We start from the raw sequence: 61252 nt of genomic DNA, 5'->3' as shown, positions 1-61252 counted from the left end.
TCTTTGACTGTTGAAGCCTCTCTTGGCAGTTAGCGAGCTAACGAGCTAGCTCCTGCTAACGTGCAGCTGAGCTGCTGCAGCAGAGCACGTCTCGCTCTTTGACCTCCAGTCTCGCTCTTTGACCTCCAGTCTCGCTCTTTGACCTCCAGTCTCGCTCTTTGACCTTGTCTGTCCTATGAGTGCCGTCGTGTGTCCCTGAGTGGAGCCGCTGGTGAGCCGCCCGCAGCGGAGCGCCGCCCGGCTCTCAGCGCAGCTCTCTGAGAGCGGCTCCGGGCTCCGTCTGACGTTGTTGTCTGACGTTGTTGGACTTTGAGCTGCAGCGTCATGCGAGCTGACCTCTGACTGCAGGTCAGAGGTCACGTGAGGGAGGCCTGGCTCGCCCCACGGGGAGGAGACGGCAGCTTGTGTGACGTCACGCACTATCTTTACGCTTCTTTTCCAGAAATTGTGTTTTTAATACAAGCAGCTATCTTTGAGGGTTGCATGCTCATGTTTTGAGTAACATATTTAAAAACGTAAATGTGCTAAAGTTACTTTGTTGAGCTTTTGAATAATGAAGCAATATATTTATAATGTTTCACTTTCAACACATTAATATGGTTATTTTAACTTTATTTATAATCAAGCCTATTTAAAATCTATTCATGAAATGTCCAACCAGTCACTGTCTCTCAGTAGAAGTCTTGCCGTGACCTTTGACCTGAATGCTTCTCACTAGTGTGTGTGTGGACCTGATGAATCTGCAGCGCTCTGCATGATTCTGAAGGTTTGTCCCAATGAGACTCGAGGGCTTTGTCGTATAAAGCACCTTTATTCCACTTTCTGAATATATATTTAAAACGCGTGCAGTTTCAATTTTAGCTGACGGTTCACACAATGTGCCTCCTTTTGGTCACATGATCTAAACACACGTGCACACTTCACAATGCAGCAGTGGGAATCTTCTAGCAACACGGAGCATCTTAATCCCTGAAGTGTGTCAACCACACACCCTTTTGTCGTCACTAACAACTCATTCATAAAACACTGCAGACGTTAAGGGGACAAGTCCAGAGGAAGCTTCATGTTGGTCCTTCATGTTTGAGTCTTGTTCTCTTCCTCCATGCAGTGCAGCAGAGTGGAGTCAGGCACTGTTACAACGCATCAAGGCAGAACCTCTACATCACCAAGGACACCAAGGTCATCTGCCAAGGGTTCACCGGGAAGCAGGTTGGTACACTTGTTAGGGTTCAAGGGGAGCAGGTCGGTACACTTGTTAGGGTTCAAGGGAAGCAGGTCGGTACACTTGTTAGGGTTCAAGGGGAGCAGGTCGGTACACTTGTTAGGGTTCAAGGGAAGCAGGTCGGTACACTTGATAGGGTTCAAGGGAAGCAGATTGGTACACTTGATAGGGTTCAAGGGAAGCAGGTCGGTACACTTGATAGGGTTCAAGGGGAGCAGGTCGGTACACTTGATAGGGTTCAATGGGAGCAGGTCGGTACACTTGATAGGGTTCAATGGGAGCAGGTCGGTACACTTGTTAGGGTTCAAGGGGAGCAGGTCGGTACACTTGTTAGGGTTCAATGGGAGCAGGTCGGTACACTTGATAGGGTTCAAGGGAAGCAGGTTGGTACACTTGATAGGGTTCAATGGGAGCAGGTCGGTACACTTGATAGGGTTCAAGGGGAGCAGGTTGGTACACTTGTTAGGGTTCAAGGGGAGCAGGTTGGTACACTTGATAGGGTTCAATGGGAGCAGGTCGGTACACTTGTTAGGGTTCAAGGGGAGCAGGTCGGTACACTTGTTAGGGTTCAATGGGAGCAGGTCGGTACACTTGATAGGGTTCAAGGGAAGCAGGTTGGTACACTTGATAGGGTTCAATGGGAGCAGGTCGGTACACTTGTTAGGGTTCAATGGGAGCAGGTCGGTACACTTGATAGGGTTCAAGGGGAGCAGGTCGGTACACTTGTTAGGGTTCAAGGGGAGCAGGTTGGTACACTTGATAGGGTTCAATGGGAGCAGGTCGGTACACTTGATAGGGTTCAATGGGAGCAGGTCGGTACACTTGATATTGTTCAAGGGGAGCAGGTCGGTACACTTGATAGGGTTCAAGGGGAGCAGGTCGGTACACATGTTGGGGTTCAAGGGAAGCAGGTCGGTACACTTGATAGGGTTCAAGGGGAGCAGGTCGGTACACTTGTTAGGGTTCAAGGGAAGCAGGTCGGTACACTTGATAGGGTTCAAGGGGAGCAGGTCGGTACACTTGTTAGGGTTCAAGGGAAGCAGATTGGTACACTTGTTAGGGTTCAAGGGGAGCAGGTTGTGTTTCTCAGGCGGTTCAGTCAAGGAGAGTTTAAGGTGTTCAACAAGCCAGAGATGAGGACTTGGATTAATATTCCCACTTTGTCCTCATGCACATTTTTGATCTTCCATTTCCCTTCAACTTTATAAAAGGTTGTTGAATATAGTTCCAGGGAACTCTCCGTCAGTTGAAGGGATGAGAGGTGATGCCGAGTGCACCGAGTCTGGCTCCAGGAGAACTTTAGTGTCTCGGCATCCGGCACGTCTCTTAATCTTCAGTAAACATACGCGCCTCTTTCCATGTTTTACATGTGTCGAAGGTTGGGAAAAGATGACCAGGACGGCAAAGTAAAATTCAAAACAATGTGGATTTAATTAAGTGTGGAAGAACAAAAGTCTCAAAGACACAAAACATTTAACGTGCAGCACGGGCCTGGATGAAGTCAGCTCAAAGCATCGTTCAGTAACAGACTGGAGTTCTCCAGGAGAACATGGCTCTTTATATCTTTAAGAGCAGCGTGATTAGATAATATAGATGGAGACGTCACTCGGTTTAATCTTTGTCCGTCTCATCGTTGGAGCTCAGGGTGGTCCCACCCTCTGGGCTCACGACAGCAGCACTGGTTGGTTAAAACAGATGGAGGTGTTCCTGGTTTAGACTTTGAACACCTTCTGATGGAGCTCAGGGTGGTCCCACCCTCTTGGCTCACGATCTTCTCGCCATCATCATAATCAGTGTGTGTGTATGTTGTTCTCCATCTAAAGCAGGAGCTGTGCAGTTTCTTTAATATAATAGAAACTAAAAGGCATTGAAACTATCTGTTGCTTACATAAACAAGTTCTTTGACGGTGACAGGTACGGCTCTTATTTAAATCTCAATTCTACGACTGAGCAGTCAGGATGAGGTCAGAGCCAAGGGTTGCACAGAGTTCCTGATTATCTTCCCTGTGTGGATGTGTCATCTTCTGGCCGAGGTCAAGAAGTGTTTGTTCCTACAGTATCTGTGCTTCTTATCCAGCAGTGACAGTATGTTCCATGTGGGTGAGCTGAGTATGAGCTGTTCTCTCTGGTCAGAGCCCTAATGTCATAGAAGGACACACAGTTTGGTGCTTCGGGGCCTTAATGCAAAGCGAGGGACATGGGGTACTAAGTATGTATTTTTATATTCTTAACACATGTTTTATATGTTTTATGACTGCAGCTCCACCATGTGACCAAAGGGGGCGCTACATTCAAACTTTTAACGGCATTCTGCGCTCGACGTGCAGTTTGTGTTTTATGCACTTTTCTTGCATGGCAGCGCATGTCCTCTCGAGATCTGAAGGTTGCTCCTCCTCCTCCTCCTCCTCCTCCTTCCAGGGAACCTTCCACAGTCAGCAGTCTCTGGACTATGGCTCCCGGTTAGTTGGCGGTGTTTCTCCCGGGAAGGGAGGGAAGACGCACCTCGGCCTGCCGGTCTTCAACTCGGTGAAGGAGGTGAGTCCTCTGAGTGAAGGCCTGCTGTTGTGCGCTGCGGGTCTGACGTAAAGATGCGTTCAAGGACACTAGGTGGCACTGCTTCATAACCTGTGGATGTGTTCAATGCACCACCACGACCTTTACCCCTCAGGCAAAGAACGGCACCGGGGCCGACGCCACGGTGATCTACGTCCCGCCTCCGTTTGCCGCGGCGGCCATCATGGAGGCCATCGATGCCGAGATCCCCCTGGTGGTCTGCATCACCGAGGGCATCCCCCAGCAGGACATGGTGCGGGTCAAACACAGGCTGCTGCGCCAGGGCGCCACGCGCCTCATCGGGCCCAACTGCCCCGGGGTCATCAATGTAAGCCCATGTTCACTAGCATATCAAAGATATGTGTATGTGTATAATATATATATATATATATATTAGGGCTGGGCACGTTAACGCGTTAATCTTGCGTTAACTCATCAATTAATTAACGCCGACAATTATTATATCGCGTGTTAACGCAGGTTTTATTATTTATTTTATGATTACCTTCGCATTGAAAATGACGGAAGGTTATGTTTTGATCGCCATTTATTTATTTATTGTATGCGTGTTATTCGCAAAACTCAAAAAGTATTCAACCGAATCGCATGAAATTTGGTGGGATGATTGGTTATTATCCGGGGACCATTTGATTAGATTTTGGGATAAATCGGGTCAAAGGTCAAGGTCATGGAAAGGTCACTCTTTTTTTTACCATAGCACGATACATTTTTGTCCAATTGGCATGAAACTAATGCCAAAATGTTCATAATTCAATGCCCAATCTTGTGATATGCGAAGGTATGCGCTCTACCGAGTGCCCATTCTAGTTGTAAAAGTGTGTTGCTCACAGGCTTTTATTTTGTAAAAGTCTGCTACTGATTGCTGCGGAACTTATCCGGTCTTATCACCGGAGTACTTCCAGTCTTAAATATCATTTAAATGCTAAACACACCGTTGATGCAGCGAATCATACAACCAAACACACAGTGGAGCGAGGCTTCGGCAGACGAGCTGCAGGGAGGAGATCAACCAAGAGAAGAGAAGCAACGCCACAGCGAAGTGGAGAGCTACTGCAGGCCGGTTAGTGAGGGGGACCAGACGTCCTCTTTCCCCGGACACGTCCTGCTTCTGAGACCTACAAAATGCGTCTGGCAGGGATTCCAAAAACGTCGGGATTTTGCTTCGTCGGATATTTGTGTTTCTCTGGGTTTTCATAAACTAGTATTTACCCCTTACAAGTTTTGGAAATGGTATCTCCCTTACGTTCCACCTTCTTGCGTGAGCTGCCAGAATAGAGAACAGTCATTGGTCGACCGATCTCAGGGTTGCCAGATACACGATTATTATCCTCCAAATACAACCATGTTGAGCCTTTGGTACGATACTTCACCGTCTCCAACCTGGCAACACGGAGCACCTCGCCGCCTCCACTAGTTCATTGTTGTTTGTGCTATAAACTACAACCAGCGCCGCCGCTCCCATAGCGCACTACGCGCTGTGGGAGGGCACCACGTCCTGAGGGGCTCCACAAAACAGGCAACTAAAAAATCCTCAGTTATAATAATTATAATGCCGATATTATTTCAGTCTAGAAATATTAGGCACCTTTTAGGCATGTATAGTTCATTTTAGTTTAGTTCATATGGCAGTACATTTAAAATAAGTGTCAAGTTCTAGGAATTGACAAACTGCACTGAAAGTGTTTTCTGGTGTCTCTAACAGGGACAACACATGTTATGGCACTTTCATTCATATGGCAGAACATTTCAAATAGAAGTGCTATACACTACTATTGAATTAATTATTGGATTTTGCGTCTACAAATGCGATTAATCAGGGAAATCATGCGATTAAAAATGTTAATCGTTGCCCAGCCCTAATATATACATAAATAAAAGCTCTTTGTCATGAGGGTAAGAGTCATCAATGTAAGCCCATGTTCACGAGCTCTGGACTGAGGGTCAGGGTACGCTCACATGTTGGTCATGTGCTCGTCGTCATGTGCTCGTCGTCATGTGCTCTTCGTCATGTGCTCGTCGTCATGTGCTCTTCGTCATGTGCTCGTCGTCATGTGCTCTTCGTCATGTGCTCTTCGTCGTGTGCTCTTCGTCGTGTGCTCTTCATCATGTGCTCTTCATCATGTGCTCTTCATCATGTGCTCTTCGTCATGTGCTCTTCGTCATGTGCTCTTCGTCATGTGCTCTTCGTCATGTGCTCTTCTTCATGTGCTCTTCTTCATGTGCTCTTCTTCACGTGCTCTTCTTCATGTGCTCTTCTTCACGTGCTCTTCATGTGCTCTTCTTCATGTGCTCTTCATCATGTGCTCGTCATCGTGTGCTCTTCGTCGTGTGCTCTTCGTCGTGTGCTCTTCGTCGTGTGCTCGTCGTCATGTGCTCTTCGTCGTGTGCTCGTCGTCATGTGCTCTTCGTCGTGTGCTCTTCGTCGTGTGCTCTTCGTCGTGTGCTCTTAAATGGTGCTCTTCATGTGCTCTTCTTCATGTGCTCGTCGTCATGTGCTCGTCGTCATGTGCTCTTCGTCATGTGCTCTTCGTCATGTGCTCTTCGGCGTCATGTGCTCTTCGTCATGTGCTCTTCGTCATGTGCTGGTCGTCTGTCCTCCGGTGACGTTGCTTGTGGCTGAGAGCGAAGAGGAGGAACATCTTCCTCCTCTCAGGGGTCCAGTAGTTGTTAAGATAAATTCTCACGGTTTCCTTTTCAACATGAAGTCAGACTCTAACCTTAAGGCTCGGCTGTTTCTCCTGCTGGGCTTCTGGTCATAACCTCTTGACGTGTTTGCAGCTCCGCATCGTGACGAGTAGAAGTGAACGTTGTCTGACTTGGTTTATTTAAAGTGGAGAACAAATCTTCATCGATGATGATCCCAGATATATTCCACATTTTGGGAACTGATGACGCATCACTCGTGCTATGATGTAGTTATTGTATATCTAAATGTTCTCCTCTGCAGCCGGGAGAATGCAAGATTGGGATCATGCCGGGCCACATCCACAAGAAGGGGAGGATTGGTGAGATTCACGTTTCGTCTTTAATGATCATAGAAACACAAGTTCCTCCTGGAAGGCAGTGACTCCTCCCCCTTCCTGTCACCTGACGGGAGGAGCCAACCGCCTTCTCCTAACGCTGAGGCCTGAGGCCTGACCCGCCACAGGAAGTCTGCTCCACGGGAACCAGCCGGCCTCTGTCCTCTGTCCTCTGTCCTCTGTCCTCTGTCCTCTGTCCTCTCCTCTGTCCTCTGTCCTCCGTCCTCTCTCCTCTGTCCTCTCTCCTCTGTCCTCTGCTCCTCTGTCCTCTCTCCTCCGTCCTCTCTCCTCTGTCCTCTCTCCTCAGTCCTCTCCCCTCCGTCCTCTGTCCTCCGTCCTCTCTCCTCCGTCCTCTGTCCTCAGTCCTCTCTCCTCCATTCTCTCTCCTCTGTCCTCTGTCCTCTGTCCTCCGTCCTCTGTCCTCAGTCCTCTCTCCTCTGTCCTCTCCTCTGTCCTCAGTCCTCTCTCCTCCGTCCTCTGTCCTCTCTCCTCAGTCCTCTGTCCTCAGTCCTCTGTCCTCCGTCCTCTGTCCTCAGTCCTCTCTCCTCCGTCCTCTCTCTTCCGTCCTCTCTCCTCAGTCCTCTCCCCTCCGTCCTCTGTCCTCTCTCCTCCGTCCTCTGTCCTCTCTCATCTCTTCAGTCCTCTCTCATCTCCTCCGTCCTCTCTCTTCCGTCCTCTCTCATCCGTCCTCTGTCCTCTCTCATCTCTTCAGTCCTCTCTCCTCAGTCCTCTCTCCTCCATCCTCTGTCCTCTCTCCTCCGTCCTCTGTCCTCTCTCATCTCTTCAGTCCTCTCTCCTCTGTCCTCAGTCCTCTCTCCTCCGTCCTCTCTCCTCCGTCCTCTCTCCTCCATCCTCTCTCCTCCGTCCTCTGTCCTCAGTCCTCTCTCCTCCGTCCTCTGTCCTCTCTCCTCAGTCCTCTGTCCTCAGTCCTCTCTCCTCCGTCCTATGTCCTCTCTCATCTCTTCAGTCCTCTCTCCTCAGTCCTCAGTCCTCTCTCCTCCGTCCTCTCTCCTCCGTCCTCTGTCCTCAGTCCTCTCTCCGCCGTCCTCTCTCCTCCGTCCTCTCTCCTCCGTCCTCTGTCCTCAGTCCTCTGTCCTCTCCCCTCCGTCCTCTGTCCTCAGTCCTCTGTCCTCAGTCCTCTGTCCTCAGTCCTCCGTCCTCTGTCCTCTGTCCTCAGTCCTCTCTCCTCCGTCCTCCGTCCTCTCTCCTCTGTCCTCTGTCCTCAGTCCTCTCCCCTCCGTCCTCCGTCCTCCGTCCTCTGTCCTCCGTCCTCTCTCCTCCGTCCTCTCTCCTCCGTCCTCTGTCCTCTGTCCTCAGTCCTCTCTCCTCCATTCTCTCTCCTCTGTCCTCTCTCCTCTGTCCTCTCTCCTCCGTCCTCTGTCCTCAGTCCTCTCTCCTCCGTCCTCTGTCCTCAGTACTCTCTTCAGTCCTCTCTCCTCTGTCCTCTCCTCTCTCCTCTGTCCTCAGTCCTCTCTCCTCCGTCCTCTGTCCTCTCTCTTCAGTCCTCTGTCCTCTCTGTCCTCTCTCCTCCGTCCTCTCTCCTCTGTCCTCTCCTCTGTCCTCTGTCCTCTCTCCTCCGTCCTCGCTCCTCAGTCCTCTCTCCTCCGTCCTCTGTCCTCTCTCATCTCTTCAGTCCTCTCTCCTCTGTCCTCTCCTCTGTCCTCAGTCCTCTCTCCTCCGTCCTCTGTCCTCCGTCCTCTCTCCTCCGTCCTCAGTCCTCTCTCCTCCGTCCTCTGTCCTCTCTCCTCAGTCCTCTGTCCTCAGTCCTCTGTCCTCAGTCCTCTCTCATCTCTTCAGTCCTCTCTCCTCTGTCCTCAGTCCTCTCTCCTCCGTCCTCTGTCCTCAGTCCTCTCTTCAGTCCTCTCTCCTCTGTCCTCTCCTCTCCCCTCCGTCCTCTGTCCTCCGTCCTCTGTCCTCCGTCCTCTGTCCTCAGTCCTCTCTCCTCCGTCCTCTCTCTTCCGTCCTCTCTCCTCCGTCCTCTGTCCTCTCTCATCTCTTCAGTCCTCTCTCCTCTGTCCTCTGTCCTCTCTCATCTCTTCAGTCCTCTCTCCTCTGTCCTCTCCTCTGTCCTCTCCTCTGTCCTCTCCTCTGTCCTCAGTCCTCTCTCCTCCGTCCTCTCTCCTCCGTCCTCTCTCCTCCGTCCTCTCTCCTCCGTCCTCTGTCCTCTCTCCTCAGTCCTCTGTCCTCAGTCCTCTCTCCTCCGTCCTCTGTCCTCTGTCCTCTCTCATCTCTTCAGTCCTCTCTCCTCAGTCCTCTCTCCTCTGTCCTCTCTCCTCTGTCCTCTGTCCTCTCTCCTCCGTCCTCTGTCCTCAGTCCTCTCCCCTCCGTCCTCCGTCCTCTCTCCTCCGTCCTCTGTCCTCAGTCCTCTCCCCTCCGTCCTCCGTCCTCCGTCCTCCGTCCTCTGTCCTCTGTCCTCCGTCCTCTGTCCTCCGTCCTCTCTCCTCCGTCCTCTCTCCTCCGTCCTCTGTCCTCTCCCCTCAGTCCTCTCTCCTCTGTCCTCTCTCCTCTGTCCTCTCTCCTCCGTCCTCTGTCCTCAGTCCTCTCTCCTCCGTCCTCTGTCCTCAGTCCTCTCTCCTCCGTCCTCTGTCCTCAGTCCTCTCTTCAGTCCTCTCTCCTCTGTCCTCTCCTCTCTCCTCTGTCCTCAGTCCTCTCTCCTCCGTCCTCTGTCCTCTCTCTTCAGTCCTCTGTCCTCTCCTCCGTCCTCTCTCCTCTGTCCTCTCCTCTGTCCTCAGTCCTCTCTCCTCCGTCCTCTGTCCTCTCTCTTCAGTCCTCTGTCCTCTCCTCTGTCCTCTCTCCTCCGTCCTCTCTCCTCTGTCCTCTCCTCTGTCCTCAGTCCTCTCTCCTCCGTCCTCTGTCCTCTCTCTTCAGTCCTCTCCTCTCCTCCGTCCTCGCTCCTCTGTCCTCTCTCTTCAGTCCTCTGTCCCACGGCTTCATTCTAATGTGTCCAGCAGTTGTTGTTGTTGACGTTTGTTTTGGCCTGCAGGCATCGTGTCGAGGTCGGGCACCCTGACGTACGAAGCCGTGCACCAGACGACACAAGTGGGCCTGGGCCAGTCGCTGTGCATCGGTAGGTACCACGTCTCCACCGGGTCTAGACCCTCATGAGCTCTGGGCCGAGGGCCACCGGTCCTGATCCGGTGTTCACGGGTTGATGTTAGGAGACGCCAGGAGGTTCTGTTGACACCGGGCCTCTGAGCTGGACCTAGTCCTGAGTCTCAAGAGTCTATTCGTTCATCTTTAATAATCATTCAACGGGAGATCGACACTTTCAAACTCATCTGGAGTTCTTAGAAATATGAAGCGGATCTACTGAGTTCCCCGAGCACCGAGCTGTGGTGATGGAGACGTGGAGGGGACGGCTCCTCGAGTCATGACCTCCCTGTGACACTGAAAACATTGACTTGTAGGCAAAGCAACCAGAAGCTCAGACATGCGACTCTGGAGAAGGTTATTATATTGATGACGCATTATTAAAGATGGAGGCAGCCCAGTGAGGAGGGGAGTAGAGGCTCCTCCTTCAGGCTCAGGCTGTGTCCTCCTCTCTCCTCCAGGCATCGGGGGGGATCCCTTCAACGGAACCAACTTCATCGACTGTCTGGAGGTCTTCCTCAGGGACCCCAAGACCGACGGCATCATCCTGATCGGAGAGATCGGTGGCAACGCCGAGGAGATGGCAGCAGATTACCTGAAGCAGCACAACTCTGTAAGGAACCTGAGATCCGTCATTATATATGTTTATGATAAAGTACGTGTGGAGCCTTCTGAACATCTTAGTTCTGCCTTCTCAAACCTCTGGTGAACACTGGACACATCACATGTCTCTGTCACCACAGCTGATGCAGAGGGACGTGTTCATGAAACCTGCATGAGATGAGGAGATGATCTCAGAGGAGGAGATGATCTCAGAGGAGGAGATGATCTCAGAGGAGGTGATCTCAGAGGAGGAGATGATCTCAGAGAGGAGATGATCTCAGAGATCTTCTCTCTGAGTGTTTATGTTATTGCTACAGATGAAATATGATCTCTTCACCTCGGACGTGATCTCAGCTGTTGGACGTGATCTCAGCTGTTGAACGTGACATCATCACTGAGCGAGCAGCTGAACCAATCAAGTGCCTGCGTGACTAATTACATGGGAGGAGCCTGAGCCGCTGCGGGTCACTCGCCAACCAATGAAATGCCTTGATTGACCCTTTGTTTAAAAACTGGTCTGTAATGGAGGATTAATTTCTTGTGTTCTCTCTTATACCTTCCTTCCTTCCTTCCTCCTAATCTGCTACTCTCATCCTCACCCTCTCCCTTGAGCTTCTTCTCCATGTTGGTCCATCCTAACCCCTCACCTCCTCTCTCCTCAGGGTGCTGGTTCCAAACCCGTGGTGTCCTTCATCGCCGGGCTGACGGCCCCCCCCGGCCGGAGGATGGGCCACGCCGGCGCCATCATCGCTGGAGGAAAGGGCGGAGCCAAAGAAAAGATCGCCGCCCTCCAGTCAGCCGGAGTGGTGGTCAGCATGTCTCCTGCTCAGCTGGGCAGCACCATCTTCAAGGTGAGGGGTCACCGGAGGTATTGATCATGTTAACGAGACACGGTTAAAAGATCGGGTCCAGCTGACGGGTTCTTAGTCCGGTTCTGTTCATGTTGACGAGATGCAGACAGCGAAGTTTCATCACCACTTCTAGCCTGACAGCGCCCCCTCTGGTTCTGATTGGTACTGCCGACAACGTTTTGTGCATCTGGGGCACGAACACGGAATGAAACGCTCATCAGGAGGGAGGGTCCCCACGGAGGAGCAACGTGACCTCTGGACCAACACAGCATTCTGACTTCCATCAGAGTTCTCCTGGTTTCTGCCTCCTGTCTGCTCCACTGATGTGTCCCTCACAATGTGTCCCTCACAATGTGTCCCTGTGTGTCCCTCACAATGTGTCCCTCACAATGTGTCCCTGTGTGTCCCTCACAATGTGTCCCTGTGTGTCCCTCACAATGTGTCCCTCACAATGTGTCCCTGTGTGTCCCTCACAATGTGTCCCTCACAATGTGTCCCTCACAATGTGTCCCTGTGTGTCCCTGTTCGTGGTGTGACCCCTCATCATGTGGAACGCCCAGCTCTCCCTCCCCCTCAGTTCCCCCCTCCTCCTGCAGGGGGCAGTAGAGATGTGCAGCTTCTGCAGACCTGATGAATGACATTTGCATTAAGTTACTTTCTCCCTGTGGAATGAGAATCCTCGTGGAACGAGGTATTCTATCATCCTCCGGTTTGTTTGATATTCCCCAAATTGAATATGTAAATGGAGACATCCTTTTTAATGGGAGCATAATGCCTTCTCATTGGTAGTCACATGGTGGGCCTGATGAACACAGCCAGAGGAACCTCCATCCGTCACAGGAAGGAGAGGAAGTGAGCCGTTAGTGTTGACAGCTGGGACTAGTGACACGTGCAGCGCTCCACGAGACGCCCGGAGCCGGAGGGTTCTGAACAACTCACCCAGTTCTCACTTCATTTGATCTCTTCTTTCTTTCTCTTGTCTCCTGCAGGAGTTTGAGAAGAGGAAGATGTTGTAAAACCTCTCCACCCACCGGAACTGAGACGAGCCTGATTCTGGTGGAGCATCTGAACCATCTGAACCATCTGAACCTGACCATCTCCAGCGCTGTGCAGTGTTGGTCTTTACCGCAACAAAAGGAGCGTAGAGTCCGACAGAAGTCATTGTATGCGCTGGTAAAGCTTTAAGATATTGTCCACATGTAGCTGAAGGTAACCACGGTAACGGTTCGCTGCTCCTCCTGCTTGTTAACATTTCTTTGGCTGTCCACCTGAATAACAACTATTTCTCACATCGTTTTCCTGCTGTCGTTTCTGTCATTTGGAAAGATGTGTGAAGACTGAATGAGGTGGTTTGAGTTACCATGGTTACCGTGAAGGTGACATGAGAGAACACGTGTATGTAAAGAGTTGGTTACCATGAAGATCACAGGAGAGAACACGTGTATGTAAAGAGTTGGTTACCATGGTTACCATGAAGATCACAGGAGAGAACACGTGTATGTAAAGAGTTGGTTACCATGGTTACCATGAAGATCACAGGAGAGAACACGTGTATGTAAAGAGTTGGTTACCATGGTTACCATGAAGATCACAGGAGAGAACACGTGTATGTAAAGAGTTGGTTACCATGGTTACCATGAAGATCACAGGAGAGCACACCAGTAAAGAGTTGGTAACCATGGTTACTGTGAAGGTGCTGTACAGTGATATAAAGTGCTGATTCTGTGTTGATGAAGAGCAGAAGTGATGGAGATGAAGACGACATCCATGACCTTCATCTTCATCATGCTGCCGACCATCTGGTCTCTACTAAAGGTTTGTGTCTTTACTAGTGCTGTGAAAAATAACGCGTTAATTCAATTACAGGTTTAACTAGTTTGTTTTTTTAATGCATTTAACGCATGCGCAGAATGAGCTTCCAATCCGTCTGTTGTTGGTTGTCGGGACGAAAAAAAAGTCACTTGCAAAATGAGCTTCCAATCCACCACTTCAATCTGAACTCTGTCCGCTCTCATGCAGACGGTCTGTTCATCGTAATGATCCTTCCGCAGGTTCACCTCCGGAAACCTTGTGACGACTTTTACTTCCTGTAGATCAGGGTCTCAACACGTCGATCGCGACCTGCCAGTCGATCGCGGCGTAGTGTCGGTAGATCAATGACATTAAAGAGATTGGCCCGCCCCCTGACATGTTCTCTAGAGCACGTCTTTGTTCTTTTATTAAACTAAACGTCTGTTGTTGATCGTATCTCCACAGCAGCATGTCATCTCTGTCTCTTCGCGTTGCGTTAACACTTATCGATCTCCGTCTGGCGCCACAGAGCTCCGTGCGCGCATCGGGACCGAGCAAAACAAAAGTCACTTGTCAATCTGTCCACCTGTCCGGGCGGTGAGGCTTCAGCTTTGCAGCGGTGTCCCGCCGTCCCTTTCATCACGGCCCAGTTCATGAAGAAAACCCACACAGTCAGTTTGCCTCAGCAGCTGCTAGAGGAAGACTAGAGGCCTTTAGATTGTATCATGGTGGAGTTAATGGTTGACAAACAAGAGAAACATGTTCTGTTTAACCCTCCTGTTACCTTTACATTTACTAACATATTTTACCCTCGGGGTCAATTTGACCCCAGCAATTAAAACCTCCAGAAAATTATTAGAATTAATATTGCTTCCCAAGTTTAAGTGTGAGGTACTTTATGTTTGTTTGTTGACTACCTAAATAGCCCTTTAAATAAATAAAAAAGTTGATATTTCTGATATGTTTGACACAGTGAAAAACAGCCTGGGGTCAAATTGACCCCAAAGAACACCGACATTAAACATTGAATGAGGTCAAATTGACCCGAAAGGTCACAGGAGGGTTAAACATTCTGTTTAGGATGAAGATGTATTAATGTTCCATATGGAAGAAAACTGCTAAATAACTGCTGAGTTGCAGCACCATTGTATAGAAGAATGTATAAATGTATATATCCGTCTTTTGTCATAAATCTCAATGTTCTCACAAAATATACCGAGAATATCGGTAATATGTGATTAATCATGATTAATCCACAAAAACCTGTGATTAACCCGATTAAAAATTGTAATCGTTTCACAGCCCTAGTCTTTACTATAAAGTCTCTACTAAAGAGAAGGTTTGTGTCTCCTCTCTGTCCTGGTCTAGTTAGACCTTAGTCCTGATAGAGGACTCCTCTCTGTCCTGGTCTAGTTAGACCTTAGTCCTGATAGAGGACTCCTCTCTGTACTGGTCTAGTTAGACCTTAGTCCTGATAGAGGACTCCTCTCTGTCCTGGTCTAGTTAGACCTTAGTCCTGATAGAGGACTCATCTCTGTACTGGTCTAGTTAGACCTTAGTCCTGATAGAGGACTCCTCTCTGTCCTGGTCTTGTTAGACCTTAGTCCTGATAGAGGACTCATCTCTGTACTGGTCTTGTTAGACCTTAGTCCTGATAGAGGACTCCTCTCTGTCCTGGTCTAGTTAGACCTTAGTGCTGATAGAGGACTCATCTCTGTCCTGGTCTTGTTAGACCTTAGTGCTGATAGAGGACTCCTCTCTGTACTGGTCTTGTTAGACCTTAGTCCTGATAGAGGACTCATCTCTGTACTGGTCTTGTTAGACCTTAGTCCTGATAGAGGACTCCTCTCTGTGCTGGTCTAGTTAGACCTTAGTCCTGATAGAGGACTCCTCTCTGTACTGGTCTTGTTAGACCTTAGTCCTGATAGAGGACTCATCTCTGTACTGGTCTTGTTAGACCTTAGTGCTGATAGAGGACTCATCTCTGTACTGGTCTTGTTAGACCTTAGTCCTGATAGAGGACTCATCTCTGTACTGGTCTAGTTAGACCTTAGTCCTGATAGAGGACTCCTCTCTGTACTGGTCTAGTTAGACCTTAGTCCTGATAGAGGACTCATCTCTGTCCTGGTCTAGTTAGACCTTAGTGCTGATAGAGGACTCCTCTCTGTACTGGTCTTGTTAGACCTTAGTGCTGATAGAGGACTCATCTCTGTACTGGTCTAGTTGGACCTTAGTGCTGATAGAGGACTCCTCTCTGTACTGGTCTTGTTAGACCTTAGTCCTGATAGAGGACTCATCTCTATACTGGTCTTGTTAGACCTTAGTCCTGATAGAGGACTCATCTCTGTACTGGTCTAGTTGGACCTTAGTGCTGATAGAGGACTCATCTCTGTACTGGTCTAGTTAGACCTTAGTCCTGATAGAGGACTCCTCTCTGTACTGGTCTAGTTAGACCTTAGTCCTGATAGAGGACTCCTCTCTGTACTGGTCTAGTTAGACCTTAGTGCTGATAGAGGACTCCTCTCTGTCCTGGTCTTGTTAGACCTTAGTCCTGATAGAGGACTCCTCTCTGTACTGGTCTAGTTAGACCTTAGTGCTGATAGAGGACTCCTCTCTGTCCTGGTCTTGTTAGACCTTAGTCCTGATAGAGGACTCCTCTCTGCACTGGTCTAGTTAGACCCTAGTCCTGATAGAGGACTCCTCTCTGTCCTGGTCTAGTTAGACCTTAGTGCTGATAGAGGACTCCTCTCTGTACTGGTCTTGTTAGACCTTAGTGCTGATAGAGGACTCCTCTCTGTACTGGTCTAGTTAGACCTTAGTGCTGATAGAGGACTCCTCTGTACTGGTCTTGTTAGACCTTAGTGCTGATAGAGGACTCCTCTCTGTACTGGTCTTGTTAGACCTTAGTCCTGATAGAGGACTCCTCTCTGTCCTGGTCTAGTTAGACCTTAGTGCTGATAGAGGACTCATCTCTGTACTGGTCTAGTTAGACCTTAGTCCTGATAGAGGACTCATCTCTGTACTGGTCTTGTTAGACCCAAGTCCTGATAGAGGACTCCTCTCTGTCCTGGTCTAGTTAGACCTTAGTGCTGATAGAGGACTCCTCTCTGTACTGGTCTTGTTAGACCTTAGTCCTGATAAAGGACTCCTCTCTGTCCTGGTCTAGTTAGACCTTAGTCCTGATAAAGGACTCCTCTCTGTACTGGTCTTGTTAGACCTTAGTCCTGATAAAGGACTCCTCTCTGTCCTGGTCTTGTTAGACCTTAGTCCTGATAAAGGACTCCTCTCTGTACTGGTCTTGTTAGACCTTAGTCCTGATAGAGGACTCATCTCTATACTGGTCTAGTTAGACCTTAGTCCTGATAGAGGACTCTTCTCTGTCCTGGTCTTGTTAGACCTTAGTCCTGATAGAGGACTCATCTCTATACTGGTCTAGTTAGACCTTAGTCCTGATAGAGGACTCCTCTCTGTACTGGTCTTGTTAGACCTTAGTCCTGATAGAGGACTCCTCTCTGTACTGGTCTTGTTAGACCTTAGTGCTGATAGAGGACTCCTCTCTGTACTGGTCTTGGTAGACCTTAGTCCTGATAGAGGACTCATCTCTGTCCTGGTCTAGTTAGACCTTAGTCCTGATAGAGGACTCATCTCTGTCCTGGTCTTGTTAGACCTTAGTGCTGATAGAGGACTCCTCTCTGCACTGGTCTAGTTAGACCTTAGTCCTGATAGAGGACTCATCTCTGTACTGGTCTTGTTAGACCTTAGTGCTGATAGAGGACTCATCTCTGTACTGGTCTTGTTAGACCTTAGTGCTGATAGAGGACTCATCTCTGTACTGGTCTAGTTAGACCTTAGTCCTGATAGAGGACTCATCTCTGTACTGGTCTTGTTAGACCTTAGTGCTGATAAAGGACTCCTCTCTGTACTGGTCTTGTTAGACCTTAGTCCTGATAGAGGACTCATCTCTGTACTGGTCTTGTTAGACCTTAGTCCTGATAGAGGACTCCTCTCTGTACTGGTCTTGTTAGACCTTAGTCCTGATAGAGGACTCCTCTCTGTACTGGTCTTGTTAGACCTTAGTGCTGATAGAGGACTCCTCTCTGTCCTGGTCTAGTTAGACCTTAGTCCTGATAAAGGACTCCTCTCTGTCCTGGTCTTGTTAGACCTTAGTGCTGATAGAGGACTCATCTCTGTACTGGTCTTGTTAGACCTTAGTCCTGATAGAGGACTCCTCTCTGTCCTGGTCTTGTTAGACCTTAGTGCTGATAGAGGACTCCTCTCTGTCCTGGTCTTGTTAGACCTTAGTCCTGATAAAGGACTCCTCTCTGTACTGGTCTAGTTAGACCTTAGTCCTGATAGAGGACTCCTCTCTGTCCTGGTCTTGTTAGACCTTAGTCCTGATAGAGGACTCCTCTCTGTCCTGGTCTTGTTAGACCTTAGTGCTGATAGAGGACTCGTCTCTGTACTGGTCTTGTTAGACCTTAGTGCTGATAGAGGACTCATCTCTGTACTGGTCTTGTTAGACCGTAGTCCTGATAGAGGACTCATCTCTGTACTGGTCTTGTTAGACCTTAGTCCTGATAGAGGACTCCTCTCTGTCCTGGTCTAGTTAGACCTTAGTCCTGATAGAGGACTCATCTCTGTACTGGTCTAGTTAGACCTTAGTCCTGATAGAGGACTCATCTCTGTACTGGTCTAGTTAGACCTTAGTCCTGATAGAGGACTCATCTCTGTACTGGTCTAGTTAGACCTTAGTGCTGATAGAGGACTCCTCTCTGTACTGGTCTTGTTAGACCTTAGTCCTGATAGAGGACTCCTCTCTGTCCTGGTCTAGTTAGACCTTAGTCCTGATAGAGGACTCATCTCTGTACTGGTCTAGTTAGACCTTAGTCCTGATAGAGGACTCATCTCTGTACTGGTCTTGTTAGACCTTAGTGCTGATAGAGGACTCCTCTCTGGACTGGTCTTGTTAGACCTTAGTCCTGATAGAGGACTCCTCTCTGTACTGGTCTTGTTAGACCTTAGTGCTGATAGAGGACTCATCTCTGTCCTGGTCTAGTTAGACCTTAGTCCTGATAGAGGACTCCTCTCTGTACTGGTCTTGTTAGACCTTAGTCCTGATAGAGGACTCCTCTGTACTGGTCTTGTTAGACCTTAGTCCTGATAGAGGACTCCTCTCCGTACTGGTCTTGTTTGACCTTAGTCCTGATAGAGGACTCCTCTCTGTCCTGGTCTTGTTAGACCTTAGTCCTGATAGAGGACTCCTCTCTGTACTGGTCTAGTTAGACCTTAGTCCTGATAGAGGACTCATCTCTGTACTGGTCTTGTTAGACCTTAGTCCTGATAGAGGACTAACTCTGTACTGGTCTTGTTAGACCTTAGTCCTGATAGAGGACTCCTCTCTGTACTGGTCTTGTTAGACCTTAGTCCTGATAGAGGACTCATCTCTGTACTGGTCTTGTTAGACCTTAGTCCTGATAGAGGACTCCTCTCTGTACTGGTCTTGTTAGACCTTAGTGCTGATAGAGGACTCATCTCTGTACTGGTCTTGTTAGACCTTAGTGCTGATAGAGGACTCCTCTCTGTACTGGTCTTGTTAGACCTTAGTGCTGATAGAGGACTCCTCTCTGTACTGGTCTAGTTAGACCTTAGTCCTGATAGAGGACTCATCTCTGTCCTGGTCTTGTTAGACCTTAGTCCTGATAGAGGACTCCTCTCTGTACTGGTCTTGTTAGACCTTAGTGCTGATAGAGGACTCATCTCTGTACTGGTCTTGTTAGACCTTAGTGCTGATAGAGGACTCCTCTCTGTACTGGTCTTGTTAGACCTTAGTGCTGATAGAGGACTCCTCTCTGTACTGGTCTAGTTAGACCTTAGTCCTGATAAAGGACTCCTCTCTGTACTGGTCTTGTTAGACCTTAGTGCTGATAGAGGACTCATCTCTGTACTGGTCTTGTTAGACCTTAGTCCTGATAGAGGACTCCTCTGTCCTGGTCTTGTTAGACCTTAGTGCTGATAGAGGACTCCTCTCTGTCCTGGTCTTGTTAGACCTTAGTCCTGATAAAGGACTCCTCTCTGTACTGGTCTAGTTAGACCTTAGTCCTGATAGAGGACTCCTCTCTGTCCTGGTCTTGTTAGACCTTAGTCCTGATAGAGGACTCCTCTCTGTCCTGGTCTTGTTAGACCTTAGTGCTGATAGAGGACTCCTCTCTGTACTGGTCTAGTTAGACCTTAGTGCTGATAGAGGACTCATCTCTGTACTGGTCTAGTTAGACCTTAGTGCTGATAGAGGACTCATCTCTGTACTGGTCTAGTTAGACCTTAGTCCTGATAGAGGACTCCTCTCTGTACTGGTCTTGTTAGACCTTAGTCCTGATAGAGGACTCATCTCTGTACTGGTCTTGTTAGACCTTAGTGCTGATAGTGGACTCGTCTCTGTACTGGTCTAGTTAGACCTTAGTGCTGATAGAGGACTCCTCTCTGGACTGGTCTTGTTAGACCTTAGTCCTGATAGAGGACTCCTCTCTGTACTGGTCTAGTTAGACCTTAGTCCTGATAGAGGACTCCTCTCTGTCCTGGTCTTGTTAGACCTTAGTGCTGATAGAGGACTCATCTCTGTACTGGTCTTGTTAGACCTTAGTCCTGATAGAGGACTCGTCTCTGTACTGGTCTTGTTAGACCTTAGTCCTGATAGAGGACTCCTCTCTGTACTGGTCTAGTTAGACCTTAGTCCTGATAGAGGACTCCTCTCTGTACTGGTCTAGTTAGACCTTAGTGCTGATAGAGGACTCCTCTCTGTACTGGTCTTGTTAGACCTTAGTGCTGATAGAGGACTCCTCTCTGTCCTGGTCTTGTTAGACCTTAGTCCTGATAGAGGACTCATCTCTGTACTGGTCTAGTTAGACCTTAGTGCTGATAGAGGACTCCTCTCTGTCCTGGTCTTGTTAGACCTTAGTGCTGATAGAGGACTCCTCTCTGTCCTGGTCTTGTTAGACCTTAGTGCTGATAGAGGACTCCTCTCTGTACTGGTCTAGTTAGACCTTAGTCCTGATAGAGGACTCCTCTCTGTACTGGTCTTGTTAGACCTTAGTCCTGATAGAGGACTCCTCTCTGTCCTGGTCTTGTTAGACCTTAGTCCTGATAGAGGACTCCTCTCTGTCCTGGTCTTGTTAGACCTTAGTCCTGATAGAGGACTCCTCTCTGTACTGGTCTAGTTAGACCTTAGTGCTGATAGAGGTCTCCTCTCTGTACTGGTCTAGTAGACCTTAGTGCTGATAGAGGACTCATCTCTGTACTGGTCTTGTTAGACCTTAGTCCTGATAGAGGACTCCTCTCTGTACTGGTCTAGTTAGACCTTAGTGCTGATAGAGGACTCATCTCTGTCCTGGTCTAGTTAGACCTTAGTCCTGATAGAGGACTCCTCTCTGTACTGGTCTTGTTAGACCTTAGTCCTGATAGAGGACTCCTCTCTGTCCTGGTCTTGTTAGACCTTAGTCCTGATAGAGGACTCCTCTCTGTCCTGGTCTTGTTAGACCTTAGTCCTGATAGAGGACTCCTCTCTGTACTGGTCTAGTTAGACCTTAGTGCTGATAGAGGTCTCCTCTCTGTACTGGTCTAGTAGACCTTAGTGCTGATAGAGGACTCATCTCTGTACTGGTCTTGTTAGACCTTAGTCCTGATAGAGGACTCCTCTCTGTACTGGTCTAGTTAGACCTTAGTGCTGATAGAGGACTCATCTCTGTCCTGGTCTAGTTAGACCTTAGTCCTGATAGAGGACTCCTCTCTGTACTGGTCTTGTTAGACCTTAGTCCTGATAGAGGACTCCTCTCTGTCCTGGTCTTGTTAGACCTTAGTCCTGATAGAGGACTCCTCTCTGTCCTGGTCTTGTTAGACCTTAGTCCTGATAGAGGACTCCTCTCTGTACTGGTCTAGTTAGACCTTAGTGCTGATAGAGGTCTCCTCTCTGTACTGGTCTAGTAGACCTTAGTGCTGCATTCGACACCATTGACCATGACATCCTGTTACAGAGACTGGAGCAGTCGATTGGCATTTCAGGCACGGCACTAATTTGGTTTAAATCCTATTTAGAATCAGAATCAGAAACAGGTTTATTGCCAAAGAATGAATGTTTTCACAAACAAACGAGGAATTTTTTTTGGTGGAAGGTGCAACATTTGGACATGACAAACAACAATCAACGCAAGGAGGGAGGAGGAGTGGGAGGAAGAGGGAGGAGGAGGAAGAGGAAGGAGCGGGAAGAAGGAGGATTCAAGATTCAAGATTCAAGATTCAAGATGTTTTATTTGTCACATACACACACAGGGTGTGCAGTGAAATGAAAGTGGCAATGCTCAGCAGGAATGTGCAAGGGCAACAAGTACACATTTACAAAAATAAAAAACAACACAATATTTACAGTAAGTGTGTGTGTGTGTGTGTGTGTGTGTGCCTAAGAGGGGCAGTTGTGTGGGTCTATGTGGGGGTCCTGGTGAGGTCGGAGTTCACAATCCTGATGGCCTGAGGAAAGAAACTCCGTCTCAGTCTCTCTGTTCTTGCAGCGTGACTACGGAGGCGCCTGCCTGACCGCAGCAGCTGAAACAGTCTGTTGTTGGGGTGGTGAGGATCCTTCATGATCCTGCCGGCTCTGGTTCTGCACCTCCTGGTGTACAAGTCCTGCAGGGTGGGGAGTGTGGTTCCAATAGTGCGCTCAGCCGAACGCACTACTCTCTGCAGAGCCTTCCTGTCCTGAGCGGAGCAGTTGCCAAACCAGGCTGTGATGCTTCCTGTCAGGACGCCTCTACAGCTCCAGAGTAGAAGGACTGAAGGATCCTCTGGGAAACTTTAAATTTCCTCAGCTGCCTGAGGTGGTAGAGGCTGCCTTGCCTTTCTCACCAGAGTGTCTGTGTTTGTTGACCATGTCAGATCCTCGGTGATGTGGACTCCCAGGTATTTATACCGCTCACCCTCTCCACAGTAGTCCCGTTAATCCCCAGTGGTGAGTACGTCCTCTGTTGTTGTACCCTCCTAAAGTCCACAATCAGCTCCTTAGTTTTGGTGACATTCATGATGAGGCTGTTGTCCTGGCACCAGAGTGACAGATCAGCAACTTCCTCCAGGTAGGCCTTCTCGTCGTTGTCGGAGATCAGGCCCACCACCACTGTGTCATCCGCAAACTTGATGATGGTGTTGAGCTGAACCTGGCCACACAGTCATGTGTGTACAGGGAGTACAGTAGGGGCTGAGGACGCAACCCTGGGGGATCCTGTGTTCAGGGTGAGGGTTTGGAGGTGTCTGCCCACCCTGACCACCTGTGGCCTGGCGGTCAGGAAGTCCAGGATCCAAGCACACAGGGGTGTTCAGTCCCAGCTCAATCAGCTTGCCGGCCAGTCTGGAGGGACTATGGTGTTGAAAGCTGAACTATAATCAATGAACAGTAGTCTCACATAGCCCCCTCTGGCTGTCCAGATGAGAGAGTGTGGTGTGCAGTACCTGGGAGACAGCATCATCCGTGGATCTGTTTGGGCGATAAGCAAACTGCAGCGGGTCCATGGAGGAAGGGAGGAAGGCGCAGATGTAGTCCTTTATCAGCCTCTCAAAGCATTTCATGACCACCGAGGTGAGGGCCACCGGTCGGTAGTCATTCATACATGCTGGAGAAGCATTCTTGGGCACAGGGACAATAGTGGATCTCTTGAAGCAGGCGGGGACCACGGACTCAGCCAGGAGAGGTTGAATATTGTGGTGAACACTGGAGCTAGCTGGTTAGCACAGGTCTTCAGTACTCGCCCAGATATGCCATCTGGACCTGCAGCTTTCCTGGTGTTCACCCTCAACAGAGCCCTCCTCACACTGTGCTCGGTCACAGAGAGGGTGTTCATCCCCAGCGGTAGAACTCACCTCGGCACGCTAACGGTGTTGTTGTTAGTGCGAGATAGCGCTGTTGTTGCTAGCCTCAAACCGTGCATAAAATGAGTTCAGGTCGTCCGCTAGGGATGCGTCGGCACTCACCATTGCGCGGGGTCTGCTCTGGTAGTTTGTAATAGTCCGTAGCCCCTGCCATAGGCGCCTGGTGTCGCGCTGCTCCATCTGTGATTCCACTCTGTCTCGGTACCTCCTTTTGGCCTTCTTCACCGCCCTCCTCAGTCCATAGACCGCTGCCTTGTACTCGTCCATGTTGCCGGATACAAGACCGGAGTTATAGGCAGCAGCACGGGCGTTCACAGCTTCACGGATGGATCTATCAACCCACGGCTTTTGATTAGGAAAGACCCTAACTTTTACCGTGGGGACGATGGTGTCCGTTAGCGTTGCTATGAGGCTCATTGCTACTTCCGCAAACTCGCTGACGTCACTGGAACTGGATTGGATCATGTCCCAGTCGACAATACTCAGAGCGTCCTGTAGCTCAGCCTCTGATTGGTCAGACCACCGCATTACGTTCCTCGTCACTACCGCTTCCCGCGCGATCCTTTGTTTATACTCCGGAAGCAGAAAAATGGCGGCATGGTCTGATTTCCCTAACGGAGGGAGAGAGACAGCCTTGTAGCCTCTCTTGAATGGCGTATAGCAGTGGTCCAACGTTCTTTCCCCTCTGGTAGCACACGTAATGTGCTGGTGAAAGTTCGGCATGACTTTTTTTAGGTTTGCCTTGTTAAAGGAGAGAGGAAGGTGGAAGAAGAGGTGGTAGTCCTGGGGGTGACAGTCAGTCAGTCCCGGGGTCCATTGATGAGCCCGACCGCCGTCGGGAAAAAGCTATTGGTGTGGCGGGAGGTCGTGGTCATGATGGACCGCAGCCTCCTCCCCGAGGGGAGGGACTCGAACAGGGAGTGTCCAGGGTGGGAGGGGTCGGCGACAATCTTTCTGGCCCGCTTCAGTGACCTGGAAGTGAACAGGACCTTTATCAGATGGATCTCAGTTTGTATTTGTAAACGATGACGCCTCGATAACCACTAACGTTAATCACGGAGTTCCACAAGGTTCTGTGCTTGGACCAATTTTATTTACCTTATACATGCTTCCTTTGGGCAATATTATCAGGAAACACTCCATAAACTTTCATTGTTATGCAGATGATACTCAACTATATTTATCGATAAAACCAGAGGAGAGCAACCAACTCGGTAAAATTCAAGCATGTCTTAAAGACATAAAAACATGGATGACCTGCAACTTCTTGATGTTAAACTCAGACAAAACCGAAGTAATTTTACTGTGAGCGCCTCAGAGATCAATGATCTGGTGATGTGGTTTCTGTAGAGGCATTGCTCTAGCATCCACCACCATGTAAAGAACCTCTGTTCTCTTTGATCGGGTCCTTTAATCCACGTGAAGAACATCTCAAGGACTGCATTCTTTCATCTACGTCATATTAAACAATCAGGCACGTCTCAAAAAGATGCAGAACAATTGGTTCACGCGTTCGTTACTTCGAGACTGGATGACTGCAACTCCTCATTATCAGGCTGCTCTATAAGTCTCTATAGTCAACTCCTTATTATCAGGCTGCTCTATAAGTCTCTTAGGTCAACTCCTTTTTTTTGAGGCTGCTCTATAAGTCTCTATAGTCAACTCCTTATTATCAGGCTGCTCTATAAGTCTCTATAGTCAACTCCTTATTATCAGGCTGCTCTATAAGTCTCTTAAGTCAACTCCTTATTATCAGGCTGCTCTATAAGTCTCTTAGGTCAACTCCTTATGATCAGGCTGCTCTATAAGTCTCTATAGTCAACTCCTTATTATCAGGCTGCTCTATAAGTCTCTTAGGTCAACTCCTTATTATCAGGCTGCTCTATAAGTCTCTATAGTCAACTCCTTATTATCAGGCTGCTCTATAAGTCTCTTAGGTCAACTCCTTATTATCAGGCTGCTCTAAATTATGCTGCTGTTAAAATTATCCTGTCCCAACAAATGTCTTTTAATATCATAGGTATCTATAGACCCCCATCTGCCACCGATGCTTTCTATGATCAATTTGAGGCCACCCTGAAAGAATGTAATCTGAATAAGGAACTAATCTTGATGGGTGACTTCAACGTGAATTGGGAGGACAAATCCAAGAGAAAAAAGTTAAAAATGATTACTGATAAATTCCACCTGGAACAAATAGTCAACGGTCCGACGAGAATAACAAAAAGCTCTAGCACGCAGATCGATCTGATGTTCTCCAACAAGACAGAAAGAATAATTAAACACTATAACTTAATTACCGGTCTGTCCGACCACAACCTTACCTTATGTGCAAGAAAACTGACCAAAAATAGGTTTAGCAATATTACAACAAAAAGGAAGATCATTCAGTGTATTCCCAGAGCTAAACAGGACCAATTTGCTACCGAAATTACCACCCTAAATTGGGATGACTTGCTGTCCTCTGATGATCTGGCAGCTGGATGTGACATGTTCACTCACAGAATTAATTCTGTGAGGGAAAGATTTACTGTACACTGTAAGAAAAAAACCCGTAAAAAGAAGGTCAAATGAGTGGCAGCTACGGCTGCCAAACAAAAACCGTAAATTTAAGGTAAAATACCTTACTTCAAATAAAGGACGAAAACCATAAATTTACAGTAATTTTCATTAAAGATTTTGCAGTGAAATACTGTTTTTTTACAGATTTTTCCTGTAATATTACAATCAAACACCTTAATTAAAGTGATATTTCTATAGGTTCTGCAGTGAAATACTGTTATTTTACAGATTTTTCCTTTATTATTAGTCAAATACCTTCAATAAAGTGATATTTCTAAAGCTTCTGCAGTGAAATACTGTAATTTTACAGATTTTGCCTATATTATTACAGTCAAATACCTTCAATAAAGTCATATTTCTAAAGCTTCTGCAGTGAAATACTGTAATTTTACAGATTTTGTATGTATTATTACAATCAAACACCTTCAATAAAGTGATATTTCTAATGGTTCTGCAGTGAAATACTGTAATTCTACAGATTTTTCCTATATTATTACAGTCAAACGCCTTCAATAAAGTGATATTTCTAAAGGTTCTGCAGTAAAATACTGTAATTTTACAGATTTTGTATGTATTATTACAATCAAACACCTTCAATAAAGTGATATTTCTAAAGGTTCTGCAGTGAAATACTGTGATTTTACAGATTTTTCCTATATTATTACAATCAAACACCTTCAATAAAGTGATATTTCTAAAGGTTCTGCAGTGAAATACTGTGATTTTACAGATTTTTCCTATATTATTACAATCAAACACCTTCAATAAAGTGATATTTCTAAAGGTTCTGCAGTGAAATACTGTGATTTTACAGATTTTTCCTATATTATTACAATCAAACACCTTCAATAAAGTGATATTTCTAAAGGTTCTGCAGTGAAATACTGTGATGTTACAGATTTTTCCTATATTATTACAATCAAACACCTTCAATAAAATGATATTTATAAAGGTTTTGCAGTGAAATACTGTGATTTTACAGATTTCTCCTGTACTATTACAAGTGTTCAATTATTATGAAATATAAGCTTTTGAGATTACTGTGAAAAATCTAAATACATTGAAACATCTACAAAACATTCAATGTTTCAATTAAAGTAGGGGTTAGAAACTGAATTACAAATAAAGTACACACCAATATTGATTTTAAAACATTTTATTTAATGTACATTTTCAAAATCAACCAATTATTCACTATCAGTTGATAAGTGAAAGCAAAACATACCGCAAAAGGTCCATAATGGTGGGCGGCTGTAGCTCAGTGGGGTAAGAGGGCCGTCCTGCAACCCCAAGGTTGTCGGTTCGATCCCGCCTCCCATTAGTTGCAAGTCGAACTGTCCTTGAGCAAGGCACTGAACCCCCAGTTGCTTCCTGGGCGCATCACTGCAGCCCACTGCTCCTTAATAACTAAGGATGGGTTAAATGCAGAGAACTAATTTCCCCTTGTGGATTAATAAAGTATATTTCTTCTTCATAAATATTTACCAGAAGTGACAGTGCAGATAAAGAACAATCTTCCAAATTTCCAGTAATCAGCCAGATCCTCGGTGCATCTGGGGGAAAAAAGGGAAGAAGGACAAACAAATTCACTGGAAAGTCCTGAGAAAGTTGGCTTTCATTTCTTCCCATTCCTTTAAACAAACTTAAACTAACTATTTTGAAATTGTCTGTACCAATTGACATTCTGTCAATCTGAACAGTCAGCTTTGAGAATGATAGTAATTAAAGGATTACCTATTTAAAGCTGCATGCAGTGCATGTCTTAGCACTTCCATCAGAAACATGTGAATCACGAAAAGAAGAAAGACGTGGATTCACAACAATGGGCACGTTTCACAGATGTATCATAGCAAGGTAAACACACTTGTAGCTAAACAAAAAAAAGAAGCTAATTGATACATCTAGATCAAACCAGCCACCGATAATTATATTGTGACATGTCTGAGGGTCTTTTCCTCAATGCCCCTTTAGAAATAAAAAAAGGGTAGATGATGATAATGATGACGACATGTCTTTGCTCTACGGTGGCCCTGAGAGATCAACACACTGCCACTTAAGAAAACACATGCAAAAAGACAAAACACAGGCAAGTTAAGATTAAACTTTAGCAATTTGACAACACATGTCCAGTATTTAGAAAACATGCCGCAAATACAGAAAACAGAAGTGTTTCCAAAGGACAATGGTGCTGAGCACGGTTTGAACATGTTTGTTGCTGCTAGTTTGAGACTCGTGAAGTTATTGAAGTGACGTCGGCTCGCTATACCATCTGTTTATGTTGGGAACTGACTTTTGCTGCTGCTTTACTCTGCACGTAAAGTGACCGCTGCACGCAACTCATAGGACTTTGCAGAGCGAAAAGCAGAATTCAATCTCATATGACCTCATCTTCAAAATTGAAAAAGTTACGTTAACTGTAGCTTGCATAATAACCATATAAGCAATAACTTTATGGTGGTGATAGTAGTACGAGGTATGTTCATTTCAGGTAAGGTAATAGTGGTCTGTTTGGGGATTTTTCAAGGAAAGAAGTCTCATGGGAATGCTTGACTTACTGTAGACTATACGTCTGTATATTTTTTTTGTCTAATAATGCCTACATGAATATGATGCAGGCTACAGGCTGTCTGTCCACACTGTTAAACCGGATAGTAGTTTAAAATCTGTCAAATCTCCTCAGAAATAATTAGAATGACTGATATAATTCAGCTTTTCCGCTCTGCAAGGTCCTGCGAGGTGCATGCAGCTCACTTTCTGGTGAGTAGAGCAGTAGCATATTGTAGGTCCACAACGTAAACAGATGATACAATACCCGATTTCAATAACTTCATGAGTCACAAACCACAGCAACAGCAAGCCTGTCCAAGCTGTGTTCATCACGATTTAGTGTCCTCTTGAAACACTTTTTCTTAATTTGCAGCGCTTTTCTGTACCGTGTTGTGTCGTCTGAATTTGCAGTGCTTTTTCTAAATGCTGCACATGTGCTGTCAATTTGATGAAGTTGTTTTCTTAATTTGCTTGTGTTTTGTCGATTAGCATGTTTTATTAAGTTGCAGTGCGCTGACCTCTCAGGGCCACCGCATAACTCAAAGGAAGGCCAAGGAAAAGCTTCTCAGTTTTTTTATGGCCAGTGGAAGAACTGTCTTAAAAAGTGCTTTGCTCAGATCATTAAAGTACTTGAGAAATCATATCTAATATTAATCACAATGTAAGGTTTTGCAATAGTGGTTCAAATGGACTAATATCTTTGATATATGCTGCAGTGGATACTTACGAGTGATGGACTTTGGGTGTTTCCCCCCGTCAATGTTGTTCCAATCCTTATTGAGCTGAAAAATATAAGAAAGTTTCGTAATTAGCTATTATCAGTGTTGAAAAGGGTAATGTGAAATGAATCAGAAAATAACTGCCACCACATATTTCGTGCATGCAGAAAGTATTCAGACTTTTTCACTTTTTTCCCATTTTGTTATGTTGCAACCTTATGATAGAATCATTTGAATTAATTTTTACCTCATCAATCTACACTCAATACCCTGTAATAAAAAAGAGAAAACTGAATTATCACATTGACATACGTATTCAGACCCTTTACTTGGTACTTAGTTAATGCACCTTTGGCACGGTTAAAGCCTCGTCTCTTCGATAAAACGCGACAAGCTTTACACACCTGGATTTGGGGATGTTCTGCCATTCTTTTCTGCAGATCCTCACACGCTCTGTCAGGTTGGATGGGGTCCTATCTCTCTCTATGTCTTGCCTGTTTGCTTACCTCTCCCTGAGTGGAATTATGTGCCCCACCATCCAGTGGTATCTTGTCACTCCTGGTTCTTCAGCCTTCTCATGATCTTGCAGGCCATGCACTGCTCAGGGTCCAGTGCTGTGTGCAGTACGGTTCGAAAAAGTGAAGAATACTGTCAATTATATCCATGTCACCCACCCTAAACCACATTCAAGTATGTTTTTCTGGTTGTGAGACAGAATCATGCCAACAAGCTAACGTTACCTGAAGCTAGTTTACTTAACTAGCTAACCAAACTCTTTGTAACAGTCCGTTTATCCACCTATAGCATTATTTAATCCATTATGAACTGTAATGAACACACTAATTAACTGATTTTAATGTAATAACATTACTTTTAAACATGTAAAATGATTAATTTGTTTCCATATGTCTAAATGAAATATGTTTAAACTATGCTAAACAGAAAATTACATTAGGTTGTTTCAGAAAGTAACAGTGAAAATGTTTTCTTACCTGATATCTTCAATAATTTTGCAGGATATCAATTCACGTAACTTTGCTGGTCACCACATCCCGTATGATCCTTCCTCTGTGTCCCAGTCTTTCTTTCTCCATTGACATCCCACAAGTTAAAATCGCAGGCATATGTAAAATACTTCAGGTAATAATGCAGGTAGGTCAACAGCAGACACTAGCAGACCTGCTGAGTAGTGCCTGCGCGGCTGCGGCTTCTCGCTCGAACAGACGTAATTTCAAATCCGCGGCGCGGACATTTCTCATTGGCCAGTTCTCTGAGTGACAGGCAGATTATCCAATCATGTTCAAAGCAACGTGGGGAGACAGCCAATAGCAATGGTTTTAGCGTGGTAACATAACAAATATAGAAAAAGATGAATGTTTTGAAAGAAACTAAAGAAATGTCTGTATTTAGTTGTATTTATAGGCTGGTATATTCAATTAACTCTTTCCATTGCAGTGTATGAATACAAATGAAATACTATATGGTAAAGTTGTAATAATACCTATAGGTTAACACAAACACACATAGACACATGGTAGGCTATATATATATTTCCACACTTAGTATGTTTTTAAGGCCGGCTGAGAGGGGCGACGGTTGGTCATTCAATTCCTTTGTGGTATACTTACTAGTCTACAGTCAACAGAACTCCAACACATTGATCCATATGAAGCGTTTCCTCTACATTGAGTCTACTCAGAAGTGGTAGATTATTATTTGTATTATTACTATTATTTCCCTGGTTAGCCTCAACACAAGAACACACAAGTAGAGGCCCAGTGTTTAGTGGTTCTTTAATTAAAGAAAATGAAGCACCCAAATATTTAAAAAAAGTTTTAGTGCCATTCCTGCACAATAACCCAAATGAGGACTGATGACGTAATTGAGATGGAACAATCAACAATAATCACTGCATATATTGCTTATCGCTGGATTGATATCATGGTGACATTCTATTTACATTCAGATGGCCCATAGTATGACCCTCTTGCATTTTAACAAATCCCTGACCTTTCCTTTAGAACCACCAAAATGCCAACTGTGCAAACATGACAATGTCATTTCCCCCTAACTGTGTTGCAGTGTTATGCGGCAGGTTGGTTTAGAGTTCAGCCTTTGCCCACAGCAACACTCATTTGCCAACATGGCCATTATCCCATACAAGTTGCAACATGTTTTCAAACTTTTAACCGCATGTAGCAAGTCAATCCATTGAAGCCATTTCGCCCTCTTCTTGTCTTTATTCTTCTGCATAGCTCAAATCCAGCAGATCCAAGGTGTTGGCCAAAGTAGTTAGGCCATTAGCCATCCTTTATATGGGACAATGTACATTTTAATTGTTCAACTGCTCACTGTAGACAGTGAATGTCTTTAAAGTATTTTAGTTGTCTATGGAAGCAAGGTAGATTCAACAGTAATTGTGCAGTTTGATAATGCACTACAGCATCATCTCCAGGCTAAATTGGCTGAGTATAACTTCGGATCTCTGCCAATTTATGTCAAATCGATGAAAAGGCTGATTTAACCCCGCAAATACCATACATTTTTGGAGGCACATTCAAGACTACTTGAGCTCTGCGTCCAGGCTGAAAAGGTTGAATTAAAGGCAGCCAACAACGCTGTTTCTCGGATAAAGAAACTGCTGTCCTCAATTCCCCCGGCTAAATGCAGTCTTTGGCTGAATTACGCATGCCCAAGACAGCATGCACTGCAGCAGCACAAGGCCTACTTTCTTAGGGCTAAACTCCCCCTCTTTCACCGTTGTGTGGATGCCCAAGACTGCATGCACTATAGCAGCACTGGGCCTCACATGGGCAAAGGTTACTGTCTTTTGCCGGCTAAAGGACGCCCAAAGTAGCAAGCAACTATGGCAGAATCGGGCCTCCGTCGTTAGGGCAAACCCAGTTAATTTAACCGGCCTGGAAGTGTCCATGTGGGCATAAATCTCTATAATACAGGCCAAACTCACCCTCTATTTTTTACTTGCACAACTTGGAATGTGGAAATCAAATGTTTTTAATAGCATTGTCATTTTCAATATTTTGAACAGTAAAGGCCTATTCCAGTTCAATGTAACACAATTAATATCACAGATAGCAAACTGACTCCCTCGGATGCGTCATAGGCTCCGGATCAGTGGCTAGATGTACAGCCGTATGCACCCATATTCATTCAATTTGGATCCTTCCATAAAGCAGCTCATTTGGCCCGGATCAATTACTTTACATACCAACATATATTTAATATGCATCAATGGGGAAAAAAGAAATGCAATCGGAAATAATATCAAAAAGTTTATTAAAAGGACATCAAATAATTTCTTGTACATGTATGAATCATATTTATTTATAATTAGTTCGAGACAATATATACACACATACATAGAGTAAAAACTATAGCTCACATTAGAACACAAGAGCTACAACTAATACAACCATAAATACCGACCACCTAACCCAAATACCACAATTCTCCCAGAGAATAGGTCGCAGTGGCCTCAAGTGAATGGTGGAACTTCCAACTGAGAACTGGTGTATGTGTATATATATATATAAATATATATTATATTAAAATATAAATATATATTTTTAATTCTGTTCAGTGTGGGGGATGTCGACAGTAGCACGCCTCCTGGAGCTACCCCGGTTTGCTGCCAGGTTGAACCACCTAATGGCATGCTTTAGAATCTGTTCATCAGTGGATGCATGTGTGGCATGATTCTTTCTGACGGCATCTGTAATCACACAAGCAGATACAAAATCTCATGAATCCTCAGTGCAACATAGAGCAGAAATGCAGTCTAAAATCTAGTAGCTGTCTGGCACTTAAGGTGTGCTATGCTATATTTAGAGCCAATATATCATATAACTATTATGTAAAGATATAGTCGAGTAACATTTACCCAAGTAGAGAATAAAGTTGCAATTCAAACATTTTATTTAGCACCGTTAAAAAAAGATCTGGGAAAGATGGTTATTCGTAAGTTTGAACACTACTCAAGACCTCTGGGTGAATCCAAATTGTTTTCATTAAATATGAGTTACTTACGCAGGAGCAAAGTCTTAGATGTCATTTGACTGAATAATTTTTTTCCATTCATTCGGGGATGTTCCACGTTTGGCATCATGTCGTCCGATCGTTGCCAGGGAGGAAATCGAAAATGGATCGAAAAAGTACGATTAATATTTGATACTTTACAGAATGTTTGAAAAAACATTTCCATCAAACATGGTATTGTCTAGTGTTAATTACATACAATAGATTTTAATCAGCTTTGCGTGAGATTCTTAAAACAAAAAAACTCACCACTCATTAGAATGTTGACGGGATCTTTGAGCCGTTGCTCAAAAAGTTCCACTTCCTCCATTGTGGTACACGGAAACGGGTCTCTCACCTCTGTAATTGTCTCCAGCATGCCTAGGATTTGAACTGGAACAGCTATATAAAAAACCCATTAGAAAAACAGTTAAAAAATGTAACGATTAAGAGATTTTACATAAAATATGGAAATATCAAGTTTTATACAATTTCATTAATGCAATCATAATAATCATATTCACTTGGATTCAATGTGACAGTGTGTATTGCATGTCTTGTATCCAATTAACAATTGTTCACATTTAAAAAAATTAATGATTAAAAGGTTCAATTTGAATCCCATAGCCGTTTGAGGTGTTGCTCACCACAGCAGGCAATGGTGTCTGAACCACACCACGCTCGCCAGGTGGGCGTGTCCTCTGGCGGTTCGCTGTCCTGCTGGTGATGGAGTACATGGAATAGTTAAGAGGAGGCAATGATTGGAGGGACAACTGTCCCGCTAGTGGTTGGACCCCTGTTTTGTGGGGGGAATTTTCATTTTCACTGTCTCCATCCGAGTCTCCATAGAAATGGCTAGAAAGAGATAGAAAAAAACGAATTGGTCATACTATAAAAATGAATGACAGCGGCTTTAGCTCAGTGGGGTAAGAGGGCCGTCCTGCAACCGCAGGGTTGTGGGTTCGATCCCCGCTCTCCCCATTCGTTGCAAGTCGAAGTCTTGAGCAAGGCACTGAACCCCAGTTGCTTCCTCGGCTTCACCGCAGCCCACTGCTCCTTAATAACTAAGGATGGGTTAAATGCAGAGAACTAATTTCCCCTTGGGGATTAATAAAAGTGTATATTCTATTCTATATTCTATTCTTTCTTTTATTAAGGTAAAAGTGTTCTAAAGAATAAAATGTATACACATTTACTCACACCGGCACTGGCTTCCTCTTTTTAGGAATTGCCTCCTCTTCTGACTGGAGATCTGATGTGTCGCAAGACATATATTTCCACCAAGTAATTATCTAAAAATTAAGTCACATAAACACAATGAAAAAGTACAGAATTATAAACAGAACAATGTGATTAAAATGTTGTTTCCCCCAACATATATAACAAAGTGATTTTTTATATCCGTTTAAAACGGCCAATTAATACAATATTAATATAATACCGCATGATCCAATTACTCTGACGTCACGTGTCTGCCAGTCTGGTCCAGGTTGTTCGGCGCTTCTGACAGCCTTGTCCACCCTTTCGTCCCTCGGATAATTCGTTAAACGGTAGCAGTAGTGCCACAAAGCTGGAATAGCTTTGTGGCATTACTGCTACCGTTTTGTTAGTCAACAATTCTATGAAGTGGAACATCCTGAATTACAGAGGCAAGAAACAAACAGTGTCACTTGTCACAGAAATATAACCTTCTGTTCCAAGAACTTTGAAAAAAATAATATTTTGCAACTATTAAAGTTCTTCATAACCAGGAGTATGAAAATGTGTGTTTGAAAACACGAGGTATACCGTAAAAAAAAAGAGATTAAACGGCAATAATAGGCGTGTTATACACATTGAAGAGAAGAAACTTTACTTAACAGTCAAAGTTGTATTCAGTTTCCCATCAATCACAGTGATGTAGTCAAAACATCTTGACGGACCCTCCGTCTAATGGTGGAGCTGGAGACAGGCCCATTCTTTCTGTTCATTTTATCTAAAACAAACCAAAATACAAACAATGTTTGAAATGCATCTTTTCTTTCAGGAAATATACAATATCTATTTGTTCTCAATTGTATTAATTTGTAGTGCTTATATAGCATGTCAAGTCATTTTTATAAAAACACTGTTACGGATGCGTGGTGTGGAGGACCCAAACGCAGCAGGAGTTTCACGAAAAACTGAGTTTATTCTCAGTACAGGAACACGGACAACACCACACAGGAACGAAAAAAGACGATCTGACACCAGACAAACAGAAGGACACAGATTAAATACACAGGGGAACGAGACACAGGTGGAAACAATCAGGGCGTGTCTGGAAACAATCAGGAAAGAAACAGACAAGCACACGGAGGGAAGAGCAGGGAAACAGGAAACGAGACAGGGACTTCAACATAAAACAGGAAACACACAGATCCTAACAAACACTACGCTATTAAGATAGTATTTTAATGAATTAATACAAATCTGGTCATTATAAAGTTAAACAGGTTATACGGTTCCCTCTCAATTGTGTCTTTAAGTTGCTGTGAAAACATTTCCTTCCAAAGAATGTGTGCTTACCTGAATTGTAGAGATGGCGATCAACAGTGTTGTCACTTCTGTACAACTGTGAGGATGACATTGCAAATTCTAAGTTACGTGTTGAGAACTCAAAACATGCAGAATTAAATTAAAACAGGTCTGTGCTGGCGCTCGCTATTAGCTCGCGAGCTAGCGCTATTAGCTCGCGCTCGTTATTAGCTCGCGGGCTAGCGGTTAGCTCGCTCAGCTTCCATCGCGCACCCTTGGGTTGGAGCTTAAGTAACATAACCACTGACAATTCAGCGCTAGCTGCAGAAGATAGCTCCATGAGAACCACACCTGGTAGTTAGCTGGACCAGCCCTGGCAGAGGGGACACGTGCAGTAGCAACATCAGCTTATACACCATCACCAACTGTGTGTGATTATATACGATTTTTTCTTTTAAAACCGGGATGTTACGGTAATAACTTATTTACGTTGAAGTCTAACAATACCTCAAACTTCACAAAGCAATGTTAGCGGCAGCCAAAAGAAGAGGGAACTCTTAAGAAAACGAGCCATAATTCGACAGTAGCAACACAATTCAACACTTACCTAACTCGTACTTCTGGCGCAAAGAGCTGCAGTTTTGAAAATACCAGTTTGAAAAGTCGAAGGGCAACAACGTGGAGCATCCACCGCAGTCACAACGCTGTCTGATGGTGCGCGGATCCGTGGCATGACCAAACCGAGCGACAGGAGGCGGATAGGATCAACTGCTATCTGGGATGCTTCGACTCCGTGGTGGTCATTGCCATTGTGACGGTCTTATTTCTAGTTGACACTAAATCCTATATGGCAAGTTTCTGCTGCACTGCTCTCTTGAGGTTGAAACTTTCAAGCATGTTACATGCATTTAGCTGGCGCTTTTATCCAAAAGCGACTTACAGTTAGAAGTTAGATGTCTCGCCCGGGACACCGACACTGGACAAATACTCACGGTCGCCCTATAATGCTCCTATAAAGAACAAGTATCAAAACCTATTATTTCTTCTACTTTGTACTCTTCAAAAAATGCAATATGTTTAATGTAATGACAAAAGTTAGCTACATTTAGATTCAGATTTACAGAGTTTGAATGTAAAAGTACACATTAATATAAATATAATATGATCTACCTTAAAATTACAAAGAAAATCGTTAAATTGTTAGTATGGACATAAACCTTCATATAAGCAGCTCCACATTTAATTACAGGTAATAATTGTTGTTTTACATGAATTTGTATGTCATTTAAGAAAACGGTAAAAAGACTGTATTAATAATACAGTCATTTTTCTTTACAAAAATGGGAAAAACATGTTATTTTGTATTATGAGCATAAAACTTAAATTAACAGTTGGGTTGTTAATTTAAAGATAATGTCTGTAATTTCACAGAGTTTTGTATGTAATTCAAAAAAAAAGAAAAATACTGTAAATATTTAGAGTTATTTTCCGTAAAATTAGGATCTTTTTTTACAGTGTAAGGTTAAAGACCAAAAAGAAAAAGAGAAATAATTTACCCTGGTTAAATGGTCAAGTATGGAAGCGTATGAAATCGTATGAAATCTAGAGATGCTGCACTGATGAAGGCTGTTAAGACCAGGAGAGACACTGAAATCCTTCTATATGAAGGTCTTAGAAACAAAGTCACTCAGGAGCTGAGACAAGCTAAATCTAACTTTTATCTTGGTATACTGCATGAAGCGAAAGGGAACAGTAAACTAATTTGGAAGAATATAGATAATCTTACAAGGAGGGACTCAAAATTCTCAGGTGATCTTAAAGTCAAAATACATGGAGAGATAATTGAAGACCATCGCACGGTTGCCAATGTTTTTAATAACTTTTTTCTTGACTCTGTAAACGAGCTGACGAAAGGCTTCATGAAGCAGGACCTGGTCATCCGTCCAACTGACTACACAAAGCAGGCTTTCACATTGTTTGAAACAAGTGAGGTCCAGGTACGCAAAATAATTAGCTCCATGAAAACTCTAAAAGTAGAGATATGTTCCTATTCGATACTGCGTTCATCAAAGCACACAAAGATCTTCTAGCTGCCCTATTGCACATTTGATCAATCTGTCTCTTAAACACTGTACTTTCCTGATGCTTGAAATGTGCTATTGTGACGCCTATCCATAAGTCTGGAGACCGCTTTGATGCCTGTAACTATAGACCGATAAGTATACTGCCAATACTTTCTAAGGTTGTTGAAAAGTGGTCGCTGACCAGCTGACCACTTTATGAACTCAGGTGAGTTTGGGCTGCATCGGATGCAGTTCGGTTTCAGAGCGAATCATTCTACTGAAACTGCAACTTTGCTTTTTGTAGAACATATCAAATCCAGGCTTGATAAGGAAGCTATAGCTGGTGCTGTGTTTCTAGATCTGAGCAAAGCTGACACAGTGAACCATGCTGTTATGCTGTCAAAATTGTCTCATTTTAATTTTTCAAACACAGCACTGGCATGGATGTCTTCATACTTATCTAATAGGAGGCAATGTGTTAAAGTGGGTGTTACTCTGTCTAGTGTCATGAACTGTACAATGGGTGTCCCACAAGGGTCCGTGTTGGGGCCGCTATTATTTAGCATGTATATAACGATCTCCCACAGCACTGTCCTCAAGACATCCATCTTCAGATGTATGCTGATGACACTGTTGTGTGGACTTATGCAGCAACAGTTGCGCTAGCAGCTGTTAAGTTAACAGCTGCATTGGAGATTATCACAAAATGGCTAGAAGAGTCAGGCCTAAGTCTCAATGTATCTAAGACAAAAGCTATGTTCTTCCACAAGAAACACAGGAAGATGGCTCCAACAGCGGACATCTTGATCAAAGGTGTCAAGGTTGACGTAGTCTCCGACTTTAAATATCTTGGTGTGGTATTAGACCCCAATTTAAACTTTAAGAGCCATGTAAAAAAAATGGTTAAAACATTAAAATACAACATAGTTAATTTTAGACACATCAGAAACTGTCTCTCCTTAGAAGCAGCTAAGATATTTATGCACGCTATGATTCTCTCCCACATGACATACTGTATCACATGCTGGGGACAAGCTAGTGAATCAGATGTAAGACCTCTTGCTTCCTTGTATAAACAAACCCTGAAAACTTTAGACAAAAAGCCTATGCGTTTCCACCACTGTAAGATACTCGAGAAACACAGGCTACTGAGCTTCGAACACCTTAGACAACTAGCAGACTCATGTATGGTCTATAAAATCATTAATGGGTTGGCACCTCCACCACTGTGTGACTTTGTACATATTCGTCCTACAAATTCCATCAGAGCTACAAGAACAGTGTCAGTACTTGATTGCGTTAAACCGTTCCGCTACACTGTGTTTGGACAGTCATCTTTTTCTGTAAAAGCAATAACTCAGTGGAACAGTCTGCCAGAAAAGATGAGGAGGTGCAGTTTGTGGTGGAAATAAATGTTCCTTTACCTTGTGAGAGATCAAAAGTAGTTTAAGCATGGTTGACCCATAACACTTTATTATAGTAACAAGTTTACAAGTCATCAACCAAACGCTAAATAACAAACAAGTCATGAAAACATTCAGCTGAATGGAGCAGGATCCCTGAGCCTTCTCTCAAGGCCGTCAGAAATAACTGCTGCCTTCTCTATGCAATACTGCAACCTTTATAGATCTCAGAGAGAATCCACATTCCAAAGTCCATCTGGTTCCAGTCAAGCTCGGTTTGGTCATTACCTCAAGACCCCTGGGTTGTGACCTTTTCCCATGAGAGCCTGGGTTGTGACCTTTTCACATGACCCCACACAGGATTAGATTATCCTCCATAGACATTTGGAAGAGACAACTGTTAACACATTCCAGGAGAGAGAGAACTTCTAAAACACATGTTTCCCCAACATCTCACTCTTTTTGTCATTTTTGACAAATTTTAACAACTGAAAAATGATAGTCAAAAGTTAGTATACAGCCATTTGTAGGACATACATCAGTGAGGTAGATTCCCAAAGATTTCAAGACATTACATCATTAACCTCTGAGTGCAAAGTATGGTTTTTGTCTACTAATACCCACTATGTACTGATCTTGTTTAGTTACACACTATTCTCAAATTAGTTATCCTAACACGTAGAAATTAACACGACAGCTGACATTAGTCAAAGAATAGATCAGAATGGATGGTTTGGGTTTGGTGAATCTTCACCTCTAGGTCTGGTCTTAGTTAAAGATTTAGTACAATTATGCTTTTAGTCCAAGATGAATGCTTGACTTTGAATTTATTTACTCAAGGTATGCTCTGTATACCTATTTTCTAATCGAATAGAAACTGTGTTGGGCTTAAAAGTACATGTTTCCAATAGGTGCTGGTTTTGGCTGTGCTTTACTGACCTGCTGGTAGGCCACTTAACACCACTCACATACTATTTGACGAAGTTGTTCGTCCATATTAACATATCAATCAATCTATTGAGGAGAGGGAACACATCGTCCTGTTGGGCAATTCCTGCCACTTCTTCGTGAGATGAAACGGGCTCGTATCTTTGCCGTTTATGTTTCGTCATTGTAATTCCAAGATCAGGAACAGTATCCTTGCTGCCGTGGTCAGAGAGAGCAGTGAGTGGATGCTTTTGCTCTGGCTGCACTTGTGCTTCTCAAAGGAGTGTCGTGATGCTGGAGATCTTTCTTCCATCACTGTTCCTTCTCCTTCTGGATCTGGGATGTGTTTGCAGTGGCTGGCGTAGACCTACGTTGTTCTCCTTCCACTCTCACCACCGTCTCCGTTGTCGGGGTACTTGGAAGGGACCCGTGTAGTGTCTCTGCTTCCCGTGCTTCCTCCTGTGATCCTTGATGAGCACCCAGTCTCCTGGTTTCAGGTGATGCTGGACCGCAGTGGCTGGTGAGGGAAGTATAGATTTCACCTGTGTGTGAAGTGCTGAGAGCGAGGATGATAGGTTGGCACAATATCTTAGCATGCTGTATTCGCATGCGCATGTGAAAAAGCACTCGCGGAAGTGCCTTCACCGAAGATAGGCCTGTCTCTTCACAACATTTCGCTAGTTTAGATTTAATAGTACCATTTTCTCGTTCAACTCAATCAGCTGATTGAGGATGATAAGAACAATGATGCCTGATGTTAAAACCTAAAAACGTTGAGATTTAAAATACATTACTAACTGTTCAAAAAGTGTATCTGCAGGGCGGTGACCCTGCTGTTGTTATTTATTGCAAATGTTGAAAATTCTCTGGTGTATGAACTTGCATTTAGAGCATTACCCATTCCCCCTTTGCCCACGTGGTCTCCTCCATGAGAAAATCTAGAAGTATGGAAGAGAGCGCGTGGCAAACAAGGCTTGCCGTCTAGGCCTGTCAACCCCTCGACTCAAAGAGTGGCACCAGAGCATTCCATAGGGAGCGCTCCTGGGCATTGGTAAAAGAATGAATTGTGGAAAAATCTGCCTAAGGACTGGAATCAGTCTATGTGGGGAAAAGGGGTGCCTGATAAGGCTGCCGCCTTTGCCACCAGATCTGCCACTATGTTTACTATTGACACAGGTCAAAAGAAGAGATGTGAGCTTCACATTTAACGACTGAAAACAGCTGAACCCACCGTGTGGTGTGCATAGGTTTGCCACTGTTAGAAATCCTCTGTGTCTTCCACAGAGGCCCAAGGTCATGTACGTTCCAGATACCTGAACTGAACCTGTGTAATTGTTAGTTTGACCTTTTTAGCTACCTTACATTCCTCTGTGAGTGCAATCAGCTCTGCTGCTTGTACTGATCGGTGTGCAGTAAGCCTGACACCAACAAGTGTGTGATGTGATGTAACATACAACCTGACCGCTGCCCCGTTATGGGTGAGCTGGATAGCTACAGATAGCTTGAATCTGCATTGGAAGGAGGTGTGTCCAACAGATCAGGTCTCGGGATGCATGTCTGTTGCAATACCTGGACACTATCATGAGGCTCTCCATCATCTGCAGTCGGAAGAAGTGTAGTTGAGTTAAGTTCATCGCAGCGTTTCACCGTAATGTCACGCTATTCCAACATGATATCTGAACCATCTCTGAGCAGAGAGGTGAGAAGTCTTCTGGCATGGAAGATGTGGGAAACTGCATGCGGGACTATAAGTGTGACATCAGAATAGCCCACAATGTCCCGTGATGTTAATCCATGGCTTCTCCAGCTGCTGCAACAGAGAGGAAGACCTGTGACAACAAAGTAATGTCGAGGAGAAGTCGGACACAGGCCTAAGTTTTCCTCCATGAGGCTGACACAACTGGAGTTCATGTAACAGTCATTTCGGTCTATGTATAAAATACATATCAAGTTGGGTCTCGGCAGGCCCCGGTCGGCCTGTAGTAAGGAAGTCTTTAAGTTCTCTTCTGTCTTTTGCTTTTATAGTCTAAGTCAGTAAGTCATGTTCGCTGAGGCCTTTACCATGGACGAGAGGTGTGCCTCTCTTTCTAAGTCATTTGGGATCCACTGTCTGTAGTATGACGTCGTTCCTAAAAAACATAATTTGTTTCTTCTTAATTAGTTTTGGTAGTGATTGAACTACCACAATACATTTTGGGAGAGAGGAATTTGCCCTCTCCTGTGATCACATGTCCCAGATAGATTACTCGTTTTAGTGCACATTGATGTTTCCTTTTTCTTTTTGTAGACTAGCTTTATGTCCATTATCTGCCAAATGTTTAGATTGTGTTAATTTTACAAGCCTCCTTTGATGGCTGTAATTCATCATATAATACAATACATACATATAATATTATATAAACTAATACATCGTCTATAGAATTCCAAAGTTTTCACTAAGCACTCTATGGGACATGCCTGGTCTTTCATGATAACCCTTTAGACATTTTGGTCCCCATGTGTTACTTTTGTTCTTCTTTTCTTTCTTATTTTTTTTTTGTGTTCTCCCTTTTTCCCTTCTTCCTTTGTTTTTTATTCGTGTACACTTACTGTGATGGTCAATGTAGTTTAAAACATTACCAATAGCGCTAATCCCTGTTTCTCAGCACCCGGTCGTTGTTTCTTTTGAAAGGCCGAGACGCATTGCAAAACACGGACCCGGATCCTCGCCCTTCCCAGTGCGATAGTCTGTCAGTGATATATGCAGGGCAGCTCCAAGGCACATTTCCTGAGATGGAGGGAGACACACGGACAGACCCAACAGCAGTCCTCTCTCACCAATACTTCCTTTGCTTACATGACAACGTAATAATGGCATGTAATCTTCTGCTGCAGTACTGTATGCAATGTGAAAAGATCATGAGCAACTGAAGCTCCATGGTCTAATATTAGTTTTTCACTCTTTTCGCTACAGAGTGGTTTTGAGCTATTTCTTATAGCCTAAAATAATGGGAATTTCAATTTTACAAATGAGATTTTAGCTTCTGAGTCAAAACATCTTTAAAGGATAGTTAGAAAATCAATGTTAAAGTTTGCTTCTTTTGTTTCCCTTTTGTGTAGTGTGCCTTACTTGTTTGTCCTGGAGAGGGTTGTCCGTCTCTGGGATCCGCCCCTCCCCCGCCTCCCTCCGCTCAGCCGTGTAGAAAGTGGGTCTTCCTTTTTGGGCTCCGGACACTCTGTTCGCCAGTGTCCATGCCCTCCGCAGTTGTAGCACTCACTTGAATCATATCTTTGTAGGGTCAGATCCATTCTGCCTCTGGCTCGACCTCTTGTCCTCCCAAGTTGCCATGGGGGAATATTCCGTATTTGCCTTGCAAGTGTGTTGATCGTTGCAAGCATCTCTTTTCTGTGCAACTCCGCCTTTAGCATGTTCAGCGTGCTTTAGGACATCTGTTAGTGGAACATATGATTTTCTCACCATCTGCCGGAGTTTGGTCTCGTCCCGCTCACGAAACGCTCTTTCAGATGGTCTTTGCATTGTTCCAGAGTCTGTGTCCCTCTTGGACTGTGTCCGATGAAGCTGCATTTGACTGAGAAGGCTGCTGCAAGCAGGCTGGCGGAGCAAAAGGGGGGGGCGGAATCCAGGTCTGGAGCCACCGATTCTCTCAGTATCTCAGAAAGACAAGAATACACAGTAGTTGGGTGAATGCAATGACACTTGTTAACATTCTTTGTAGGCTTTTTGGAATTTAGCGAATTAAATGCTTTCAATCTCTGTCTCTCCCTTTTTTTTTTTTTTTTTTTTTCAAATTCCCACATTCCAAAGGCTTCCCAGTCTGCCTTAAATATCACATTCTTCTGCTTTTTCTTTGATAAGACTGCATGCTGAGCCGTCGCGCTCATCTCCTCCCTCAGTTGCACCTCCAACTGTTTTAATTGATTCTCGCTCAAACTTCCGTTTGAAGGAAAACCAACTTCTATCCATTTTTGCATTTGATCTAAACTGCCCGGATAATGTTCCGACATAAATTCACACAGGGTCGGAAGGATCGGGACGACATGGTTCCAACTAGTCTCCCCTCTTCTCTGAGCACTACCCATATAGTCATGTGTATTACGTCGACGTGTGCGTCAATAAATTTTCAGGATTCACCAGACGCATGCACTCTAAACAATACACATGAATGACCAAGGCAAGTCATGAGTGACCGCTGCTATCTCTAAAAACTGCTAACTGTTTTCCCTGAGAAGTGTGCGCCAAACCTGGTGCATACAAACCACTAGAGAACCCAACAGTTTTCAAAACACGTCTGTTAACAACACCTGATTGTGAGATTTTTCTATTTTCCCTGTTTCATGACTTTTTGTTTTAAAATAAATTGGATCTCTCACCGCGTGTTGTCCATAGTTTTTCAACTAGATTGGATCGGCCGTCCGGTCTCCGTCTGAACGGCAGCTTCTCACCCTCGGGGGAGGATTCATCTATATTATGGCCATCTGCCGTTCAGCCGGAGTCCCCGTCAAGCGCGTCCATCGCATCCTCGTCGCCAATTTGTGGTGGAAATAAGTGTTCCTTTACCTTGTGAGAGATCAAAAGTAGTTTAAGCATGGTTGACCCATAACACTTTATTATAGTAACAAGTTTACAAGTCATCAACCAAACGCTAAATAACAAACAAGTCATGAAAACATTCAGCTGAATGGAGCAGGATCCCTGAGCCTTCTCTCAAGGCCGTCAGAAATAACTGCTGCCTTCTCTGTGCAATACTGCAACCTTTATAGATCTCAGAGAGAATCCACATTCCAAAGTCCATCTGGTTCCAGTCAAGCTCGGTTTGGTCATTACCTCAAGACCCCTGGGTTGTGACCTTTTCCCATGAGAGCCTGGGTTGTGACCTTTTCACATGACCCCACACAGGATTAGATTATCCTCCATAGACATTTGGAAGAGACAACTGTTAACACATTCCAGGAGAGAGAGAACTTCTAAAACACATTTTTCCCCAACACAGTTCAATTGTCACTTTCAAAGCTCACCTGAAAGGACAGTTGCTAGCGAGTCAATCATGTTCCCATTTTCAGTAGGGTACCCTTAATGGGGGGGCGGCATGACGATAATCAACCTCTGGGGCCTCTGGCCCCTGTGTAAATAGGCTCATTGACCGTAGGGGTTTTTTATTTCTATTATTTTTAATGTTATCGTACGTATTTCATTGTATTGTTCTACATTGTATGTTTTATTTTGTATTGTTTTATATTGTATGTACAAGGGACTGGAGGTGTAAAATAGCAAAAGCTATAACCTAGTGCAATGCATCTTTTCTCTTCGGAGACTAATGTTTTTTTGTACGTTGTCCCTGAAATAAACTTCTAAAATAAATAAATAAAAATAAGTCTCTTAGGTCAACTCCTTATTATCAGGCTGCTCTATAAGTCTCTTAGGTCAACTCCTTATTATCAGGCTGCTCTATAAGTCTCTTAGGTCAACTCCTTATTATCAGGCTGCTCTAATAAATCTCTTAGGTCCCTCCAGTTGATCCAGAATGCTGCAGCTCATGTTCTCACTAAAACTAAGAACAGAGATCACATCACTCCTGCACTAGCTGCTCTGCACTGGCTCCCAGTAAAATCAAGAATCACTTTTAAAATTCTTCTCTTAACGTACAAAGCCTTGATTGGTGATGCTCCATCATATCTTAAGGAGCTTGTAGTACCATATTGCCCCACTAGAGAGCTGCGCTCACTAAATGCGGGACTACTTGTAGTTCCTAGAGTCTTAAAAAGTAGAATGGGAGCCAGAGCCTTTAGTTATCAAGCTCCTCTTTTATGGAACCAGCTTCCACCTTCAGTCCGGGAGGCAGACACAGTCACCTCGTTTAAGAGTCGACTGAAGACCTTCCTCTTTGACAGAGCTTATAGTTAGGGCTGAATCAGGTTCACCTGGTCCAGCCCCTTGATATGCTGCTATAGGCTTATAGCTGCTGGGGGACGTTTAGGATGCACTGAGCACCTATCTCCTCTTTTTTCCTCTCCTTAAGGATGAATTTTCATCTCTCAATCACACGTTACTAACTCTGCTTTCTCCCCGGAGTCCTTTTGACTTCACGTCTCATGGGGTCATCGGACCCTATGAGACGGCATAGATCCTATCTGCTGATGGATCATCGAGGTCTGGGTCGTGGAATTCCTGCTCCTGACTACGCCACTGTCCTGTTGAGACTCCGCCCACTGTTGAGACTCCGCCCACTCCTCCTCCCCACCGCCATCTGCCTGATGGATCGTGGAGGTCTCCATCGTGGAATATGCCTACTATGAACTATTCATCCACTCTGTCATATTCATTGAATGTATTTAAACTCTAAATCTGTCCTTCTGGTCACATGACATCTATTGTTCTGTCCATCCTGGAGAGGGATCCTCCTCTGTTGCTCTCCTGCAGGTTTCTTCCCTTTTTTTCCCCCTGAAGGGTTATTTGGGAGTTTTTCCTGGTCCGATGTGAGGTTTTGGGGCAGGGATGTCTATGTGTACAGATTGTAAAGCACTCCCAGACAAATTTGTAATTTGTGAAATTGGGCTATACAAATAAACTGAATTGAATATAAATATACATATATGTGTTTATCCAAGCGAGCGTAGAACACTTTAAACTAGACGAGCTCATCGTAGATGCACAGTATGATTTATGCTGGTTCGTCAGGTGGATCACAGGAAGATGCTTTCAGAATCATAAATCCACATCAAGAGCCATTAGATTGTTTTGTCACAACATGCACTAATAAAAACAGACGCCTCTGAGATAAAATTAGATTGAGCTAATTAAAAAAAATTTCCATGCATTAATAACATCCCACCAACAGGACACCATGTGCAGGAATATGAATCATGAGAGAGGAGCTCACGTTTGAGAACCTCACACTGAAAACCTGGAGGATCACCAGAGTCCAAAGTCTGCAGGTGTTGGGGTTTGGGACCAAAGCGTTTAAAAATCAAGGCTTTAAAAAATATATTTGTATATATATATGCAGTGTTGGGCAAGTTACTGAAAATTAGTAATTAGTTACAGTTACTAGTTACTTCTTTTAAAAGTAATTTAATTACTTTACTAGTTACTGTATATCAAAAGTAATTAGTTACTAGGGAAAGTAACTTTTAAGTTACTTTTATGTCTGCTTTTTTAATGTAATGAACAGTACTGAACAGTCAAACACAATAAACGTATTTTGTAGACCTACACAGGAAAAAGGGGAGAGTAATTTTTCCAGAGTTAACATTATTTTCCTCTGAAAGAGTCATTTTTATTCATTTCGGATTATAATTATTTCCGATGACCACAAGAATGGGAGTAAAAAAACAGAGTAAACCTTATTGGAGTAATATTAAGAACACGCCCACTAATGTTTGTTAAGTTTCGTTTCTGCCGCCATTTTCTAGTCCCGCAGTGCAAGGTGAGGTGAGTGGCAGTGAGACGGCGGTGAGCCAGGTAAGTCTGCAAAGTACTACATATCGATTTTAATAGGATAAAATGTCATCAGCATTTTTTGTTGGCTTATTTGAAAAGTAAAGCTGGTGAGTTACATGATAGCTGGCGAATTTGTGTGTTAGGGTCATTTTCTCACGTTGTTCGGTTAGTAAGCACATGTGTTTTACTCTAAATGTAATGGTGTACATTGACGTGACATCTTGTGTGTGTTTCAACTGCTATTGGGCTAGCAAGCACGAGGTTAGCAAGCTATTGTGTGTGTTTCAACTGCTATTGGGCTAGCAAGCATGTGGTTGGCAAGCCTGTGTGGTTTTTGTTTAACCTGCTGTCCGGTTAGTAAGCATTTGGTGTTTTAATTCACCTGCTTCCCGGTTAGTAATGTCTGTTTTGTTAGACCTGCTATTTGGTTAACAAACACATGTGTTTTACTCTGAATTGAGTCCTGTACATTGACCGTTTTCGCTCTGCTGTTCGATGAGCAAGCTTGTGTGTTTTACTTCTATTTTGATCTGCAGTTTGGTTAGCAGGTATACACTTCTACTGACATTCCTTCATGGCCAGTGTGTTGGACTAGCATCATACAAACCTTATAGACATGTCATTTACGTAACTTGTTGCTGCTATAGAGTTGGCCATTATTTTGTTCACCCGATTTACTTAATCAGAGCAGCATAGACAACATGTGTACAATACAAATGGAATAAGTCAAGGTGCACAATGGATTATAAATGTTAATGAATGACTTTGTAAATAGATGTGCAAAATCTAATAAAATAACCTTTTCATGTCATGTAGGATGAATGCTGTTGGAGTGAAGTACAGAGATCCACAAAAATACCTCTATTTTGAGGGCCAAGTTACCTATGCATCGTTTTTGGAAAGTGGTGAGTGGAAAACCTAATGAATTTCAGTCTAACACACTAAACAAACTGAAGTGGTCGGTTTGGGGGGAATGGTGCAGATTTTAATGAACTATTACTAAGGAGAAGATATACCTTAACTGTTGAGGTTTATATTGCTTATTTTATTAAATTTCCCTTGTTCTGGAGTTCATATTACATTTTTATTTTTTTAATGTTCACAGCTTCCAAGAAGTTCAGCATCCCAACCTTGGACTTAAGAGTCTTTGATGACACAGACTGAGGTTGATGAAGAAGTCTTTGATTTCCTCGTGAAAAAACAAAACCTAGGTGTGCTCGAGAAGGTCTAAATTCAGATGGTAAGTTTCTTCGTGTCATTAATTTTTCTTTTTTAATGAGCAGGGTAGAGTGGATAGTGAAAGGGAGAGAGATTGGGGGAATGATGATCAGTAGTCAGGAATTGATCATGATCACTGCATTGGGCATTGCCAACATGGACCATGTGCCACGTAGCCACTGAGCACACCAGTGTCATTCATTCTTTGAGTCTTGGCGAGCCTAACATGTTCTATTTAAGACAAGCAGATAAATCTGCTGGATTGTTAGTTTATTATAGTTCCAATAATCTTTGTTTGTGTGATATTTTTTTGGTAGTTACTTTAATACTTTTGGCAATTGTATGGTGTTAGTGTTAATCACACCAGCTGAATGTTTACATGCAGGTTGCCTGAGTTCCCCTGCAAGCAGCTCCTTTACCAGCTCCAGTGGGGATATTGATGGGGACTCTGATGACACTGTAATATTGCAGTGCAGTCCTGCCACAAGACGGAGAGCTGAAAACCTCTCTTGCCAAAGTAAGCAATGCTGATTGCACTACACGCCTTCAAAAAGTTTACATTTTAAACAATTAATCGATTTGTTGTTTGGTCAATAAAATGTCAGTTTCCCAAGCCGCAAGATGACGTCCTCAAATGTCTTGTCCACAAACTAAAGGGATATTGAGTCCATTGTCATAAAGGAACAAAGAAACCAGAAATATTAACATTTAAGAAGCTGAAATCTTCTTAAAAGCTTATTTTCTTTCAAAAAAACCTACTCAAACCAATTATTCGATTATCAAAATAGTTGATTATTTTTTGTTTGATTAATTGTTGCAGCTCTACATAGAAGTCTTGTGTGCTTGTAGATGAGGAGATTTATGTGTTTACATTGATCTGATTTTATAGTAGTGTAATTTTTTTAAAATGTCACCTAGATGATTGAAGATGTTCTAAAGAACAAACCTGGCGGAGAGAGGATCATCAATGAGTATGCTCGGACAAAAAGTCTTAACAGACGGCAGGCGGAGCGACATGGTCAATATATTGGTTGCACAAATAACAAGTGAACATGGGTATGCTGAAATATTATTTAATTCACAACTAATGTTTTGTATGCACCAAGTTTGCTGACTGGTCATTTACACTCCAATATTTTCAACAGTGCTCATAGTTTGTGTGTATGTGTAGGACAAGTCCTTCAAGGCGTGTCAAAGAGGACCACGCAAAGGGGATCATCAACTTGTTCCCATACCTGGCTGATCCAAGGAGCAAGTTTGGTTATGTAAGTACAGAAAACAATTAGTCCTACCTATTTAGTCTTCACTTCTAAACTCAACAGTTTTCGAGCATGATGTACAGCTAGATTTAAAAAATATGTATATATTAACTGCTTGGCTATGGTTTGAGAAAAACTAAAGATGTTAACATTCATGCATGTCCACCATCTCTGCCGTTTTTCCTTAACTGATAATTTAAAACCCTCTTGAGTTTAGCAGTCCAGTCTTGAGCAAGTTCAGCTCAGCTGCTGCATTTTTTAGATTTAAGTGTTAAAATATTTTATCCTGCTAATTCAAACTTGTTGAAAATAACAATTCATTTCACTCTGAATAATACCTTTTTAGGAAACATTTTACAATGCAGAAGATGGGAGTGGGTATCTGGCTTGGAGATTGAAGTTTGTCCAAAAGGAAGCTTCTGATGGACAAAAGAAGGCCATGAGACTCAAGAACACAAATGGGTATTTGTTGTTACCTGTAACCAAACTGCATACATGAGAATCATGGCAGAGTTCCCAAGTGTTGTTTATTAAATCCTAGGACACTGTCATATCCAGGCACGTGCACAGACATTTTGGGGGGCAGGTGCTCAAACCAAAAAAAAGGGCACCCAATGCCAAAAAAATTCTGACAGAATTGAAGCATTAGCAGCAATACACTGATGATGCAATACATCCTCGACCTGTGTTTCCTCTGGGCAGCATCAGACCACTAGCTTACATTTTCTTTATGAATAAAGATGAATTATTATATAGAAACAACAGTACAAGCGTTCTGATTGGCTAATGGGTCGTCATGCCAGCCACGTATTGCCCTCCTCGCTGGTCTGATACGGATCCGTATTGCCCTCTTAGGTCATTTTCAAAATGAGCGATATTGATTGACATCAACGGCCAAGAGCAGTGGTCCTCAAACTAAGGCCCGCCTCCACATTTGGCCCGGCCAGGGGCGGCCCTAGCACGTTTGGCGCTCTAGGCGCGCTTCATTCGTGGCGCTAGCGGGGGTGGGGGGGGGGGGGGGGTGGGTGCTAGTGAGAGTGTGTGCTCACCTGTGTGCGCCACGGAGCGGAGCAGCGCGTGAGCTCTGATCGCTCTTTTAATGAAGTATCGGTGGCCGCATTTTTTTGCGCCCCCCTCTGAATGGCGCTCTCTCTCTCTGTTTTCTCTCTCTCTCTCTCTTTCTCTCTCTCTCTCTCTCTCTCTCTCTCTCTCTCTCTCTCTCTCTCTCTCTCTCTCTCTCCCTCTCTCTCCCTCTCTCTTTTCTCTCTTCTCTCTCTCTCCTCTCTCTCCTCTCTCTCTTCTCTCTCTCCTCTCTCTCTTCTCTCTCTCCCTCTCTCTATTCTCTAAATATAACTAACGTCAGTAAACAGCTGGACGAGGCTTTGAAATCACGGATTTCGTGAGTTTTTGTTTGTTTATTTTTTTAGGAAACGTCGGACCAGTCGTGACGTCATGTTTTCAGCAGCGTAATGTTGTGGTTGATTTATCACAAAACAACATCAGGGGACAAACACAGTCATGACCTGTTTGTCTGGTGCTGCGGGTCAGAGGAGAAGGAGGTGCATCCGTTTAGCGGCGCGAGGAGCACTGCGCGGAGGAGGAAGTGGAGGAGGAGGAGGGAGGAGCGCGGCGGGGGGGGGGGGGGGGGGACTCGTGAGAGCCGCGGAGCGGGTCGGGGCGAAATTCTCACAATAACTCAAATAGATGCCCCATCGGATATTAAAACACATTTGGGGGGACTTGATGACCGAGAGAGTAACTTTTATTCTTTAATACGGATGAATGAAAAAAATGTGTCTCCAGGAAAAAGGGCACTTTTCTCATCCAGGGCAAAGGGGAGGAGCTTGAGCACCACTAGGGCTCTACCTGTGCACGTGCCTGGTCATATCCATATCCACTGTTACAGGGGGCCCATCAGCTGAAAGAGACTTGAGGGAGGACAATCCCCTAATGACAGACAGCTTGTGTTCTGAGGCCATTGCACTGATGAGGCATACAGCTGATGAAGGAATTGTTATGACGAAGATGAAGCAGACCTTCAACTATCGTCAAAAGATCATTCATGATCCAGTGAAGTCCTCTGATGTCTTTCTGGCCTTCCCAAGATTCCTGGACATACAAGGATTAGTATGTTCAACTTACTTCATTGTAACTTGTATTTTAATTTGTAACTTGTTGACTTGTATTTAAGAAACATCATTAACAACATGATTTCATCTATTCTGCAGATTGAGCAAGATTTTACTTTGATGTTTGATGACGCCATCTCTGCAAAGTTCCTGGAGAAGTGGCCCACAATTTACAAGCAAAAAGTCCTTGAACAAAGCCGTGGTCTCACAGTCAGATGATCTGCAGTACCTCGTCCAGACTGCTGAATCCACAACAGAAGTCGAAAGTGGTGAGGCAAAATAAATGGATTATATTGTTATTGTTCTGTTTTGGTTGTGATAAGATTGAATGTTTTTAGGAAAAAAGCACTTGATGCAGCTGGATTAATCAGTTGGTCCAACAATGTAAAACAGGAAATAAAGGAGCTGGCTTTAGTTCAGGAAGTAGTGGAGCTGTGCATAAAGCCTATTTATTGTAAATGGGAGCATTAGAAGTGCAACACTATTTGCGCTGACTTTTTTTTGGTACATAAAGTAGTGTTTAGATTTTTGTATTAAAGTAATCCTGGAAGTGTTTGTTTTTAATTATTACTTTATTCTTTCAGGATGGGACAGTGACATGTCGTCCATTTTGATCCTTCTGCACCTGCTGCCGCCGTCACCTCAAGGCCGAAAGAGACCAGGAAAGCTCTCCGCCAGACAAGCCAGTGAGCATCTTGTGAAGTTCATCAAGGTAAGGCTGCCATACAGGAAACATCACGAGCTATATCACACCACATATCTTTTTGTCGTTTTCTTGGTGTTTAAAAAAAAAAAGCTGTGTTCTCAAACTTTTTCTTCTGTCACAGACAGGGACCAGCATCCAGGGGCATCTCGATGGAATCGCAGGCAGCCTTCAACCATACCTGCTTGCTGTGGGAACTCAGAGGAATGTGATTCACAAGTACTTCATTGACAAACAGGCAATATCTTGTAAGTCATCTGGCTCTCCTGCTTGTTTTGATGAGCTTTTCGAAGCTCACTTGGTCTTTGGCACTTCGTACAACCACGATCTCGTCAATGTGTACAACTTCCTTCAGTCAACCATTTATGAAATCGATATTGATACAACCAAGGTGAATCCTAGAGTTGCAGAGTTGAGGGCTCAGATGCTGCGTTGAGTAGATTTTTCTGATTTGTTTTTCTGTGAGGGCTCCATTACAGAATTAAGGTATTCTGAAATGTTGTTTTTCATTTGTAAGAGCTCTCAGACAAATACTAATTTAGTTGTATGTGTTAAAATTCATTGTGACATGCCAGTTTTTCATAAGATCCACCATGCTGTTGTGAAGGATGAGACATTGTTTTTTGTTACTTTTGCACTACAAAACGGTGTCTCATCGAGCATTTTAATGCATTTCAAGTTTTGTACACAACAGACGGACCTCATATTGTGTTTGTCAATGATCTTTTCTGTCACAAAGCATTCGATTTACAGGTGTCTTGCAGTCATAATGACTCCAGTTTTTATATTGTGCCATACTGTTTCCTGTGCACACTTAATAAAGTAAAGGTGTCACTTAAGGTATTGGGTTCTGATCTATTTTTTCACCTTTTTAAAAGCTTTGCCGTGTAAAAAGTTATATAGTGAGTAAAATTCTGTTCTATTCATAATAAAGTTAAACTCTTTTGAGTAACTTTCACTTCATAATATATTCTATTTGGAGTAAAATGATGTAACATTTATAATTTTGATTTCTATATTGAGTAAAATTCAGTTCTATACAGAGTAAAACTATGGTAGAGTTGTCTTTATTTTATACTAAATGGATTGAATTATCATCAGGTAGAGTAAAATTCTGTTCTATACAGAGTAAAACTAGGGTAGAGTTGTTTTTATTTTATGCTAAATGGAGTGAATTATCAGGTAGAGTAAAATTCTTGCACTAAATAGAGTAAAACTAGGGTAGAGTTGTTTTTATTTTATGCTAAATGGAGTGAATTATCATCAGGTAGAGTAAAATTCTTGCACTAAACAGAGTAAATTTAACTCTGAAAGTTTAACTCTGTCATAAGAGTAAATTTTACTCTATTTGGACTGGGACCAAATGTTGTCTTTTTTAGAGTAAAATTTTATTCAATTTGAGTAAATTTTACTCAGCCAATTTTACTGTGTATTTATTGCAATCAACAGGGCAACAGGCCTTCAAATCAAGCAGGAGTACAAAAGTCCCTTTTAATACTTAACTTTATACAAAATAACTGTCTCTTAGATGTGGATAGGGTCTTTGCACCTGCACATAATTTACAACTCACCACTACATTTTTGTCTTTAATTTCGACGAGCGAAAAGTAATGTCCATACTTCCAGGAGAGAAAGCTCATTCTATCCGCGCTGTCGGCCATGATGTGGTTTCATGCTCATTGATTGATTCGATTGGTGTTTATTGTAGCGACCCTGTGAAGTGGCTGTCAATCAGTGTGGCACCGTGATGCTGGTCGAGGGGGCGGGCCTGTGATTGGTGGAATAGAGGGGAGGCGGGGTTAACCTGCAGGAAAACGGGAGTTAAGGTTGGTTGACGGGAACCGTTGTTGTTGACGTTGGAGCTGCTGAGCCGAGAGGAGCAGCTGTCTGTTGGTGGACGCCCAATAAAGGAGGAGTAATAACGTCGCCCCGTCTCCGTGTCATCAGTCCATAACGTCCGAGACGTTCCATCATTGCGCCACCAAGGTCCTGCGATGTCGGATCAGAAGCAGCTAAAGTAGCCTAGCTTGTCTTCTTGTCTGCAAGTGTTCATTTTTCACAAAAGAGAGTAACGCGAGTAACAAACTCATTTACATTTCAGTCATTGTAACTGCGTTAGTTGATTAAAAAAAATACTTCGTTACATGCTCGTAACCGCTAAAAGTAGTGGAATTACAGTAACGCGTTACTCCCAACACTATATATATGTGTATATATATATGTGTATATATGTGTCTCTATGTATATATATATATATCCATGTATATATATATGCATGTATATATATTAGTGCTGTGAAAAATAACGCGTTAGCGCGTTATGATTAAATTACAGGATTAATTAGTTATTTTTTTAACGCATGCGTAGAATGAGCTTCAGTCCGTCTGTTGGTTGTCTCTCCAGCAGCGTGTCATTCTGTCTCTAGTGTCGCGTTAACACGACTCCGAGCTCCGTCTCGCGCGCCGCAGAGCTCGGATGCCGGCGTGTGCATATATGTATATATATATATATATGTACATATATAAATATATATGTACATATATTAGGGCTGTGAAACGATTACAATTTGTAATCAGGTTAATCACAGGTTTCTGTGGATTAATCATGATTAATCACATATATACATTTACAGGCTCTCAAGACAGGCAAGAGCTCCGAGAAGAGTTGTTGACGGGGGGGGGGGGGTTAGTTAATTTTTTTTAACGCATGCGCAGAATGAGCTTCCAATCCTTCTGTTGTTGGTCGTCTCTAACCAGCAGCATGTCATTCTGTCTCTACGTGTCGTGCGCCGCAGAGCTCAATGCCGGCGTGTGCGCGCACATCGGGACGAAAAAAAGTCACTTGCACCCCCCCCCCCCCCCTCCCGTCAACGGCCCGCGCGCGGCAGAGCTCCGATGCTGGCGCGCGCACTGGTGAGCAAGTTATGTGCCCCCCTGTGTATTAATGTATATATGTGATTAATCATGATTAATCCACAGAAACCTGTGATTAACCTGATTTAAAATTGTAATCGTCTCGTAACGCTGCTCCAGGTGAGCTCTGTGGAGGAGATGTCTCATCACGGTCTGGTTCTGGATTCGTTCTGTTGTTGTTTTGAGGTAAACAGTCTGTGTTCCTGGACATGATGAGCTGCATGTTCTCCTCCTGAGACCGCTGTGAGATACAGCAGAGGTCAGTCCCCACCACAGCCCTCACTTCACTGAGCGCCGCCATGTTGACTGTGGTCATATGACCTGAACCCTGCGCCGCCATGTTGACTGTGGTCATGTGACCAGAACCCTGCGCCGCCTCGCTCGCTACAGCGGACAATCAGTCAATAATCGTCTTTTCCCATCAGCGCTGGGGCCTAATGCTGCTCAGAGAACGAGGCTGGGACTGCTGACGCCCTGGAGCTCTCTCTCTCTCTCGCTCTCTCTCTTCCATTAGTTCTGCAATATCTCAAACGGATCCGGTGTCAAAAAATGCCGAAACTGTTTTGTAGACACATTTTTGATGAACGATGTCATTCAGTGAAGCTCCGCCCCCAGCGCCACTCCTGCTTCAGAGGACAGTCAGAGTCTTCAGAGGACAGTCAGAGTCTATAGAGGACAGTCAGAGTCTATAGAGGACAGTCAGAGTCTATGGAGGACAGTCGGAGTCTACAGAGGACAGTCAGAGTCTACAGAGGACAGTCATAGTCTACAGAGGACAGTCAGAGTCTATAGAGGACAGTCAGAGTCTATGGAGGACAGTCGGAGTCTACAGAGGACAGTCATAGTCTACAGAGGACAGTCATAGTCTATAGAGGACAGTCAGTCTATGGAGGACAGTCAGAGTCTTCAGAGGACAGTCAGAGTCTATAGAGGACAGTCAGAGTCTACAGAGGACAGTCATAGTCTATAGAGGACAGTCAGAGTCTATGGAGGACAGTCGGAGTCTACAGAGGACAGTCAGAGTCTACAGAGGACAGTCAGAGTCTACAGAGGACAGTCAGAGTCTACAGAGGACAGTCATAGTCTACAGAGGACAGTCATAGTCTATAGAGGACAGTCAGAGTCTATGGAGGACAGTCGGAGTCTACAGAGGACAGTCATAGTCTACAGAGGACAGTCATAGTCTATAGAGGACAGTCAGTCTATGGAGGACAGTCAGAGTCTTCAGAGGACAGTCAGAGTCTATAGAGGACAGTCAGAGTCTATAGAGGACAGTCAGAGTCTATAGAGGACAGTCAGAGTCTTCAGAGGACAGTCAGAGTCTATAGAGGACAGTCAGAGTCTACAGAGGACAGTCATAGTCTATAGAGGACAGTCAGAGTCTATGGAGGACAGTCGGAGTCTACAGAGGACAGTCAGAGTCTATGGAGGACAGTCAGAGTCTACAGAGGACAGTCATAGTCTACAGAGGACAGTCATAGTCTATAGAGGACAGTCTGAGTCTACAGAGGACAGTCATAGTCTACAGAGGACAGTCATAGTCTATAGAGGACAGTCAGTCTATGGAGGACAGTCATAGTCTATAGAGGACAGTCATAGTCTATAGAGGACAGTCAGTCTATGGAGGACAGTCATAGTCTATAGAGGACAGTCAGAGTCTACAGAGGACAGTCAGAGTCTACAGAGGACAGTCAGAGTCTATAGAGGACAGTCAGAGTCTATAGAGGACAGTCAGAGTCTATAGAGGACAGTCATAGTCTACAGAGGACAGTCAGAGTCTACAGAGGACAGTCAGAGTCTATAGAGGACAGTCAGAGTCTTCAGAGGACAGTCAGAGTCTACAGAGGACAGTCAGAGTCTACAGAGGACAGTCAGTCTATAGAGGACAGTCAGAGTCTATAGAGGACAGTCAGAGTCTATAGAGGACAGTCAGAGTCTACAGAGGACAGTCAGAGTCTATAGAGGACAGTCAGAGTCTACAGAGGACAGTCAGAGTCTACAGAGGACAGTCAGAGTCTATAGAGGACAGTCAGAGTCTTCAGAGGACAGTCAGAGTCTATAGAGGACAGTCAGAGTCTTCAGAGGACAGTCAGTCTACAGAGGACAATCAGAGTCTACAGAGGACAGTCAGTCTATTGAGGACAGTCAGACTCTACAGAGGACAGTCAGAGTCTATAGAGGACAGTCAGAGCCTTCAGAGGACAGTCAGAGTCTACAGAGGACAGTCAGAGTCTATAGAGGACAGTCAGAGTCTACAGAGGACAGTCAGAGTCTAAAGAGGACAGTCAGAGTCTAGAGAGGACAGTCAGAGTCTTCAGAGGACAGTCAGAGTCTATAGAGGACAGTCAGAGTCTACAGAGGACAGTCAGTCTATATTCAATTCAATTCAATTCAGTTTATTTGTATAGCCCAATTTCACAAATTACAAATTTGTCTCGGAGTGCTTTACAATCTGTACACATAGACATCCCTGCCCCAAAACCTCACATCGGACCAGGAAAAACTCCCAAATAACCCTTCAGGGGGAAAAAAAGGGAAGAAACCTTCAGGAGAGAACAGAGGAGGATCCCTCTCCAGGATGGACAGAACAATAGATGTCATGTGTACAGAAGGACAGATTTAGAGTTAAAATACATTCAATGAATATGACAGAGTGTATGAATAGTTCATAGTAGGCATATTCCACGATGGAGACCTCCACGATCCATCAGGCAGATGGCGGTGGGGAGGAGGAGTGGGCGGAGTCTCAACAGTGGGCGGAGTCTCAACAGGACAGTGGCGTAGTCAGGAGCAGGAATTCCACGACCCAGACCTCGATGATCCATCAGGCAGATAGGATCTATGCTGTCTCATAGGGTCCGATGACCCCATGAGACGTGAAGTCAAAAGGACTCCGGGGAGAAAGCAGAGTTAGTAACGTATGATTGAGAGATGAAAATTCATCCTTAAGGAGAGAAAAAAGAGGAGATAGGTACTCAGTGCATCCTAAACGTCCCCCGGCAGCTATAAGCCTATAGCAGCATATCAAGGGGCTGGACCAGGTGAACCTGATTCAGCCCTAACTATAAGCTCTGTCAATATAGAGGACAGTCAGAGTCTTCAGAGGACAGTCAGAGTCTTCAGAGGACAGTCAGAGTCTACAGAGGACAGTCAGAGTCTATAGAGGACAGTCAGAGTCTACAGAGGACAGTCAGAGTCTATAGAGGACAGTCAGAGTCTTCAGAGGACAGTCAGAGTCTATAGAGGACAGTCAGTCTACAGACGACAGTCATAGTCTACAGAGGATAGTCAGAGTCTACAGAGGACAGTCATAGTCTAGAGAGGACAGTCAGAGTCTACAGAGGAGAGTCAGAGTCTACAGAGGACAGTCATAGTCTATAGAGGAAAGTCAGAGTCTATACAGGACAGTCAGAGTCTATAGAGGACAGTCAGATTATATAGAGGACAGTCAGAGTCTTCAGAGGACAGTCAGAGTCTTCAGAGGACAGTCAGAGTCTTCAGAGGACAGTCAGAGTCTACAGAGGACAGTCAGAGTCTATAGAGGACAGTCAGAGTCTACAGAGGACAGTCAGATTCTATAGAGGACAGTCAGAGTCTTCAGAGGACAGTCAGTCTACAGACGACAGTCATAGTCTACAGAGGATAGTCAGAGTCTACAGAGGACAGTCATAGTCTAGAGAGGACAGTCAGAGTCTATAGAGGACAGTCAGAGTCTACAGAGGAGAGTCAGAGTACAGAGGACAGTCATAGTCTATAGAGGAAAGTCAGAGTCTATACAGGACAGTCAGAGTCTATAGAGGACAGTCAGAGTCTTCAGAGGACAGTCAGTCTACAGAGGACAATCAGAGTCTACAGAGGACAGTCAGTCTATTGAGGACAGTCAGAGTCTATAGAGGACAGTCAGAGTCTACAGAGGACAGTCAGTCTATTGAGGACAGTCATAGTCTATAGAGGACAGTCAGAGTCTATAGAGGACAGTCAGAGTCTACAGAGGACAGTCAGTCTACGGAGGACAGTCAGAGTCTACAGAGGACAGTCATAGTCTATAGAGGACAGTCAGAGCCTACAGAGGACAGTCATAGTCTATAGAGGACAGTCAGAGTCTTCAGAGGACAGTCAGAGTCTACAGAGGACAGTCATAGTCTATAGAGGACAGTCAGAGCCTACAGAGGACAGTCAGAGCCTTCAGAGGACAGTCAGAGTCTATAGAGGACAGTCAGAGTCTACAGAGGACAGTCAGAGCCTTCAGAGGACAGTCAGAGTCTATAGAGGACAGTCAGAGTCTACAGAGGACAGTCAGAGTCTTCAGAGGACAGTCAGAGTCTTCAGAGGACAGTCAGAGTCTTCAGAGGACAGTCAGAGCCTTCAGAGGGCAGTCAGAGTCTACAGAGGACAGTCAGAGTCTATAGAGGACAGTCAGTCTACAGAGGACAGTCAGAGTCTACAGAGGACAGTCAGAGTCTACAGAGGACAGTCAGAGTCTATAGAGGACAGTCAGAGTCTATAGAGGACAGTCAGAGTCTATAGAGGACAGTCAGAGTCTATAGAGGACAGTCAGTCTACAGAGGACAGTCATAGTCTACAGAGGATAGTCAGAGTCTACAGAGGACAGTCAGAGTCTATAGAGGACAGTCAGTCTATAGAGGACAGTCAGAGTCTACAGAGGACAGTCAGAGTCTATAGAGGACAGTCAGAGTCTACAGAGGACAGTCATAGTCTATAGAGGACAGTCAGAGTCTATGGAGGACAGTCGGAGTCCTCAGAGGACAGTCCGAGTCTATGGAGGACAGTCGGAGTCTACAGAGGACAGTCATAGTCTATAGAGGACAGTCAGAGTCTACAGAGGACAGTCAGTCTATATTCAATTCAATTCAATTCAGTTTATTTGTATAGCCCAATTTCACAAATTACAAATTTGTCTCGGAGTGCTTTACAATCTGTACACATAGACATCCCTGCCCCAAAACCTCACATCGGACCAGGAAAAACTCCCAAATAACCCTTCAGGGGGAAAAAAAGGGAAGAAACCTGCAGGAGAGCAACAGAGGAGGATCCCTCTCCAGGATGGACAGAACAATAGATGTAATGTGTACAGAAGGACAGATTTAGAGTTAAAATACATTCAATGAATATGACAGAGTGTATGAATAGTTCATAGGAGGCATATTCCACGATGGAGACCTCCACCATCCATCAGGCAGATGGCGGTGGGGAGGAGGAGTGGGCGGAGTCTCAACAGTGGGCGGAGTCTCAACAGGACAGTGGCGTAGTCAGGAGCAGGAATTCCACGACCCAGACCTCGATGATCCATCAGCAGATAGGATCTATGCCGTCTCATAGGGTCCGATGACCCCATGAGACGTGAAGTCACAAGGACTCGGGAGAAAGCAGAGTTAGTAACGTGTGATTGAGAGATGAAAATTCATCCTTAAGGAGAGAAAAGAGGAGATAGGTACTCAGTGCATCCTAAAACGTCCCCCAGCAGCTATAAGCCTATAGCAGCATATCAAGGGGCTGGACCAGGTGAACCTGATTCAGCCCTAACTATAAGCTCTGTCAATATAGAGGACAGTCAGTCTTCAGAGGACAGTCAGAGTCTACAGAGGACAGTCAGAGTCTATAGAGGACAGTCAGAGTCTACAGAGGACAGTCAGAGTCTACAGAGGACAGTCAGTCTATTGAGGACAGTCATAGTCTATAGAGGACAGTCAGAGTCTTCAGAGGACAGTCAGAGTCTATAGAGGACAGTCAGTCTACAGAGGACAGTCATAGTCTACAGAGGATAGT

At 44.4% G+C, this 61252-nt stretch overlaps 1 protein-coding gene and 6 long non-coding RNA genes across 10 annotated transcripts; 2 read left to right on the top strand and 5 right to left on the bottom strand.

Moving 5' to 3' along the window:
- Nucleotides 1-1017: 1017 nt before the first annotated feature.
- On the top strand, nt 1018-12656 carry suclg1 (succinate-CoA ligase GDP/ADP-forming subunit alph; the record flags this gene model as incomplete). The annotated part of the gene is made up of 8 exons (XM_056410234.1): nt 1018-1209; nt 3641-3757; nt 3891-4103; nt 6744-6801; nt 9800-9883; nt 10368-10519; nt 11172-11360; nt 12350-12656. Coding segments are annotated over 8 exons (1032 nt in total), but the record flags the coding sequence as incomplete, so codon positions are not given.
- A 14298-nt stretch (nt 12657-26954) lies between these two features.
- On the bottom strand, nt 26955-29960 carry LOC130190689 (uncharacterized). Of its 2 annotated transcripts, XR_008831016.1 has the most exons (6): nt 29875-29960; nt 29287-29496; nt 29130-29152; nt 28891-28945; nt 27102-27169; nt 26955-27023 (listed from the first exon to the last, which is right to left on the bottom strand). It is a non-coding gene; the product is annotated as an uncharacterized LOC130190689 (long non-coding RNA). The 2 variants fall into 2 exon arrangements; XR_008831015.1 differs by having other exon boundaries at nt 26961-27169.
- A 2214-nt stretch (nt 29961-32174) lies between these two features.
- Nucleotides 32175-33598, bottom strand: LOC130190688 (uncharacterized). Its single transcript, XR_008831014.1, has 3 exons — nt 33565-33598; nt 32930-33319; nt 32175-32615 (listed from the first exon to the last, which is right to left on the bottom strand). It is a non-coding gene; the product is annotated as an uncharacterized LOC130190688 (long non-coding RNA).
- A 42-nt stretch (nt 33599-33640) lies between these two features.
- Nucleotides 33641-34453, bottom strand: LOC130190692 (uncharacterized). Its single transcript, XR_008831021.1, has 3 exons — nt 34359-34453; nt 34118-34209; nt 33641-33772 (listed from the first exon to the last, which is right to left on the bottom strand). It is a non-coding gene; the product is annotated as an uncharacterized LOC130190692 (long non-coding RNA).
- Nucleotides 34454-34506: 53 nt separating this feature from the next.
- On the bottom strand, nt 34507-36107 carry LOC130190691 (uncharacterized). The gene is made up of 4 exons (XR_008831020.1): nt 36021-36107; nt 35465-35510; nt 34778-34892; nt 34507-34553 (listed from the first exon to the last, which is right to left on the bottom strand). It is a non-coding gene; the product is annotated as an uncharacterized LOC130190691 (long non-coding RNA).
- A 2820-nt stretch (nt 36108-38927) lies between these two features.
- Nucleotides 38928-43895, bottom strand: LOC130190693 (uncharacterized). Its single transcript, XR_008831022.1, has 2 exons — nt 41454-43895; nt 38928-41375 (listed from the first exon to the last, which is right to left on the bottom strand). It is a non-coding gene; the product is annotated as an uncharacterized LOC130190693 (long non-coding RNA).
- Nucleotides 43896-43900: 5 nt separating this feature from the next.
- Nucleotides 43901-50256, top strand: LOC130190690 (uncharacterized). Of its 3 annotated transcripts, none has more exons than XR_008831019.1 (6): nt 43901-48149; nt 48350-48484; nt 48848-48979; nt 49381-49518; nt 49634-49727; nt 50087-50256. It is a non-coding gene; the product is annotated as an uncharacterized LOC130190690 (long non-coding RNA). The 3 variants fall into 3 exon arrangements; XR_008831017.1 differs by having other exon boundaries at nt 50068-50256; XR_008831018.1 differs by having other exon boundaries at nt 49608-49727; nt 50068-50256.
- The last annotated feature ends 10996 nt before the right edge of the window (nt 50257-61252 follow it).

This window comes from Pseudoliparis swirei, chromosome 24 (genome assembly GCF_029220125.1).
Source record: "Pseudoliparis swirei isolate HS2019 ecotype Mariana Trench chromosome 24, NWPU_hadal_v1, whole genome shotgun sequence".
In the NCBI taxonomy this organism is placed as follows: domain Eukaryota; kingdom Metazoa; phylum Chordata; class Actinopteri; order Perciformes; family Liparidae; genus Pseudoliparis; species Pseudoliparis swirei.
The sequence above is the reverse complement of the archived record's forward strand: the minus strand, read 5'-3'. Positions and strand labels throughout refer to the sequence as shown.